The 63251-nt window shown below is 46.1% G+C and overlaps 1 pseudogene; it reads right to left on the minus strand.

Moving 5' to 3' along the window:
- Positions 1 to 5753: 5753 nt before the first annotated feature.
- On the minus strand, positions 5754 to 36254 carry LOC135908216 (uncharacterized; annotated as a pseudogene).
- Between the last annotated feature and the right edge of the window lie 26997 nt (positions 36255 to 63251).

The raw sequence follows: 63251 nt of genomic DNA on the forward strand, positions 1-63251 counted from the left end.
CGACACGGCACTTTATACTACGCTTTTTATACCTTCTTTTGCCCTTGTCTCGTGTTGCGTTGTAACAAACTTACTATGAATCCCAACCAACTGGCCCAATTTGCCGTTTCCATCAAAATGATGCACATAGTCAACGATGCTGTGCCCTGAATCATCAAAAATCCCTCTGTCTGTGCATTTGTGTGGGTACTCTATCTCCAGCAAGCATGTCTCGCCAGAGAGAGAAAAAATTCCATCAGGGCTTCCACATGCCATGGCTGTTGCGGATGAAGTAGCAGGCCCACCTAAAATGTCATTTTTTGCTCATTTGGGTTACGCAGACAAAAATTTTTGCACCCATCATTTCTTTGCCCATTACTTATTTAAATATTGTCAACATTTCCTCGAGCTTCCTAATAGTCAAGATGTATATTTAGGATAGTTGGTTCATATCCGCAATAAAACAGCTCCAGAGAACACAAGGGACGAGATGAAGAAAATTACATACACAGGGTGTTTATGGTGACAGAATAAAGGGTTAATAAAACATATGTTTTACAACATTAGTACAGTTTGATAAAGATGTATAAAAGAAGCAAGGTGTGAGACTGGGATAGTTGGTAATCCATGATGAGGTGCACAGCGCAACACTGGACAGAAGGGCCCAACGAAGGCAAGCGCTTGCCTCTCTCGTGCCTTTCCGGTCCACTGTAATGCTGTGTCACATCAGCATTAAAGATGACAAGCTACTTTGATGTGTTCTCGGTTCACCGATAGGCTGCTTGCAAAAATATGCAGCAGGATATGAGACAACATGTACTGTAACATTAAACATTGCATAGTTGAAAATGATTCCAACTATTATGTATTTTATTTGTTGTCACCAAATAGGCTGTACTTAGCTCTCCAGATAACGCAAGTGACGGGCTCACCTCTGTCACCGTAACACCACGCTGCCGCTCAAAGTCCTTCCTGGCCACTGGCTCCATGCGTATTCCTAATATAGAACACACATATGTAATTTATATTGCTTAGATCTAACAATCTTAATGTACCATATGTTGTAGCCTCGGACAAAAAAAAAATTGGATTTGAAAAGGCTGTGAAGGATCTCTTTAGGGCCTCTGTGGGTACACAAAATGGTATGAGCTGCTGCGCTGCTGACAGGCACTTTACGTTCCTTGTGCCACCTGCACAACATAAACATAACGAAACTAACGTGTCAGAAATACACCTATGCAATGCCTTCTGAACCATTGTTACCTTGGACAACTTGACTGGCCAGCAGTCAGCACGCATAGCTCGTTAACAGACTCGCATACAACAAAATTATTGTAAAAAGCCCTCTCCTCTGGTGTCAGCCCTTGTAGGTGGTTCCTTGCGGCTATGGTTACTTTAGGGAAGTCACCTAACACGTCCAGCATGTAAAGTGGTCTGTGTGGTGACTTAAGCAGTATGCAAAGCTTTTGCCGCAGCAATGTTCTTCGATCTTTTTCAAAAATTCGATGAAGAATTTCGCCATGCCTGATCTCCGCCTCACTTTTCTCTATCTCCTTAAGTGCAGTTGTAAAAGGGGATTCAATGCCCCCGAAATGTTGGATGACATAAGTAGGTGGCAGCTGTGCAGGCTGCTTGTTTCCCACAAAGGGACTGTTGTTATCTGCAAAAAGGAGGACGTAAAAGAGCCTAGGGCATTAAAATAATACATAGAAAGAACGATTTGACTTCGCACAGGAGTAGATTTAGAGAGAAGAAGCACGAAGAAAAACACTGCTTACTTAGTTATGTCAGGTTGCACAGTTAAAAGGATACACCTTTCCTCATAAGTGACCCATCTTTGGTTCAAGCAAGAAAATTCTAAAGGCATGCTTTAATTGCAGTTTGTGAAATAATAAATAGCCATTATGAGCCTATATGAAAAACTCAACTGTTTCTATTCACGTGTACACTGCACAGAAAAAATTCGCAGTGCGTACATAACACTAGCTAGGATAAAAAGGCTAAATAATATAGTGAAAGCACATAGAACAGAAAGCGTGAGCATCCTACCTCCAAATAGCTTTCTAAGTGGCACTTTGTCGTCATGGTCGGGCTTCGTCCATGGTTTCCCCTATGACTGTGGGCCACTCGTACACGACACATCCTCATGCAGATTGATGTAAAACACCACCGCTGTGCAGTGTTTACATTCACCGAGGGCGCCGTAACGGCACGTAGTACATGTCCCCTTCTGAATCGTTCAAGGCACGTTCGACAGCTGTTAATGAAGACGCCGACCAAAAAAAAAAGAGAGGTGAGCGTTAGGCATGATGCGCGGTGGCATACGCTTACGTAGTACATCACGAGCGAACAGGTGTGTGCACATGGGAGCAGCAAGGGGAGGCAGCAACAAAACCACAAACACACCCAGCACAGAAGGAGCAAGTGTCAGCACGTGAGAGCGTCTGGCACATAGCCACGCACACTTCTCGGGCGCAAGGAGGCGGCGGCAGGTGTCAGCACATGGAAGCAGCAAGAGGAGGCAGCTGCTGCCGCAAAACGACACACGCTTCCAGTGCAGAATGTCAGCACACGGCAGTGTCTGGCATGACGACACGCTCACTTCTAGAGCACAATAACAAGTGTCAGCACATGGCAGCGTCTGGCAGGAAAGCACTTGCGCTTCTAGCGCAACATGACTAGCACCACCACATTGCAGTGTCTCGCACAAAACCGACACTACCAGTGGAGAAGGGCAAGTGTTAGTGTACGGCAGCCTCAAGGGAGGGCAACATACGTTGTTGAAGCACATGCCAGGAGTGGCAATGCCTGCATGTGTAATCCACTACTGCTGGGAAAACTGCTACAGCCTACCGTTGCGGGCAACGTGCATGGCAAGCTGCTCTCTGTACATTCTGTAAGTGCCGATTACGAGCAATCGAGACTATCGCAATTTGGCTTGCACATGCTGCCGTCCCGCGCAAATATAGTGCCCGCCTGGCCCGAGGTGCTTCACTCTGTGATCCTGAGTTGCTTGAGGCATGCAGACGGTTGCCGTCGTTGTCGTCTCCTTCAGAGTACACGCGGCCTGTATGCGGCACATCTGCTTCAATGCACAGATTGTGCAGTGCCGCCCATGCTGCCACAATTGTAGCTGCCTTTTTGGGGCCGTAATGTAAGGCGCAGTGTCGCTGCAAACATCGGAAGTGGCTCTTCTTGACACCGATGCAGCACTCCACTGTTGATCTTGCGGAAGTGTGCGCAGCATTGTAGTGCCCTTCCGGTATGTGGATGGCTGGGTGGCCGGGCGCAGGTGTCAAGAGCCACGGCTCTAGAGGGTAGGCACTGTCGCCTGCACATATAAAGATAGCAGTCATGGTATTTCTGACATCTTGCACAATATATAGGACATCATACACACGCATCGAGTACAGTTTTCTTTTGAGAGTAACTTCCTTACTACTCACCGAGAAGGTACTTGCCATCTTGGATGGCAATGCGGCGGCTGACAATGCGCCAGCGACGTGGCGCGTAGCGCCACACGTGCGCGTCGTGACATTACCCAGCGAACCACAGGTCAACGTAAAGGACCTTCAAGTCCGAGTCACACACCTGAAACACATTGCAGACAATAGTGTGACGGTGATGCCAATGACTGTCCATTAATTGTTGCTCCATTGCATGCAATTTCGTTTAAAACTTACCACCATTGCATTGAGGGCGTAATACCCCTTCCGGCACCAGTATGTTGCTTTCTGCACAGGAGGCAGCTTCGGGGTGATGATGGCGATGAACGTGCCATCCACACACCCAATCACTCCGCCAAGCCTGTCATGCTGCAAGAACCCCTGCTTAATTGCAGCTTGCTTGCTGGTGGTGCGTGGGAAGGCCACCCATCCTTCCTCCTTCCCAATCACAACACTGGCCCACGTGACTTTCGCGATGCAGCGGCTTACCAATGGCTGGGACATGTCAATGGTCGCCTCACTGCCGACTGACGACTGGAAGTTGCCTGTTGCAAAGAACCTGAGGGTACAGAGAACTTGGTCCTCAACGCTCAGGCCCCCTGTTGTCAGCGGCTCCAGCAAGTGGGCTAGCTCACTGCAAAGCAGCCGGACAGCTCTCTTCGTCATCCGGAAATGCCGCCGAAAAGCTTCTTCTCTCATGGCGAAGGCGTCACGGCTGGAGCTGGTATGTCGTTCCCGCCGTCCTGCGAGGAACCACGAGAGCAGTTCATTGTTTATGGCGCTGCTGTCAGCTGCTCAAAAACACTGCCACCCAGACGTGTCACTTGCACAAGAGAACGCAACCTAACAACAACAATAATCAATAAAATATTGCCTCGAAACAACACATGCAGCACGCCATCAAAAACACTACTATAAGCTACCACCTTTCTACCCTCTACTAGACTCCACCAGCAACCGAATGCCAAAAGACATCTTCGCTTATTCAGTATATGTCCAGAGCACCCAACGACACCATGACACTAAAATGACATAGACAGGAACTACTAGGTGACGCAAGTAAATTTCCGGTTTTGTCAAAGCAGTCATTCAGCACGCGCTGTTTGCGGAGGCATGGCCAGGGCGAAACTTTTGCGGATGGCGAACGTTTCAGAATACGGCCTCTGTCAATGGGAACGAAAGCTTGAGAAGTGCCTGGCGTTTACCGGCACGGACGCGAGGTGCAAGTACACTTCTGATACATAGCAGACGATAAACGAGAACAAAAAAGAGAGACGGACGGGCACACAAGCCTTCCCTTTTGTTCTTGCTTATTGTTCACAAGTCGCCAAAACTTCTAGAAGTGAGAGATGCAAGGCATATTCCAAGTAATTAACCTACAAATGACAGTTGAAAAACCTCTACAGCCGTATGTGTGCACACAAGTGCAATAAAATAATTATTTGTCAACTTGTAGTTCGACGCCATAAGCCTGCTTGCTTTGTTGTGACAGGCACTTTGCTGAGATGTCCGTGTTGTTTACTTCTCTGACACGATATACATGGTTGTTGTCGTAAAGCTGATGTCCTTTTTCAAGTGTCAATGGTTGGAAATGAGCCTCGAGGTTTTCGATTGCCTTAAATCCACAATGCAGAACGACCGACATCATTCAAGCGAGCGCCTCAGAAGCATGCCTTCCTAGTAGTGGCCGCCTCAATGTTTTGCAGAACTGACACAGTGGCGCTGATGGCCGAGCCGATCGCTGCGCCGCCTAACCATTGCAGGGTGCCTATAGGCCGATCCAACTGACCCTGTGTGATGCAATTACAAGAAGGTTGTGGGGAGGGAAGATGCCCTGCAGGTTTCGCATTGCCAGACTCATGAAGGCCGTCCACAGACTGCAGCTTAGAGACCATGCACTTTTCAACCAGGTGGAGGCATTCTTCTGCACCGAATACATGCCCGGTGGTTGGGTCCCTGAACTGGCTGCTGGTGTGGCTGGAGTTCACCTGCTGGGCTTTTATGTGGTGCCAGAACGTGCGGACAGAGTCGCATCTTGCCGCCTTTACAGTTTGCAGTAGCCTTCTGTTTACGCTGCTCATCTTTTGTTGCACTATTGTTGCCGTGTTGTTCTTCGCAATCAGATATGGTGCCCGCAGTTTTGCAGGCATGGGTATCCACTGCTACATGCTGCAGAGCCAGCTGATGCTGCCTGGAACACTGCTTGTGGAAGGCTAAAGCGGTGGCAACTTTCCTCTCCCACCAGGCCTTCCAGTGGGTCCTCTTTTTGCCCCTAGACACCTGGCCAGCTCCACACTCTTCATAAAGTGCCTGCTATAACTAGTGCTGTTAGTGCTGATAATTTTGCACCTCCATGTATGTTACTTGTTCTTCGAGTACAGCCATCACTCTGTCAGCAGCCTCGTTGGACAGGGTCTTGGAGCTGGCCACTGACGTACTGTACTCCATCTTGGGTGGGCAAGATCCAAACGACAGAGATATGCTGTGATGGTTGCTACCAAGACCAGTGCTGTCAATGCTCATATATAGGCAAGTTGGGAGGAAGATGGGGGACATGAAACAATAATCTATGCAAGATGACTGCCCATCTGGTGCATTATTCACTTGTGTTGCCCATAGTGAGGCCCATCCCCCTGCACACTCGAGCAGCAGCCTGCCAGCCTTGTCCGTTGTCCCATCCAAGGCCTCGACGTGGGCATTCAAATCTCCCACCACCACCACCACCACCACAGGCCTGCTTAGATCAGTGGTGTCCCTGTATATGCAGGTCAGGGCCTCTACATTCTTCTGGTGTACATCCTTGCTTGCCCGGAAGTCCTGTTATCCACATGTGCTTCTCATGGGCCCCAGGGGCTCTGTACCACTGTGTGTCCACCCTGCTGAGAAAGCCGAGGCCCCCGCCCTTCCGCTCTCCTTTGGCGCGGTTCACTCCAGTGCAGACATACCGTTTGTTGGGTGGGGGTGCGTCAGCATCATGCAGGTGGGTTTATGCTAGGCAGGCTGCCGCAATATTCTCCTACCTAATAATGCAATACAATTCTTCCTCCTCTGCCTCTGGGTGCCCTCTTTGCATGTTGAGATGGAAAACCTCCCCTGCCCTCCTTTATGCTTATGCTGTCTCCACATGTGCACATGCACCTTCCACTGTGCCCTCCTAGCGGGGAGGGTGGCCTCTACCACTGAAGGTGGCTTCCTTGGGGGCATCTTTGCCTGTTTCTTCGGGAGATCGTCCTTCCTCCATTTGCATGATGGCCCACCCCAGAGCCGTCATCAGGGTTCCTGCAGCTGGGTGTGAATGGGGTTAATCCAGGAACCTTTGGTGCCTGGCAGACACCTGAAGGCTTAGAAAAGCACATAGCCTGAGGCCTAGGCACTGGCCCAGCTCCTCCACCGTGTCAGCCTGATTAGTTGGGCCCTGGTGCCCGCCACACACAGCCATCTGGTGGCCACGAATTCCACTCAGGGTCCCACCTCCTCTCACATTTGCCTCACAGCCACATTCTCTTCCCTACGTGGATCGTTAAGAGGTTCCTTTCAGGTGCACTCTCTGTGACGGCATATACCACAAAACGGTGTCCCTGAGCTTTTTGCAGCCATTTGTTCAACAGAAAGTGTAGCTGTGCCTTCAAGCTTCCTGGAGCTTTGTTGCCATTGGTTTTTTCGAAAGAGCTAGTGTGGAGCACCACCATGGCCTCCTCAGCCTTACATATGTCATCACTCACATCTGTTGCTGTGGAGAGTGGCCCCTTCCTTTGAGTGGAAAATAAGGCGGCTAGTGCACAATCATCATCATCATCATCAGCCTATTTTATGTCCACTGCAGGATGAAAGCCTCTCCTTGCGATCCCCGATTACCCCTGCCTTGCGCTAGCCGATTCCAACTTGTGCCTGCAAGTTCAAAGCGTCGGCAACCATAAAACACAGAAGCAACTATTTGACATCTAAAATATGTCATGGATGGCTTACTGAAGATTGTAGTAGGTGTCTTGATCAAGACATTTTTTAAGCCTTGCTAACTTTACGCTAAAAGTTGGCTAATGCACATTTTGATAAGAACAACTGATGACTTATTAGACATTACCAAAACCTTTTGTGGCAGTGCTTATGGTAACAAAAGGGGTGTTCACAGTTCCAGTTGACTATTAAGTGAAGCACAGACACAAAAAGGTTTTATAGTGTTGGATAGGGATGTACAGGTAGTTCCGGATAGGGTAGGGATGTACAGTGTAAATTCACTGGCTCTGGAGTCCACAGGCATTTTTACTGGGAACCTTTTGCTAGCGGCATTTTTGATAGTAATTGTCCTCATACTATCTGCCTCAACAGCAGCTAGGAAAGCTCGACAAAAAGATAATATGTCAAGAAGCAGAAGTCCTGTATACATGCAAATAATAATAAAATAGTACTGAATATTCACTTTTCTGGCAGTTTATTTACGAATAAGTTTGCACCAACAAGCATTTTCCATGGGCCTAAATGGGTGATGTTCGGTTATATTCAAACAGTTTATTTACAGGCAGGCGCCAAAGGGCCAGCTCTCGTGAAGCTAGGTAGATGGTGGTGGATCAGGCACGGCCTTGAGGATAGAAATTGGGCAAGGTGCCGAGGACGGTGGCCTGGCCAGGGCTTTCAGGCCAGGGAACTAACATCGGTAGGCAGATTGGTCAGTGCTTGCAGGACGGTGGGCTGGTCAGGCCCCCGAGGACCCCGATAACGCGCTGGTTTCGTTGAATTTGCTACCACTTCCCATAGCGACTTCACCCTTACTTCAAGGAAATGCTTGCGCTGTAAAATGAAAAGAAATATGATTAGAGGAGTTGGTATGACAAATGTATGTGGCAATGTTTTCATGTTGAAAAATCGCCATGCTGCAAGAATAGAAGTTTGAGCAGATAATTCGAAAGGGTGAATGAAGAAATTTTCTTGCTAGAGATTTGTCAGGTAACGCTCTTTAATATTTCAACATATATAGCATATTTTGCAGAAGGTGTAACAGAGAATATTTACACACAAACATGATATGTGCAGGATCCGTCCGCCTTGTTTATGCCCCGCACCTAGTCAGCATAGCACTTTCAAATTTAAATATTGTAGCAAAAGCTACTACAGCACAAATATCCTAGTTTCAGACACTGTAGACACAATGCAGCTTTAGTGCAAAATTTTTCATGTGAAATCTGAGAAGTTGCGTCAGGAGGCACTAGCAAAAATAGGGATTTATTGTACGGAAAGAAAGAAATACTGCCGTGTGTGCTTGCTGGAAATGATGCTTGGCCTAGAACACTGAGAAGAAGCTCAATTCCTCAGTATGACTTACAGGATCAGGCAGCGCGCATTGCATGACAAAATCAAAGTCCTGGAATTTGGGTGAAATTCACAGAGTTTACACATGTTCTACTCCGGACACTATTCAAAGGCTGCGAATAAAAAAGGAGCTAGATAGCTACAGGCACTCTGCATTAGCCAAGGCTGTTTCACTAATATATATATACCGCGTGGTATTGCTCGAGTTGGCAGCAGTTTATAACATTCATCCTAAAACATCACAAAAGAATTGTCAATTCAGCTCACAGCGTTCCTGCTCAGTAAAAGTTGATGGGTCTATGCAAGCATTTTATCAGCACCTAAATTTCCGTGGGTAAGGAGTAAATAAAATAAGACAGCATACTTCAGTAATTCTTTTGGCTGTGCGCTCACTTACTGCGATAGCAGCATTTTCCAGCTGTGAAGATCACCATTTCATTTTAAATTGCCTGCTTATTCCTGAAAGAATTACGTTCCACCACTACGGGGAACTTGACAAGGATGTAGCGGTTATATGAAAATGTATTCATCTAAATAAAGGGTGCTGAAAAATATGTATTATCATATCTGAAATGTAACCACTACACATAAAGAACTGTTTTGAATTTTTAGTCAACCTAAGTTTATAATCCGCACATCAATGCCCCAAAATTATGGCAGGCAAATGCAATATAACATTGCAATCGTCACCACACATTGTTCTTTAGGCTGTCCCAAATCGATGCAGTGCTGAGCATAAATGGCAAAAAAATAAATGTTAAGGACGCAGCGAAACCATGACAAATGTTAGAACTTCAACAGTAATATACACACAAATCTTGGAATTAAAAACCAAAAAGAAAAAGCGCTTGACTAGCTAGACATAACTTTTAAGGCAAGAGTATCCTGAAATTCAGCCCATTGAAACAACTTTGCTTGTAAAACACACAATGCACCGTTTCCTAATTCACTCTGTCTGTCTCCTTATAAAACTTATAACATGCTGAAAGCAAATGCACTCACCATTGTAAGATCCACGCTTGTGTGTATCCGAGTTCAGCCCACATCGGAGATGGTGGCCACCAGCGCCGACTTCTTTCTACTTGTTGTTTCGCCTATAATTAATTCCAACACTCACAAAAATCCGTGGCCACTTTGCTGTGTATTTCAATATGTAGGCTTCTCAGTAGGAATGATGACTGCAAGCGAGCATTTTTCACGATAGCAGTGCGCTGACAAGAACGGAGAAGACTCACGCCGCTCACGCCACGCAGTCGGTGTGCTAGCTATGCATTGGAGGAAAGGGTACAGGGAAAGGGCGAATGAAGGAAATGGCGTAAACACCACACTCTCCCCTGCAGGACCTAGCCCAACCATGTTCTTTGGGCGGCAGCGACGGAGGGAGACACGAAGGACAATAGTGACCCTGTCACATTCTCCCGTGCTTGCGAGAGCAGCCAAATCGATACAGCAGGATGTAGCTGTCTGAGCGCTTGATTGATAGCACTCACCAGGCTCACGTGGGTGCATGGGGGACAGGGAGGTTGGGCTTGAAGAGCGGAAAGTTAGGCCGAAAAAAAAAAGAAGATAAAACTGGAATATGCCGTGCCAAAGACAGGCAAAGACGAGAGGGTGTTGACACGGACAAGCACAAACTTTCAACAAATTTTTCTTTCTGTCAGAGGCATTCATACAAGGAGCCTACTACACATGCACGAACAAGCAAATCTATCGGAAAAGGAGCATGATGATTATGTCACCGCAGCATGCCATGCATGCTAAACAAAAATGCAGAAGTTTCACTAATACATGGGCACTCCATCTCGATGCAATATAAAGCGGTTCCATCGGCTCTGTAGCACTGCGATTCTCGATTCTCCTCAGAATCTTGATTCTCCAAAACCGTGGAGCCCACATGCAAAATATACAATGTGCAGGCAAATGCACAATACTGTTGTTTCTTATGGAAAGCTCATGTTCCCATGCACGATCAATAAAGCAGCAGCTAGTTTGCCTGATATGCGACTTCCCCTGCTTGCTACGTTGTGCATTGGCTTTTCTCTATAGGGGGTGCATTTCAGTGAAAGCGAAGTGCAAAAACGGCCGTGTACCATGCGTGGGCTTGACATGGAGGAACCACAGATGGCTAGTATAAATCCTGAGTCATCCTATTTCATCCACTGCAGACTTTTTTTCTTGGCTTATCCCAACCATAATGCTGCACAAAGAAGGCAGCCAAGGACACAATTTCCAACTCATGTCTTTTAAAATTTTTTTCTGGTGCCGCATCATTATTGAAAACATGCAAGTGACTAGTCACTTTTTCAAACCTGTTTTGGGTCTAATCAGGGCCACAAGTTCATATCTGCCTCCATTTTCCCGGTATGCATGAACCCTGTGCATGTCTACAAACCTAGCCTAAAGAACATTGCAAGCAGAGATGTTAATTCCTTAGCAGTAATGTTTAGTGGTGTCCTGCGTTTTTGAAGCGGCTTTCCACATGGATTGCTTCATGATCAATGGCTCTACAGATGGCAGTGGAAAATGACTCTCTAATAATACTGCCTCCTGATCAAAGTCTCCTTCTTTATCCATGTGTTTGCTTCTTCACGTATTCTGATTTTAGATCCCCTGCAGGAAGAGCTGTCGTGCTCAGACCCTCAACCTCATCAGTTTCAGTTAAATTGGCCTCTTCTTTGTCACTGCCGTCTTTAGACACTTCATCTTTGCTGCTCTGGCCAGCAGAAAAATCCCTCTCATTGGTGTCGATCATATCCAGCATGTTCGCACGAAGAAAACGTTTCAGCCTCTCTCTTGGAACTGAAACAGAACACCAAAGTTGTTACGGCAGTGGATGGCTGAAAAATAGTTGAAAAGAGCAAACTGAGCAAACCATATCAAGGCCTCAGTGGTAGTTATACGAACACATGTCACAAAGTACAGAACAGATTCACTGCCATTTTGCAAACTGTGTGATGATAATTATTTATTGGCAACCCCTTTGAGATGGAGCAGTGACAGATAGTCTTCTAGCCTGCTTGAATTATTCAGGTTTGCTATGTGTGCTTTTCACTGTAGCACCTTTGTATGTCTCCTAAATCTGTTTTCTCTTCCTCAAAACTTCTATATTTACCAGAAACTATGACTGTCAATCCCCAAGCGGAAAAAAAAAATGTAATTTGGCAGAAAGAGAAACCCTCCATTGATGGTAGTACGCACGACTTTTAACAATGCATCAGGATCCTTTCAAACGGCATGGTACTGAACCGAGTTTTGCAGGTCTGCAACATGGAGCATTAATGGGTTAAAAGGTGTTGCAGGGTGCCTTAAAGTTGTTAGATGGGGAATTGCTGCATATGCTTGTCACTTCATATGCCATAGCTTCAGCCCACAACCAACCCTTGTTCTGGTTCACGCCATGTACACAGGGTAGGGGAATATGGAAGCGCAAGAGAGCAAAAGGCTTATTTTGTCTTGCTTCATTTTCAGCTTTCGCCAATATTACCTAGGAGATCCTTCAACTCACTGTTGTCTTCATCCTTCGTGTCTTGCCACTTTACATTCATGTTTCCTCGGTACATACAAAAAGCTGACTGTGATGCATGCATTTCTTAGGGGTTTATGATGTGCCTTTAACACACTGCTTGTTTTGTATGCGCAGTCTCAACTGTTACATTCATTGTCGGATGTGTACCAAGAGCTCCAGCCACACCCTTAGTACTTTGCGATCATGCTATCACTGTTGAGCTGTGGGCTCAGTCAGTTTACAGGTTGCACTTGAGGGACACTTTTCAAAGCCTGGTTGAAAGTTATGTGGCTGAAATTTGCGAGCATTTTATTCATTGTGCAACATGTGCAGCTTGTTGGAACTGTAATAGCAGTCACTGATCTTGGCTAATAGCAAGATATCAAGCCTAGTGCCACTGCCGGAGTGCCAGCAGTGCAATGCCCATGCTGTGATTGGAGCTGGTACAATCTGCTGATGGAAGAAGTTATCTACGCACCCTAGTGACAGAAATCGGTGTAGTACCCTTATCTCTTAAACTGCGGAGGAGGGGTGGTATTAGTCCTGAATATGTTTCATAAAGACTGCTCAGCAAGTAGCTCGCCTGCACTTTCCACCACTCAATTTAAATTACAGCAACACCGCATACTTGTCGATTTTATTTTAGTATTGTCATGAGTTCCCTCTTTGACAGCTTGAGGCCCACAGGCCAAGAATACCTGTGAAATTATCAGATAGTACCAGTACTTTTTTTGTGTGTCTGGGTGTGTGTCCAGCAGTGAAGAAGTTAGAAACTACATATTGAGTTTGTCAGAATTAGTGCAATAGTTTAGGCTTTCCAACATTACAGCCATAGAGTTCTGAAAAGTATTCAGTTCTGGAAGCTGGTATTTTTGGTATGTGGTACCAGAAGTACCAATGTTATCAGGTACGCAGACTCTGTCTCATTGTAACTTGGCAAACAGCGATGACTTCGGCCATGGCCAAAGAACTGTGGCAAAATGACATGTGACTTCTCCTAGTGCATCATTTCACTGGCTGCATTCTAGCCAGAGTCACCGTCATCTCTCGAAAGTGATTGCCATGTCCCCTTCGTTTTTGTTGGTGAAGTACATATTGTAAATCAGCACACTTCAGTTTTGTCCATGGTTTTACTATGAAAATTAGGCACCAATGCTTTTATTTGCATAGATGCATATACGAAAATGCAAAGGCACACAATCCTTATACAAACCACATATAATCTACCTGTACCAGCATGTATATTTCTCATTTGATGAGCCAGGGGTGTCACATGTACTTAATACAGAAAGTCTCTTCAAGCTGAATTAAAAACAGCGAGAATTGCTTAAAATGGCAAAAAAAAGAAGACATAAATGTGGGCCAACTAAATTGTGAAGCAAATGGCTCTCATTTGTTGTGTGAGAAGGCCCTGCAGCTTTCTCTTTTTCCCAAGTTATGGTGAGACAAAAGGTGGTTCCTGTTTTTTGTTATTTTCATTTTTTTATTTTCACACCTGTCTTGTAAATAATTACTTGTTTGTCATATGTATTTCAAAGTGGCACTAGACTTTTTGTTTTTGAGTGTATAATAAAAGAAACTTGTGCTTTTCTACATCTTCCTTGCAGTGTTTTTATGTAACATAAAATTTTGTTAAAGGCCGGAGCTTGATGTTGGCGAGTTGGTGTAGCATGCTTGAAGAAAAGAAAGCGCTGAAGCGACGAGGATGAGAAGAAGAACACGTACGATGGCTTCAAATTTATTGAAGGCCAGCAGCAGCGAAATTTCACTTTGGCTAAATCAACTATAAATAAGTAGTATCGATGCAACCCTGGAAGTGTTGCAGGTCTGGTAATTGCATGCCCAACTTTTGTAACAGCCTTTATATGCAGTTAGTTAATGGATATGACAGATTCAAGGACATGGCACCCGATACCTTTAGCATGTTTAGTGCCTGTGAGATCTCAGTCATGCTCAGGCGTTCCACTGGTTCTTATTATATTGTGTTCTAGATCATTTCCGGTAAGCAATGGTAAAGGTATCTTTTAGTTTCGCTATCATAAATGTTGATTTTTGTGTTTCGAAGGTAACATTTTAACACCACAGGCTCGAAGGCTCTTTGACACCACAGTAACATTTATTTGGCCCAAGTTTTGTGCACAGCCATGAGATGTGTTCTGTATGGTTGTGTGCAGTCGACACACACAGCCCCATAGACAATCTTGTCCATAGTCCAACAAGCACCTTTCCTACATCTGAAAAATTTGTGGACTTCACGAAAATGGGGTCGCTCTTCTGTTTGGGAATATGTTTGGTCATGCAGCTGCACCTTTATTAGTCAACAGGAAAGTTTAAACTCGGTGAAGTTCAGAGTTGCACTTGTGGTATTAGGTTACACTGAAAATGGGGGCAGGGCACAAAAACAACAGCGCAAAGAAGAGAGTGGACAACACAAATGCTGCAACTCGCAACTGAGTTTTATTTCAGAAATTAATTATTTTCTAGAATACACGAGCCAGCGCACCACCGTATGATAGAAAATTGCATTTCATAACACAAGGAAAATATTTATTACATATACATACATTGTAATCTGTTTATTCCACGCAATATTTACTTTCATGCTAGCCTTCTAAAAATAATTAGTGCTTGTGCAACATGACCTACAGCTGGCTGATACATGCGTCGTTTAGTTTGGATATATGGAAAGCTTCGGTGACTTCCCTTGTGAGTTGATCCCTGCGATTTAAAAGTATTGAGGTCTCACGAAATAACAGCAAGCAACCACACTTGGAACGGGGGCCCTTTAGGCGTGAACCAATATTATATTCGGGGAGCTGTTTGCATTCCAACAAATGCGTATTTACCCGCCGAACAGTTTGGCCTGTGCATATTCGACAGCACAATAGAAGCAAATTATAAACCATGGAATTTCTACATTTATGAATAGAGGATAAATGCTTAGTCTTGCATTTCCCATCATGAAATTGACTTGGCTTTTTATTGATAGTTTGTGGTCTAGTTTAACACACAGTTTTACAAATTCGTTGGGTGCCGAAAGAACCATCTTTAAGTCTTACCAACTTGTTAAATTCTTGAGGTCAAAAGCTAACTTGTGCATATACTGTACTACAACACATGACTCTAGGTTCTTGTGGATCCAGCAGGGTTGACCAATTTCTGTGCTGTTCATTGCAATACATATTCCTCATATCCTGCACTTTGTAAGAGCCTGGTGACCTGGTTTTGAAAAATTTTATTGATTCTTTTCTTGACAGATTTGGTCTAAGCAGCGTGCAAAGAAAGATAAGCTATACCACTCATGACTACCTTTAAATGCTCAGAGTTGCAGCTATGGGGAAGCTTTCGAGACCATGGGCTGTGCGCTCGGATAGTGATGAACGCCATGTCATGAAATGGTAGTTTCTCTACCTCTGGCAACTCAATTGTAAATGCCAATTCCTTATTTCACTGTAAAAAATTTTAGAACACTGACCACTATCCTATACATGAAGTAGGATTCAATAAAAAAAATGCTCAGAGTTGCAGCTATGGGGAAGCTTTCGAGACCATGGGCTGTGCACTCGGATAGTGATGAACGCCATGTCATGAAATGGTAGTTTCTCTACCTCTGGCAACTCAAATGTAAATGCCAATTCCTTATTGCACTGTAAAAAATTTTAGAACACTGACCACTATCCTATACATGAAGTAGGATTCAATAAAAAAAAAAAAGCACATCCATGTGCTTAAAAATATTCAAGGCAAGGCCACCAAGGCTACTATTGATCTACATGTCTATTTTACTAAAATAATACTGCTTTAGTATATGGACCACTCCTGAATTGATGCATACATGACTTCAGTCAGATGCCACATCATTGAACGAATGTGGATTTCAAGTAAGACAAGATTTACAGAAAAGCCTTTGCCATTACACTGCAGCTGTTAACAAATTCTGCATCATAATCCTCTGTGATGCATTTTTTTCCACTCGACTATAAAGGACCGTTTGAAATGTTCTATGCGGCCTGCACATCAATGCTAAAAAAATTGCACCTTCCATGACTTGACATGCCCAGATAATTGACTAATGATTGAGAGTTATAGGCGTACTAAACTGATAGAATGCCTTTGATGTACCAAGCTGCTTTTGTAAATATGTTGATATGTTTAGCTGCAAAGAGTTCCTTTACAGAACTGTTGCACAAAAAGTAACATTATATTTATAGGCCTTTAATTGTGCAAAGCAACTCAAGGTGCAGGTTTTTCAAGCAGTTTACAGCAGATGCAAGTCGCTCAAGATTGTGTGGCATCTGAAATCAGTGCTACAGCTTTATCCCTGTTCTTGCTGGCCTTCCAACTCACAGGAATTAAAATTTTCTGCACTGCTGCTTCTGTCTCTGTGGGTAGCCAGACTGCTTGCCCACTGCGGGTGCAATATCCTATTGCGGGTCAGTAGCAAACGTAGACCGTCACGTGTCTGGAGACCCACGTACTGATTGGACTGAGCAAAAGATCAAGGAAGGGGCGCAGGGATCGGCACAGCCTGACGAGCATCGGGGGAAGAGAGTGCCAGTCACAATGAAGGAAGGACCACAAACAGGTGAATGTCTTGCGCCTCATCCCCCCTACCTTTGTTCACCGCACAACCCAGGTAAATGTATTGGTCTTTACCAGCTTGCATCCTGGGAATACCTTAGCATGCATGCAATAGATGTATTTGTTATTATAATATTATTTGCAAAAGCATGCTATTGTGTTTGCTGCTTGCCTGTGTACTGGTGAAGCCTGTGCAGCGTGAGCACTCAAGAGCTTGTCATGAAGCCTGAGTCTTTACATGGAAAGGCTGCTTAATGAGGACCCCGTCCACAAGATGAGGAGAGTTCATTTTGTAAAGTACTTCGAAAGTTTCAAATGTTCGGCGCTTTTACACATCGGCAACAAAGGCTGTATGTGACTATGCTTCTCTTGTACCTGCTTCTTGGCCACTTATCATCCACCTCTTTTCCAAGTGTGGTAGGAACGCATTTCTTTTACCGCTCACTGTTATGTACGCGCTGCTCGCTCTACTGAGTATGTTGGTGGTGAGCTGCATCTGTCCACTTTCTTTCGAGAGCCACGGCTCGTTGTGGTGTGATGCGCATGCTTCAGTATAATTGGTGCATCATAAGAGATAAGAATATAACGGTGTGCATTAAGTGTGCGAATTGGGCTAGATAGATTGTCTTCATGGATACAGACAAAACTCGGCGCTAGGACAACGGATGAATAAAAGTGCACAACACCAGTGCAGTTCTTACTTGGACCTACCCAGAATATATGCGCATACAGGAGTGAAAACTAAACAAGAAAGGTAAATAAGAAACCCACATGCAGACAACAGCAAACGTAAATAGACCACAACGCAGCAAAAAGGCAAGTAAGATCATTGTAACAATTCCGGCATACTGGAGTGGGACAGGAGTCAGACGAACAACATCGAACAACCTTTTATGGTCAACGATCAACTTTTCGGACATGCTGATAAAACGGACGTCTTCACAGCACCACCATGTGCCCCAGGGATCCAATGTATAAGAACCTCTGAAATTGCGAATGCGGAAATCATTTTTGCCGTGACCGCAGCTAGGTCCGAAGTTGCATAATTCGAAGCCACCACTGCTATGGTCCCTAGAATATTTGCTGACACAGACCCATTGAATGAATGTGTGTGGTTTAGTGGCGCTAGGGCCAGATATGGCCAAAGAGTGCCAAGACAGTGTTAGTGATTTCATGGTGGAATGATGAGTTCTGTGAAGCAGATGTGACTTGGCTGTAAAGGGGCCTAAAAGTAGTCACTGTAAAGTGCGTAAAATCTACGTGCTATAAAATTATGGCCATGACTAATGACGAATACTATGAACAATAAAACCCATCGTAGAAAAATGATGCAACATAGAAAATATATGAGAAGGTAAAATTACTTGGAGCACTGCTGCCTCACCAGAACCCTTGAAACATAAGGGCCCAGAGGCATGTGCTATACGACAGCAAACAGCGGCATCCTCTGAAGAGAGGACCCGCTATGAACATGTGGGGTTAACAACATGCAACACAACATCTTTCAGAAAACTTAGGACTGCGTTGGTGTCAAATAGCGGTTCTGGGCCGAGTAGCATTACAGGATGTAGGGGGATGCGCTGCCGGTATGCTAAGAAAAAATGTTTCCTTCTCTCAGATTTGACTGCCCGACACTCCAGGAGAATGTGGAGGACGTCAGCTTCTCTCCGCATGTACCGCAGGTTGGAGGATCATTTTCAGTGAGTAAAAAGTTATGCGTGCCAAATGTGTGTCCTATTCTGAGGCGACAGAATAGGACTTCTGTTCGCCGTGATTTTGTTACGGAGGGCCAAGAACCTAACTGCGGCTTTATCACGTGCAGTTTGTTATTTACTTCTGCGTCCCATATACGTTGCCAGTGGTTTTGCAGTTTTCTTCTTAAGAAAGGCTTCAGGTCTGTGACAGGGATCGAAGCAGTAGGATTAACTGCATGCAATGAGATTGATGTGGCCATCTGGTCCACTAAAATGTTACCCTCGATGCCCCTATGTCCAGGCACCCAGCATATAATCACATGTTGGTTAGATATATGTGCTTTACACAGTACGGAGTAGAGTTCATTAATTACCGGATTTTTGTGGTTACAGAAAGATATCAAGGCCTTCACAACACTAAGGGAGTCCGTATATATAACTGATTTCTGGAGTTTTGATTTATTTGTATGCTTTACGGCCGACAGCAGTGCGTAGGCCTCAGCCGTAAAGATACTAGTTTCCGGATGCAGTACGTCGGATTCCGAGAAGGATGGACCGACGGCTGCGTAGGACACCCCGTCGTGTGTCTTCGATGCGTCTGTGTAGAACTCCGTGCAGGAGTGTTTGTGCTGGAGTTCCCGGAAATGCATTTGGATTTCAATCTCTGGAGCGTGTTTTGTAACTTGCATGAAAGATATTATCCCATTGTATCAGCTGCCACTCCCAAGGAGGTAGCAGCTTGGCTGGAAGCATTAGGCGAAGCTCGAGGAGTGGAACATGCATTTCATGACTAAGCTCCCTCACACACAGCGAGAAAGGCTGTCTTACGGAGGGATGATTACGAAAGAGTGTAGCATATGTCATCTCGTTAACGGTATTAAAACACGGATGCTGAGGATTAGAGTGGACTTTCAGAAAATATGTTTGGCTGGTGTATGTTCTCTGCAGATGAAGGGACCACTCATTTGATTCTACATATAAACTTTGTATGGGACTTGTTCTGAAAGCACCAGTGGCCAGTCGGATTCCTAGATGGTGGACTGGGTCTAGCATCTTTAGCATGCCCGGGGTGGCAGAATGATAAATCACGGCACCGTAGTCTAGTCGTGACCGAATGAGGCTTTTATAAAGATTCATTAAACACTTCCTGTCACTACCCCATGTAGACTGGGATGGACGTTTCATTATGTTCATTGTTTTTAGACATTTTTCTTTAAGATGTTTAATGTGGGGGACGAAAGTGAGTCTGTAGTCAAGTATAACACCTAGAAATTTGTGTTCTTTGTTTACAGGTATCTGTTGTCCACACAGTTCTAAGGAAGGATGTGGAATCAGTCCTCTCTTTCTTGTAAAAAGAACACAAGAGCTTTTGTTAGGATTGATCTTAAATCCATTCTTCTCTGCCCACATTGACCTTTTGTCGAGGCCATGCTGTACCTGTCTCTCGCACACTGCGAGGTTACAAGATTTGAAAGCTATTTTAATGTCGTCCACGTAGACAGAGTAAAAGATGGCCGGTGGTAACGAAGCAGGAAGCGTGTTCATCTTCACAATAAAGAGCGTGCAGCTGAGCACGCCTCCTTGGGGTATACCCGTTTCTTGCGTAAAAGGACATGAAAGTACATTGCCAATTTTTACCCGGAAGGTACGATTGCACAGATAACTTTCTATTAGGTTTAGCATATTACCACGGATGCCCATTTCTAACAGGTCTCTTAAGATTCCGTAACGCCACGTTGTGTCATACGCCTTTTCCTTATCTAGAAATATTAATAAGAACTGTTTATATATAAATGCGTCCTGGATATTTCTTTCAACACGTACGAGATGATCGGTTGTGGAGCGCCCTTCTCGGAAGCTGCACTGATAAGGATCACGCATTTTGCTCTGTTCAAGGAAATGAATGACTCGCCGATTTATCATTTTTTCAAACACCTTACAAATGCAACTTGTGACGGCTATCGGGCGGTCTCTTGCCACTGAGGAAGGGTCTTTGCCTTGTTTCAAAACAGGGCCCACAATGGATTCCTTCCATGCGGTTGGAAGGTACCCTACATCCTAGATGGTGTTGAAAAGCGTGAGTAGTGTAACTTGCGTATCATTGAGTAAGTTTTTGAGCCTTTCATACATGATTCTATCAGATCCCGGTGCAGAGCTCTTGCATGCGCTCAAGGCAGCTATCAAGTCGGCAGCACTAAAAGGGCAGTTGTACTGTTCATTCTGTCGACATTTTCTTATGAGTGGCTTGCATTCTTCTATTTGTTTATATTTCAGAAAGGATTGTGAATAATGGTTTGAACTTGACACGCTCTCAAAGTGCTCCCCAATTGAGTCTGCCTGATCTTGCAGTGTATCCTTCTGTGTATTTACTAGAGGGAGTGAATACGTAACTTTCATGTGACGTCACCTCCGTCGTCTGCACCAACCGCCTGCCATTGCTCGGTACCACGTTTGGATCGCTTGCTCTTTGTCTGTGAAGTACAATGCGTCTGTGACAGCCGTGTGCAACAGTTGAAGCGTGGCGGTGCTAAGAGGAAAGTGTTCGGAATTTTGCCCTGCGTACTACGATGGTCTTGTCGGTGCTACGCGGGCACGATACGAGACGAAGACCAAACACTGCGACGGCGTAGACCCTTACACACTGAGAGTCGGGGCGGATGCGACTGCAGATGTGGAGCTGCTGCCAGCTACAATGCAGGTGGACATAATCAATTACCTGGTTTTGTCAACCAGCTATGTCACCTTGCAGCAGATGAAGGTGTATAAATCGCTGGGTGCACACTACTACTTCACCAGTGGCTGGGTGCAGAACATTGCAGCAATGCGGCTCCAGTCGGAGCGCGTTATCATACTCGGTGAGGTAAGGCTACAGCGAATGAAAACGCATTTTTGTGCACGAGGAAGCGTAAACGACAGCGAAATATCTCGTTTTTATTCTACGATTCCATTCAGGCGCAGCCGATTTGCCACACTAGCTGATATTTCTGTTCAGTCTTTGTGCACAGAGCAGTTAAATATAAACGTGGTGCAGCTTTTCTTAGCTGCCCAACAGTAAAGTTCAGGTTGCACGTTTAGATGCCGCAACCGTTGTACGCACCAATATAAAGTTTCGTGATAGGGTCATTAACCAAACAAAACTTTTGAAAACTAATTCCAAGCAAAAATTTTTTTTTCTCAGGTCAGCCATTCTCAGCAGCTTCGGGAGCCAGACCTGAAAGTGTGGTGCTTAGCAAACACAGATGGCAGCATCATAACAGTGCACTGCACCTGCATGGCAGGTGCAGGGGAAGCATGCTCGCACATTGGTGCTGTGCTATTTGCTGTAGAGACATCAGTGCGCTTAAGAGAAACGAGAACATGCACAGGAAGAAAAAATGCCTGGCTCCCAGCCAATTGCTCTGGCACATAGCCCAAGCGCCTAAGAGACATAGATTTCTCGTCATCCAAGATGAGGAAGAGAAAAATGGACTCAATTCACCTGCAGCAAGGTGTTGAAAGCACATCAACGTGCCTCCCACAAGCCCTGCCACTAGCTCCTACTGAAGAGTCAATACAACTGTTCCATTCACGTCTTGCTGATGCTGGAGCTACACCAGCTGTCTTCGTGGTCCACCCAAGAGACAGCGAGTTTGGGAAACCAAGAATGCTACTACCACATGTTCTGCGTGATCTCTCATTTGCGGAAGCTCGGTCTGAGGACTAGGAAACACTGATTAAACGGGGTGAGGACTTCCTTAGTGAGCTTCACATCAGTCAAGAAATGGTGGACCACGTCGAAAGTGCCACAAGAGGACAGTCAAGTTGTCCAAAGTGGTTTGTGTACCGTGCTGGCGGAATCACTGCTTCTGTGACAAAAAGTGTATGCTCGAGAAGCTTGAAAAAGCCTTCTATAAGTCTCTTGAAAAAAATATGTTATCCTGAGCAGCAGAAGTTCACCTGCACATCAACAACATGGGGATTGGAGCATGAGTGTGACGCATTCACGAGCTACATGTGTGAAATGAAGCGGCATCATAGTGACTTTGAACTCTTAAAGGCGGGAGTTTACTTGAGCACACAACACCCATACCTTGCAGTGACACCAGATGCTTCTATCAGTTGCACATGCTGCGGCAAAGGCGTCGTTGAGGTTAAATGCCCGTACACACAGGCCAGGAGAGAAATACAAGAGGCGAGCAATGACCCAAACTTTTGTCTAGAGAATGTGAATGGAAAGCTGACATTGAAACAAACGCACCCATACTACTTTCAAGTGCAAACACAAATGGAGGTATGCGAGACAACATATTGCGATTTTGTTGTTTTGACCCCATTGTCAGTGTACATAGAAAGGGTGGCCAAGGACGATACCTTTTTGAGCTCCATGCTGTCCTCTACAAAGAAATTTTTTACACAAGTGATCATGCCAGAACTGCTTGCACAGTATTTCACCGGGAAAAGTACAGAAAGCAGCCAAAATAGCAAAGAGGAAGCCTTGTACTGTTTCTGCGGAGGGCCTGAGTCTGGCATAATGCTGGCATGCGAAGGCCGAAATTGCAAGTATGGCTGGTTTCACTATGTTCGTCTTGGTATTAAGAGGGCTCCAAAACAGAAACAGTGGTTTTGTGAGGACTGTGCCACTGGAAATAGCCAACAAAAAGCTACAAACCCCAACAGAGCTGCAGCACCATTCAGCTGCTTGTCAAACGTTGTCAAGACTACACCTGGAGCGGCCAGTACAGTGACAAGTGTAAACACAGGATAGCTTAGTGACGTGAAGCCTTGTCGCCCATTATGTATACAGCAACAAACATCAAGACTACACACTGTGAATTTTGCATGTACAGCTAGATCCACGTAAACAACTATTGCTAAATGAAGAATAGCTTTAAGTGTGTAAATGCACCTATATGAACTGGTATGCCATATTTATTTCCAATACCCATAATTTGAGCTTTCTTTTGCTGAAATTGAAAAAGTTTCAGAATAAGGAGTTATTCATAAACTTACTGTTATTATTTACACAATACTGCAAGCTACCATTTTGCAGTCAGGACAGGAGTGGTTAATACTAAAACAATCAATATGGTATTGCAGAGGGTAAAAAGACCAATTGTACTCAAGCACACAGTCAAAACTTATTTGAGGTGCGAAGGCACTTGCAACTAAGTGGACGAACAAGTGCACACACATAAAGATCACTCAAACGACAAAATGTTCCTTGATAAGCAAGCAGCAAAAGTGCAGACCTTATTGTCAACAAACAGGAATCAGAAAATGGACTATGAAAAGAGAAGCTGTTTCACAAGTAAACTACAGGGAGAATATGCACATGTTGCGACCACACACTGCAGATCAGATTCAGCACACATCTACAAGCACATGTTTGTTAGAAGATGCATGTGTGTAGGCACACACCAAGTGCTTGAGTGAATGCTTGTGCGAATGTAAAAGCACTTGTGAAAAGTTCATACTTGTAAAAGAATGCCTTGAGTAAAACTTTGCAAACTGTCTACTGTGCACCATGCAGTTATTTACAATGCAATGGGAGAACAATGGCAGCAATCACTCAGTGAAATCACAAATGAAAATGCGCAATCAGCAAAGAATGGCAACGGGGGTCAGAAGACACGGATGAGAGCGAGACAACAAGGATGGGCGCTAACTTTCATCTGAGTATTTATTCCCAGAAAAAAATGTATTTGTAGGTCCGCACACCGATAAGGCCCAATCACCGCACATGAAAACCAGCCGCTTCAAGGAACGCAAATTTGCTTGCTGTCAGAGCAACCGAAGGGGAACTGATGCAGGTATCAGCGGCCCTCGCTATCAATGCCGCTTCAACACATCTGAATAACTTCATCTACATTCCTATACAAAACAGAGCACTCTTAAACAAGGGTTTACACCCACAATCACCGCAATGCACAGACACATGACCATCCCTACATCGGTTCAATTTTTGGTTATGTTATTTTAACCTATCATTCAGGCATCTCTCCGACTGCCCAATGTAAACCTTCCCGCACAATATGGCAAGGCGATGCACCACATTCTTTACGCATGACCCCCATTGCCCACATTCTTTGTGCTATGACCCCCATTGCTGTATGTAACCAACAAGCCCAAGCCCATATAACCATACTTCTAAACAGCAAGAATGTCTGCAAGGCTGTTCACGAGGGCAGTTTTGGATTTGCAGGAACTACCGATGGACAAAGGTTGATGAGGGCACAGCAAACTGTTACAATCTTATCAAGTGGTGTGAATGCATGTCCTGCCTTGCTAGCCACATAGTGAATTGGCTGGACTGCTTTCATTATCAAATATTTGTTCCGGACAAGCCCTATCACCTGTTCTACATGAATGCGAACATTGGCCAGTTTTCTTGTGTTTTCTACATCCAGCGCAGTGAGTTGTCTCTGGCCTCTAGTGAAAGTAGGGATATGGAGTCTAGCACAGTACAACCCTAAAGTGTCTGCAATGTCAAAACCTCTGTCAGCTAAAACAACATCCCCTTGTGACAAATATTCCAAAATGCCACAATGTTCGGTTATGTGCTTATCGCTAGCTCTGCCTCCCCAACCTTCAGAAATGTATGTAATTATGCCTTGTGGACAGGTGCCAATTAAAAACTTGGCAGTGTTGCTGCTCTTATAGTTTGACCAAGTCTCGCTTCTTGGCTGCAAGGATGATGGTCTTTCAATTTTTATCTCAAAGCAGTCAATTATGACTGCCACTTTAGAGCGAAATGATTAAAAAAACGCTTGTGGCATTGTCCTTTGTATATCTCTTTGTAACGGCCACACAATCTGTGACCTCAGCCTTGAAAAGGCAGCATCCAGCCACTTCTCATAAATTCTACTGACGGTAGCACATGAAATGCGAAACCTGTAGGCAAGATCCTGGTGCGGAAAGTTGAACTTAAGTTTCATTAAGAAAATAATGATCTCTTGAAACTTTGGCAACCCATTTTGTGGCGTATGTTCTACAGCAGACTCGACCAGTTGGAATATACCATGCAAGACCGAATAGTTTATCATTCCCGAGTAAAAGGCAACTTTGGCGTCATCTTGATGCAGAGATGCTTCCGTAACTTCAAGCAATTCTTTTTGCTTTCTTAAGGTGCACAATTTAGAAGTAAGTCTCTTGTTGTGTGCCTTAAGTGCTTGGATGTTTTACCCCTTTAAATCCGTCTGCACACCAATATCACCTGCAAAAGAAGAAAAAAATGTAAAGCAAATCCCAAGTGATTCACAGTAGGCAGTATCACAATATTTTGTTGCAAACTTACGTTTGCATGGTTCTGAGTCCACAGTAGAAACTGGAAGCTCCATTCGACATTCTGCCTCATTTTCCGAGCTTGCACCGCTTTCGGGAAACTCGATACCCACGGGAGACTGTTGCGCTGCTACGCTGGGTTCGACAGCATCCTTTTCTTTCTTTTTTTGCCTGCGCTTCTTCGATCGCTGGAACCTCGCTTCGTTGGTCAAAGTTCTTTCACTTCCATAACCCAGATGCTGCATTGGTGCCCAGTCAGTGTTTGCCTCATCCATCAACTTGGAAGGCCTGCCTGCAAATATTCAGAGCCATCGCGAAGCCTCCCAATGTAATGATCACATAGGGTGGCGAGACTTCGAGATGCCGACACAAAAGCACCCATGTTTTTACACGGCACATAACGATGTTGCACAGACAGCGTTTTAAGAATGAGAAGAAAAAGTGGGCAGCGTACGTAAATGGCAGTCAAGAACTGCTGGCATGCAGTGAAATTCGTACGTAAACAGCAATCAAGAACTCCTGGCGTGCAGCGTACAGTAACAGAAGCGAGAGAAAGAACCGCGTACGTAAACAGTGGACGAGATCTACTGCGTGCGTGCATCGCAATCAGCGGCATGGCTTGCCTATATCGGTTTGTAAATGCATGCGGGTGTGCCTTTTCCTTACCCGTGATGAAGTGGCGACTGCAGACACGGACATTTTCAAGGTACTTCAAGTCGTTTCTATTAGTAATACGAGCAAGCCAGAGGCTCCTGCGCTTTTCAGAGAGAATTCTCGTTCTTTCACCCTGCCGAGTTATTATCTTAGGCAAACTGTGTAATCCTACGCTCGAGCCAGTGCAGCTGGGCCTCTTAGCACTCATGCTTCTTGTTCGGCAACCATATATTGCGCATATAGGCATTATTTCGAACAAAGCAAGGACTACAGAAAGACGCAAACACAGTTGTCCGTACGGCTGCCGGTTCAGTTGGTACTCGGCAATGGCAGACGCGGTCACGGAAGCTGCAGGAAGTGACGTGCGTGCAAGTTATGTATATGTTCCAGATTTTGGCCTCATCTGTAAATGAGTTAATACTCGATAAAAACTTCTGCCAACTTTCTCTTCTGGCCTCTCGGCAGGTTCTCCTGTCTTGGGACTTTATTTTTTTTAAAGTTGACAAGATTCTCAGCAGTGGGAGAAGCGTGTAGCAATCCCCACGCTTTGTTCTCTTTCCTACAAGCGATTCTACATTCATCGTTCCACCACGGGACACGCTGTTTGCATGCCGAGCCACCTACTTCACTTATGCATTTAGATGCGGCATCTATTATGAAGGCTGTAAAATATTCCGCAGCAGCATCAATTTCTAACGAGGACATGTCATCCCATGATATACTAGTGAGGGTTTGGAATTTCTCCCAATCAGCTGTGTCAATCTTCCACCTAGGAGCCTGTGGTGGATACTCATTTTCTTTAAGTGTTCTCAACAGTATGGGAAAGTAGTCACTCCCGTAAGGATTGTTCGTAACTTCCCATTCGAGTTCAGGCAGTACCCAGATGGAAAAAATTTCCAGTTCCAGCTGTATTATTGAACCGGAAATCCTTCCCAGTTGGAAAATGTTCCAGTTGGAAATGACTCTTTCCAGCCGGGATTGGAACTTCTGATCCAGCTGGAACTTGCTCCTCTTCCAGCTGGAAATTGCTCCTCTTCCAGCAGGAAATTGCTCCTCTTTCCAGCTGGAAAGTGCTCCTATTCCAGCTGGAAAGTGTCCCTGTTCCAGCTAGAGAATGCTCTCAATCTAGCTTGAGAGGGTTCCTGTAATAACTGGAATCGAAGCCGTTTCCAGCTGAAAATAAAGCAATTTCCACTTGGAGTCTCAGCTACCGAGCTGGAAATGTCCTTCTGGTAGACAGAATTAAATCAAGCCGAGTTCTGCACTGGAACGAAAGTTTAACAGGATCGATTACGTTTCACACTTCCATACAGTGCTTTTCTTCCAAGGAGAAGGGCATATAGCTGGTTGTTTTGAGCAACCACTCAGCCATATGCATAGAGGACAAAACTCCAGCAGTCAAAAACACAATGTACGTATATTTAAAAATATTTACAGTGGTACTCTAGTACTTGACAGCACTTTCTCAGTGTGGAAGGCGAAGTTTTCTTTTTACATCTTGAATTTTTTCACTGAGGGTCCTTGGCAGAGCACGCTCCGTAGCGCCGATGTCCTGGTTGTGTATCTGATCCCAGTGTCGCAGACAATCTGTAATCAAAATAATGTATTTCAAAAGATGATCACAGTGACAAGATGGAAAAATGCATACTCTTTAACAAACCTTAAGCAACAAGTACCTAACATAAACAACCTCCGCCTTTGCAGGCGTCAGCTGCTTGGATGGCTGCTCGCTGCTGCCACTTTTTGTTGGTGCGAGTCTGCTGCTGACACTTCTTTTTGCCAATAGTTCATTGCCCCAGATCACCTGGGCCGTGTCTCTCACAAGGATGCTTGGCTTTTTATTTCTGAACAGTTTTTCTGCTTGCTCAGGCGTGACAAAAATTCCACCAGACAAGTGGAACTGGAAGAAAGCGAAAAAAAGTCGTTTATTGCTATATACAGCGTCAACTAGTATTACAGCACTAGAGGCAACTGCTGGTTATAACACATCCATGTGAAGAGCTTGAAGAACAAGTTTTATTTGAATTTGGGTGCTAACGATAAATTTGTGGTATAGGTGAGCAACAACCATACTCGCACGTCCATCAGATGTGGCCACAAAGTTGCCATCCTGGCATCCTTTCGTATCGTATAAGGCGTCTGGCACAGGCAAATCTGGTGCTAAAGCAGCAAATGTGTGACAGACAACAATAAGTATAATTAAAATAGGTTCACATCAAAATTTCGTTCAATTAACAATGTTGCAAGTACATTCTGCAGCAGTACGTGCTGCAGCAAGTGCTGCTCCATCAACATCGAAAGTGGACCTGCTGACTCCAGTCCCGCAGGTCCCAAAGCTAATCCGAACTCCACGGCCTGGGACGCGAGTTTCAGCGCCTAGTTCACGATCCTCCAGCACCTCGGAAAAGGTTATGGAGGTCGATCAAAAATCCCCGGCGTCATCGACGCCGGGGATTTTTCCTGGAAAAATTCCTGTAACTGCTCAAAGAAAGGGACCGGTAACCTAAATGGTTACTGCCCTAGTATACATATCCATCTATCTTTACTACGTGCTCTTGAACACAGACAACCAAAATCTTCCTCGATATGGCTACACAAATAATTCAATGGAATGCCAGGGGCCTATTTCGCAATCTAGATGATATCAAAGATCTACTAGCGGAATATCAGCCACGACTGTTCTGTGTTCAAGAAACACATTTAAATTCTACACACCAGAACTTCTTAAAACACTACATAGTTTTCCGTAAAGGTAGAAATAATGGTCATTCTTCTTCTGGCAGTGTGGTAATCATAGTCCAAAAGTCAGTAGCATGCCAGCATGTATCACTCCAGAGTCCACTTGAAGCAGTGGCTGTTTGGGCTATATTGTTTAACCAACTTATAACGATTTGCTCTATATATTTACCGCCTGATGAACGGTTTGACACAGCAGAATTTAAAAAACTGATCGACCAACTTCCCGAACCCTATATAGTAATCGGAGACTTCAATGCTCACAGCACATTCTGGGGTGACTCAAGATGTGATGCGAGAGGACAGGCAATAGAAAACTTCCTTCTTTCTTCTGGAGCCTGTATATTTAACAAGGCAGATCCAACCTTTTACAGTTCCACACACAACACGTATTCATGCATAGATTTAGCAATAGGGTCAGCGTCACTTCTTCCATACCTGGAATGGAGAGTTATCAGTAATCCATACGGGAGCGATCATTTCTCTACACTCCTAGAAACAACAAAGTGGCACGATGGACCAGCTTACCCCAAAAAGTGGAAACTTCATAGTGCAGACTGGTCGAAATTCAGAAACATATGCAAGCTGCGCCTGGAAGATGTGGACCACCTAGGTGTAGAGGAACTGGCCAGCTACATCACTGAACATATTCTCTGTTCTGCAAAAAACTGCATCCCTCAGTCCTGTACATATAAAGTCAATCCAAAGCCGTGGTGGAACAAAGACTGCGAAACTGCAAAGAAACGCCAGAACAAAGCATGGAGTAGACTTTCACGCTACCCAACCACAGAAAATCTAATAGAATTTAAGCGATGCAAGGCAAATGGCCGCCGTATTCGCTGAGTATCGAAAAGAGAAAGCTGGACACGCTACGTATCCTCCATAAACTCATACACGGATGTTAGCAAGGTATATAACAAGGTACGTAAACTAAAAGGACAACGTCCAAATCCTTTTCCTCTCGTCAATGGCTCTGGTGAGTCAATAGAAGACCAAGCAAACACTCTAGGCGAGCACTTTGAGAGAGTATCAAGCTCGGAAAATTATTCCGAAATTTTCTTAAAGCATAAAAGAATAGCTGAAAATATTCCTCTACACCCAAAAAAGTCATCAGAAGGGTACAATAGACCATTAACATTCCATGAAAAGCTTGCCCTAGGCTCTTGTGGTATCTCGGCTCCAGGTTCTGACACAATAACATATGAAATAATCAAGAATCTGCCTTATGAGACCCTAAACTGCATCTTTGGTCTTTACAATAAGATTTTTGCAACTGGTCATATACCTTCATCTTGGAAAGAAGCAATAGTCCTATCAATACTCAAACACGGCAAAGACCCTTCCTTAGTTAATAGCTATAGACCAATTGCACTCACCAGCTGTCTACTTAAGGTATTTGAAAAAATTATTAACCACCGCCTTGCGTTCTTTTTCGAATATAACGGTATATTCGACCCTCAGCAATCTGGCTTCCGAAGAGGGAGGTCGACAACCGATAATCCTGTTCCGCTTGAGTCATATATACGTGATGCATTTGTACACAGCCATTACTGTATAGCTGTATTCTTTGATCTTGAAAAGGCATACGATACTGCCTGGCGATATGGTATTCTGCAAGACCTGTCATCCTATGGAATTTGTGGCAGCATGCTGAACATTTTGCAAGATTACTTATCTCAAAGGAAGTTCTGCGTAAGAATTGGCAATGTATTATCGCGCACTTTTATTCAAGAAAACGGTGTACCACAGGGAGGTGTGCTAAGTTGCACACTTTTTATAATCAAAATGAACTCTCTCCGCTCTGTTATACCACCAGTGGTGTCTTATTCTGTCTATGGGGACGACATCCAAATCAGCTTTAAATCCTGCAACCTGTCCATATGTGAACGCCAGATCCAGTTGACTGTTAATCGGTTCACGAAATGGGCCGACAAAAACGGATTTAGATTCAGTGCAGAAAAGACTTCCTTTGTGCTGTTTTCCAGACGTAGAGGGGTATGTCCTGACCCTTGTATTGCGATGCATGGGAAAAACCTGATAAATAGAAAAGAACAAAAATTTCTAGGTGTAATCTTCGATAGTAAGCTAACCTTCATGCAGCATATAAAACAGTTGAAACTGAAATGTCTTAAAACCATGAACCTTTTAAAGATTTTATCTCATGAGTTGTGGGGAACAGATAGGTATTGCCTCCTGTCTCTTTTTAAAAGCCTTGTGTTGTCCCGCATAGACTATGGATGTATTGTATACCAGTCGGCTTCTATTATTAGGAACCTACATGATTGCAAATGTGAGTGAAAAAATTAACACAGAAATCAGTACAGTATCATTTGAAAAATATATGATTAGGTAATTCGCACAATGTGATCAACAGACATCATATGCTATGTGCCATCTAAATTGTTCCATAGTTCAACTGTTAAAGGAAAGAAAGAAAATTTGAAGCAGTCTAAAAACGGCATAAATGGCATGATGTTAAGCAGGTTTTTACGGCAAGTGACACGTGCTGAAGAACTGGCAACAGTAAAGAGGGCGTTAACATAAATACGCCTGTTGGTCTTGTGTAAAAGAGTGATGCGTTCGCATGTGCATCTGTGTTGAAGTGTGTCAAGTGATAAGGTGCGGGTGTGAACTGTGGGCATCATTAAAAGTTCCCAATTTTGTGAGTTAGATATTGGGGAGCATTTTAGTTACCACATTCAAAGATTCAACTTGTTCTCTTGAGTATCTAGATGATTATGATTAATGGTGTTTAGTGGCACAAAGGCTGCTATGACTATACAGAGCCAGAGTAGGCGAGTACCCAGAGAATTTGCACACATACAAGCACATACACCACAGTTTCATTACATAAAAGTGCCCTAAAGCACTTAACGCGCATGGTGGATAAATTTTCACACACACACACACATACATGATATATATATACCCAAACTAAGAATGCAGTGGCAACTGCTCCGGTGTACAACTCCAAGAATTTGTATAAATGTACTAGTCAACTACACTGGCCTGTTTCCATAATGTCAATGCAAAGGTGACTTCATACAATATCAGTGCCTGTCGGGAACTATGTTTCAGAATGCAAAGGCATAGAGGGCAGTTTTCATGGGGTTTCGTAGCCAGAGCTCATATTGAACACTCAAGTTGTCACTGAGAATAGCTTTAGACAACAATGATGCCATGAATTCCTGAGATAAATGTTATTTGCTGTAAAAGCCCTGTGTGGTGATGCCTTTTAATTCCAAACATATGTGACAACTTTAATAAAGGGTGTTGCAGGGCCTCTGCAGAAATAAGTGTTCCTTTGAACTCCTGTTTTATAATTCATCTCCTGTTTTTAAAAAGGGCATTAAAAGCAATTGATGCAAAAAAAGATTGATTGCTCAATCTCCATGTATAAACATGGAACGATGCCCGTCTTTACCTCAGTGACGTGGCTGGACTGCACACTTTTGGCCTTGTGAATGTGGGAAGCTTTAGTCTGACTTGTGTGAAATTTTTCGCATACTACAAGAACTCTATCTTTGCCAGCGATGTCTTTAAACCCAAGGATGTGAGAAATTATTACACATGCCTCTGAAGGAAGCATTGCAGCAGTGCAATCTGTTTTGCTTGGTCTTTTATACTGTTTGCTTTGGAAAACATGTCGAGACACTGCAACTTTGTCATGTTCCACAATGGGACCAACTATCATGCAGCCAATATGATTCATTACCAAATTTAAAACTGGCTGCAGTACTTTTCATGGCTTGCCAATCAACAAAAGAACTGCCCCACATTTTGCAGCATTCCCTTTGGTTAAAAATTCTCTAGTCTGAGGGAGAGTTGATGCTTTAAGACTAGCAAAAGAGCTGGACATCAACAGCCATTCCACAAATTGGATTGGCACACCTTTTGCAGATGTGACTAGCTCCTTCATATGCCCAATGTTTGCAGGAATGTGACCAAAGTGGTCCCTGCAGTGTCGCACTCTTGGGCAAGTGCAAGAGTTGGTGTATATTAAATGTCATTTCTTTTTCTCCATAAAGAAATTGCACACCTACTACAAACTTCACTAGTAGGCTGGCGCTCTCACTGACATCAGCGCTGCTAACATTGTCCATTAGCATTAGGGATACTCCTCTAATAAGCAAGGTGAAGTGCCTAAGATACTCGATAGGCAAAATGCCATCTAAACAAGGCAGTGAAAACCACAACAGCCACTGCTGCCACTCTGAAGCCTTCCAATACTTCCGCAAGGAAAGGGTACGCTACAGTCTGAAACACAATGGTGGCTTGATGTTGCACAGCCGCTTGTCTACAGCACTGAGCAATGCTGGCCCCTCAATGTAGTAGGGCTGGTTCACACTGGTGAGTCACAGTTCTGTCAACTGGCGTGAAACTCCCAGCAACACACAATGCATGTAATCCGGCGTGAATCCCCAGACTATATCAAAGTGTGGCATATTCATTAATGGAGTGGGACCCTTTATGCCTTGAACAATTGTCCGTGTGCGTGCTGCTGTCTTCATGGCGTCAACGGTTTCTTCCATTGCTCTGTCGTGCACTGGCTGGTCGATTGTATACTTAATGGTTCCTATTCCAAAAGAAAACAACACAGGTGCTCAAATCAGCAGGTCAACCCTACATGCTAATAACAAATTCTCGACGGTGTTTCAATATTCAAGCTGATGTACATACGTAGCAGCTTTTATGCGGCTGCTCCTCCCTTATCGATTAAGAAAAGCAAGCTTGACTTGAAAATGACTACAGCAAGACGGCGATACTTTATTGGAAGCAGCAGGTGAAAAATAAGATTGTGAAGCTCCATATTAACCGCTGCTATACAAACAATAAATATTTGATTACGCACTGCTAAAGAAACAATAAATATTTCTGGAGGTATTATACTGTAGTTATGTACTGTTTTATTAAACACATCGAAATTAAATCAGCATACAATCAGAATCTATATGAAGATTCTTCATGCACTGAGCTTTACCTGTCCTGCAGCTATATAATTACGATACGAAAGCTTTCTCATGCGAAAGGAACGAAATTTGCTTACCATCGATGACAAACCCAGGATGCAAGCACCAGCTACAGCCAAAATGCCCATTGAACTGGTGCATATTTTGCATTATTGCCCTTTGTGGGGCATCAGCACAACAGCTGAAGGGTGGACCTGCAAAGCAATGAAAGCAATGTTACCAAGAATTAAATAAAGTGCACCACAAATAACCCATGTGGATTTTGACATTCGCTGCAGTCTTAATAAGAAAGGGCGTTGTTACATTCAGTTTCGTTATTCATTTCAGTTCTTTATTCCCCAGGGGGCGTTTCTATTCTTCATTATATGTGTGGTTGAATAAACGGCTTTTTACATCGGGGCGGCTGAAGCCTGACTTCCACCTTCGGTCAATACCACATTCGTGAACGTACCCCCAGCTGCGCCGTCCGTATCCGCCCACCATGAGCTTCACCGGGCTTGCTCTGCCACCGTTTTTCCTACACCCGGTCGTCCGTCATGGCCATGAAAGCAGTGGGAGCAGATGTTCAAGGTGTACTTGCTGGCATCCGGAGCCGCCGCATTCAAGCTGGAGTAACGCGAGGCTATTCTTTTGCATTGTTTGGGGGCGGAGGGCCAGCGTATTTATCAAACGCTACATGCAGGGACCAGCGCCGCAGCACCGGTCGCGCCAAGTGCCGCAGCACTCGCCGATGACAAGTCTGTCGTGGCCCCTCCTGACGAATACGACTCTGCACTCGCCGCATTACGGCAACCAGTTTTCGACGTCGCGCAACGTTATCATCGAGCGTCATCGCTTTGACCGCCGCAGCCAAAACACAGGCGAGTCCGTTCATGACTTTGTTGCCGCTCTACGGGAGCTAGCGTCACATTGTTCGTTTGCCTCGCAAGATGATGCTCTGCGGGATCAATTCGTTGCCGGCGTAGCTTCCAATCGCGTACGTGAGCGGTTACTGCTCGAGTGCTCCACACTTTCATTCGAGAATTCTGTTCGAATTGCCCTTCAGTTTGAGCAGGCGGCTGAAGAGCTAAGGGAGCTTTCTGCTTCGGTCGAAGCAATTTCATTGCGGCAGCGTCGTAAATCAGCCTCGCATTCTTCGAAAAAAAGGAATTCGCAACCGGCAGCCACCTTTGAGCAGAGTTTAACGTGGGGCGCGGGCGGCTCACGTGCGCCGCAGCCGAACTGTACCCCTCAGCGGAACCGAGAACGGAGTAGCCGCTCCGGTTCGCCTCATTGTTTCCGATGCGGCTCGCCGGACCGCATCGCTTCGGCGCCGCAGTGCCCAGCGCATGGTAAGAACTTCGTTTTGCGGTCGCAAGGGCCACTTTCAAAGGGTACGCAACCGGAAGCTTGCTCAAAGGCAAGGCTGAGTCCGTGAAGTTGAATTTCATGAAGCTGTTTCGTCATCTAGCAGTGCTGAGCAAGTTTTGACTGTGCAACGTTCCGCGCGTAGCGGAATTCATATTCAAGTGCAAGTCGCGAATGTCACTTTGCCATTCCTTGTAGATTCACGGTCGTCTGTTTCAATCCTGTCGGAGCAAGAATTCAGTCGATATTTTCAGAGCGTTCCGCTCCTGCCTGCTCCGCATGCCTGTTCGACTACTCTCAACGGCCGATTCCCGTGCTAGGTTGTTTCCAGGCAGACGTTCGGTTTAAAGACCGCACAGCCTCGCTACATTTTTATGTTGTTCACCAAGGAATTTGTCTGATTGGTCTTGACGGTATTAAAGCCGTAGATCTTCGCATTGAGGGTTCTGCTCTCAAGTGCTTTATACACATCGTTGCTCCGCTGCCGACTGTCGTTGACCCGCTAACCTGTTCCATTTCCACACCGTAGAGCACGCAGCCCCGTAACAAAGCTCTTCCGCCAGCCTTAGCACATGAGTTCAGTTCACTTTTCAGTCCCGAGTTGGGTCTTGCTAAGGGGTTCATGCATCGCATCAAGACGCGGCAAGGCGTGCAGCCTGTAACTTTGAAGCTTCGCCGTCTGCCATGTTCTCTCCGGCCACCAGTATCAAATGAGCTTCAGAGGTTGCTGAGCCTTGACATCATCGAGCGCATCGATACTTCTGAATGTGTGTTCCCCATTGTTGTTAACAAGAAAGATGGTAGCATCAGGATATGTGTAGACCTTCGAGAGCCGAACAAACCTATTGTTCTAGACAGTTTCCCATTGCCCCACACAGAGGAGCTGCTTCACGCTTTTGTAGGCGCTACACACTTCTCCAAACTTGACTTGGATTCCGCCTACCATCAGGTTCTCTTGCACCCTGACAGCAGGGATCTGACAGCTTTCATCACTCATGGTGGCCTTTTCCGTTTTAAGAGTTTGCTTTGGCTTGGTTTCTGCCCCAGCGGCATTTCAGAAGATGATGGCGACAATCCTTGACCGCTGCCCTGGCGTGTTCTACATTGATGTCACCATTTTTGGCAAGACCGCAGAAGAGCACCTTTCAAACTTGAAGACCGTGCTGCAAAATATAAAAAACGCAGGTCTGAAACTGAACAATAAATGCCTCTTCGACGTTCCAGAACTTGCGTTTCCAGGGCACAAGGTCGCCGCACGTGGTATCTCGCCACTCCCTGAGAAGGTAGACTCCATAGTTAACGCACCAGTGCCAACTGATGTTGCCACCCTTCGTTCGTTCCTGGGTCTCGTAGAATACTACTCCAAGTTTGTTCCACACTTGGCACAAGTGGTTGAGCCTATGAGAGTCTTACTTCGCAAAAATGAGCCATTCATCTGGTCTGCTGAAGCAGACAGCAGTTTCAGGAGGGTCAAAGAAATGCTATCGTCGAGTACAGTCCTCCAGATGTTCGATTCATCACTTCCAGTTAGTCTCAACCGACGCGTCCGACTGTGGGCTGGGAGCAGTACTGCAGCAATAAAGTGGCCACGAGCACCGCACAGTCGCTTTCGCATCTCGTACACTGTCGCCTGCGGAGAGAAAATATTCAGTCGGACAACGAGAAGCCCTTGCGTGCATTTGGGCATGTGATCGATGGCACACGTATCTTTGGGGTCGTCATTTCACAATTCGAACCGACCACCAGGCACTGGTGTCCTTGCTGTACTCACAAGGACATGGAAGACGCCCACTCCGAATTGCACGCTGGAGTGCACGACTGCTTTGCTACAATTTCACTGTTGATATCGAAAGGGGTCCACAAACACTGTAGCAGATGCACTTTCTCGGCTACCAGCACCTACCTCGGAGGTAGAAATTGCTGAGGAGGAAGAAATTGTCTCGTTCATTGAGTCAGTCTGCGTGACAAAGAAGTTCAGGCAGGCCGCCCTCAACGACAGTTGCCTAGATACCGTCAAGTCATTCGTGCTGAGTTCCTGGCCGCCAAAGAAGTCCATACCAGAAGAGGCGAAACCATTCTACGCCATTCGGGAAGAACTTTCTGTTGTCGATAACCTGCTACTGCGTGGAAAGCGCCTCGTTGTTCCGTCCTCCCTCACGGCTCAGATCATCGGCATCGCGCACGAGACACATCCGGGTACCACGCGCACGAAGGCGCGACTGCGTGAGCGGTTCTGGTGGCCACGAATGGATAATCAAGTGGAAGCGGCAGTAAAAAACTGGGCAGATAAGTCCGCAAAAACATCACCAGCACTGTTGCAACCTGTTGAATGGCCTGAGCGACCGTGGCAAAAGCTTGGCCTAGACATTGTTGGTCCTTTGGAGCATGCAGCACACAACAGCAGATTTGCTTTAACGCTTGTTGACTGCCATTCTAAATGGCCAGAAGTGTATTTTTGCAGCGCAGTGTCCACGAGCACCGTGAAAGACTTTTTAACAAGTGTTTTTGCCCGTGAAGGCTACCCAAAAGAGATGGTTTGTGACAATGGACCTCACTTCACTTCGCGTGAATTAATAATTTTCCTGCAAAACAGAGGCATCAGTCTTTCATTCTTCGGTTTACTACCCCCAAGCCAATGGGCAAATAGAACGTTTCAATCGCCCATTCAAAAACTTCATTCAAGTATCACTCCTTGAAAGACGACCACGCCGGCAAGCCGCCACAGGATACCTTGCGGTTTACCGCTGTACTCCGCACGCCACCACCGAGGTCGCCCCAGCAGTTTTGCTGCATGTTAGAACGCCTCGAACCAGGCTGGATGTCGTGGGTTTCTCAGCACCAGCATTTGCGGAAGACCCAGCTAAGGAGTTGGCGCGACTTCGTCAACGGGTTCGGCGTCAGCAGCAGAGCAGCAAGCACTACACGTACAAAAGGAGAGCCGCCAAGAAAACGAAGATAGCTGTAGGCGACTTTGTCCGTATCAAAAAACCGTCCGTTCGTTTCAAGGGAGACTGTGCCTTTTCTTCACCAACTAAAGTGATCGAGAGCAGGGGACCAGCTTCTTTCCGACTTGGATACGGCCGTACGTGGAATGCCTCCAAGCTTTCCAGGGTTCCGGACAGGGGCACCTGGGAACCAGGCCAACCTGCCACGCCGCGGTCTCCTGATGTGCTGCAACCTGCCACGCCGCAGCCGCGGTCTCCTGATGTGCTGCAACCTGCCATGCCGAAGCCGCGGTCTCCCGATGCGCTGCAGCCTGCCGTGCTACAGCCGCCTCCTTGCGGGACGCAGGCGCGGTCTCCTGGCATAACGCAGCAGCTGTCTACGAGCCCGTCGCCAGTGCGACGTCCAAGGCGGCCGACCTGAGAACGCCGGCCACTGGCCTGGCTCCAAGACTATTGGACCAACTAGTTGGCGGTCTGACGTTGTGTACATAGTTTTTAAATGTGTGAATAAGTACAGTGTGCATGCTTTGGGGTTTTCCTTACATATACCAACTAATCATTAAAAATAAGGGAGGGACTATGTTATATTAAGTTTCGTTATTCATTTCAGTTCTTTATTCCCCAGGGGGCGTTTCTGTTCATTATATATATGGTTGTATATGTTGAACAAACGGCTTTTTACATCGGGACGGCTGGAGTCTGACTTCTGCCTTCGGTCAACACCACAGGCGTGTTAACACGTCTTGTAGGTTTAGAACTCATAGAACGATGATTTTGTAAAAATGTAAAACACATCTGAATAATTTAGGTGCCACACTAATTGCATTTCTGCATTTCCTTATCACAAGCCCCAGCAGTGCATTCAAGTTCACATTCAAGAGGTAGAATGATATCACTTTGCCAAATGTGACTGACGGGAAAATGCTAACGTATACTTTAGTAGCGCTCATCGACGCCACTACACGTGGACGCTAAAGGTCGGCACTGCAAAAGATGAGGAAAATAAAGTTGGGCGATGCGTGCTCATGGCGCAAGCACGGCATGCACTAGTCCGTTCTAAGAGCCTGCTACACTGGTCCTATAGTTCTGGTGCTCCGCTGCAACCCCTCGGTTCGCGGCACTATTGCATGTATGAGATCCAAGCTGACTGGTGTGACAGCAGTGCTACTTATGTGCTGTGTCCAAGAAAAAGTTGGGAAAAGTGGGATTGGTTATGAGGTTTTTTGAAAATGACAATGTTGCGTTGCGATAATAAAAAAAATGATGCCTTGCGAATTCACGCGCACGTTAATTAAAACGCTTATGACAGTTGTCATGCACGGAGCAGTTTAAATAATTTCAACCTCGGCAAGGACAAACGACAAGACAGCAAAGTACCCAAAGTTTTAACGTTGTGCTGAATGCGGTACCGTTCAGTTGCATTTTCTTGTCGGTTTTCAAGCGTTGCGGTGAGGGACGAGAGGTTCATTTGAGGGATCGCCAGTCGTTAGTGCGCAGGCACGAGTAAGAGCGGGGGCGAGAGAGAAAATCTGGGGGCTTTTGCTCCTTGAATATATTACCAGAGTCCTTCCATGCCATATCAGAGTCCTTCCAAAAATGGAAAGACTCTGATATTACTCTGCCTAGGCACTACGGGGGAGGTTTCTTTAGCGCGTGTTCTATGCGTTTGTCCTCTAGACATGCTGGCTTTGCGGAGTGAGGTCTAGCTCTGCCGCTGGCTGCCCGTGCAGTGGGGCAGTGGGCACGGGCGCCCCATTTGGTGATCGCTGTGTCTGAAGATTCTGACTGGTGTTGTGTAAGTCGCGGGTCGTCTTTTTCGTCGCGACAATAAATTGGATATTGTACAAGCAGCGCTCCAGCACATGTAACCGGCAAACGGAGTCCTCAGGAGAGCACCTGTTATAAAAATGGCTGTGGCTTAGGTAAGGTTAAGCCCAGGATGCGAAGCATACTAGCCTTTATTTTAGTTGTTGAACCACTGTTTAGCCTGGTGAACTGCTGTTGCTTGGCTATATTTGGTTCGGCTAGACGAAGAAACAACTCATGCATTACTTCTTCGCCTTCAAGAGTGGAACGCGACAGCGTTCCCGTCGACCCGCCAAGGGGTGTAAGACAATGGGCTACAGGGCAGCGACTACGCGCCCCGCATTGGACGCGGTGAGCGTCGAGCAAAGCAGCGTTCGGCGCGGCAACGAAATGTGCGCCTGAGCAAGAGACGCACGCCTTAGAAACAGCGCGTTTCTAAGGCAACACCGCATTCACTAGAGGCGCTTTTGTACCGCTTTGAAGCGTTGTACTCGTGGCTCAGTGGTAGCGTCTCCGTCCCACACTCCGGAGACCCTGGTTCGATTCCCACCCAGCCCGTCTTGCAAGAGTTGAGCCAAAGCCACTTCTCCTCTGTCGTGACGTCACGGTGTCACGTGATTTCATGGTCACCGCCGCGCCTGAGGAGCTGGGTTGAGCCCTCGTAATATGCTTCGCATAATAACTTGAAAGAGCGTAGGTTTGGGCATGTCGCTGTTCCATAACTTTTAGGTTTTTAGCGCACAAAAATGGACGAGAGACAGAGGTACGACGCGGACACAGCGCTAACTTCCAACAACTGTTTTATTCTACGAAGCGGTACACATATATACATAGGTAACAGACAACAGCGTACGCATGCGCATACGTACTGGTTTCTAATCAAATGAGACAGGAACGAGACATGTGTAATGGACAGTTAAGATGACATCGAAGGTGAGAAAGCGACCATGCATAGCCAAAAAAGTTTTGTAATTGAAAGATTAAAATGCCATCTCCATCAGCGTGTCACAGCTATAGGGTTGCTTGATGGAGATGGCATTTTAATTTTGCAATTACAAAAAAATTTTTGGCTATGCATGGTCGCTTTTTTATCTTCGATATCATGTTACCTTTCCATTACACGTATCTCGTTGCTGTCTCATTTGATTAAAAACCAGTGCATATGCGCATGCGTACGCTGTTGTCTGTTACCTACATACATATGTGTACCGCTTCGTAGAATAAAACAATTGTTGGAAGTTAGCGCTGTGTCCGCGTCGTACCTCTGTCTCTCGTCCCTTTTTGTGCGCTAAAAACCTAAAAGTTATAATAAAGCAGGAGGCGTGAATCTCCAGGACACCCAAGGGGAGGCGGGGGGATAAAAGCTATAAGCAGGGCGGCCCGTGAGTTGGGGCCGCGGTGGCCGAAGCGTGCTGGGGGTGTTCGCATCAAAAATTGGCTCTCCGCGACAGCGGGCAGCCGTCTTATACACACCCCTGGCACGCGCAGGCCTCGGCGAGCGCCATCCAACGGACCAGTTCGGGGTCTAGCTTTGGTGCCCCGATGCCGCTTTAATTAGTGTCCTGGAGGCGCCACCAATAATGCGAAGTAATGACACGTCAGAATTAATAAAAAAAAACACGATTGAATTAATATAGTTACATCCAGCGGCCAACTTGTGACGTTAAGTTCAGCAGTACTGCACCCCGCCACTTCTGCAGCACCAATCACAATTAACTTTGCCTCTGAAGGTACGTCAGACAGACGTTGTCGCGCCTGCGGCGCTGGTGCTGAGTCAGTCCACTGACGGCCTTTCAGCCACTTGCGTTCAATCGCGATTGCTGAGGCGCTCTGCCTTCTAGATTTTCAATCTATGCGGCCCCGGCTCTACTACGGTTGCTACTGCGCCCACAGAAACATCTGTGATGTTATTTACAAGGGACATCGCCATAAGGCGCGAGAAAGCTACGGTACGCCATGACTAACTTAGCATGAGCGCAGCAGGTGCGAGAATCTGACGGATACAGCGATCGCCAAATCGGGCTGCAGTGCCTGTTGCTTCACCATTTTACCGCACCAGCAGCCAGCGTCGGAGCGTAAACAACTTCGCGTGCGTCTAAATGTCGTACAAAAATCCCTCACGTGACCTGATCCTAGGTGCCTAGGGACAGGATCGTTTAGGGACCTTTGAGAAGACGTGATGGTGGCGCCAAGTGATGCCGTGTTGCCATATGGCGCGTTGTATGATCCGCAAGAAGTCTCCGCAGTGTGTTTAGTATTTGTAGGCGAAAAGTCATGCAGTAGTAGTGGTGTTTGGTCTCGGTGAACTATATATTGTCACGTAGTAGTGACGGTGATGAAGGCAGCCAAACTGTGATGATAGAAACTGGCGTTTTATTGGGCGAACTTGTGCCCTCAAAAGCAGGCTATACTCAAAGAACAACGGCAGTGGCGAACACACTCGGCGATCGTCGAAAATCTGATCAGCAGGTCGAACGCGTCGGCTTTTATAGATCAGTCGTCGAATCTTCCAGAGTAACCACTGGGACCCGCGTGTCTTCGACAAAGTTCTACACTATTCGCGTCGTGCATACATGCAATCAGATTACACAAGTTCCGGGGAAAGACAGCACATAGAACCATCGATAACATTCCAGAAACCTCTTTTACATGCAGGCGCGTCCTGCGCTGTGCAATACCATTTGTTAGGCGGTGAGAAGTGGTCGCCCGATAAAGATGAAGAAGTACACGTGTCAATACCCCCCTCTTAAAAAGCATCGTCCCGATGCTACAAATATAAAAGAGCGAAACACAAAAGGACACTTATTAAACAAAAGTAACAAAACAACCAAAAGAAACAAAGTCCAAAGGTCAGTTACGCGAAGTCCCAAAGTTCAGTAACGCTGGTAGTACGGCTTGAGTCGCACGTGGACTATTTCAGGTTGTGAGCGGCGCCGCTGTGATAGCGAAATGCGTTCTGGCACGACCTCATAGTCCAGTGCGCCAATACGTCGGATGATTTTGTACGGTCCAAAATAGCGACGCAAAAGCTTCTCGCTCATTCGTCGTCGGCGTATAGGGGTCCAAACCCAACCACGGTCACCGGGCTGGTACTTGACGAAGCGTCGGAGATTGTAGTGTTGGCTGTCGGTACGCTGTTGGCTCTTGATCCGTAGGTGGGCGAGTTGTCGGGCTTCTTCGGCGCGCTGGAGGTAGGTCACGACGTCAAGATTCTTTTCGTCGGTGACGTGCGGCAGCATGGCGTTGAGCGTTGTCGTCGGGTTCCTGCCGTAAACTAGCTTAAACGGTGTGATATGTGTTGTTTCTTGCACCGCCGTGTTGTAAGCAAAGGTTACGTACGCCAGGACCGCGCCCCACGTCTTGTGCTCGACGTCGACGTACATTGCTAGCATGTCGGCGAGGGTCTCCTGTGGCTGTTGTCCTCCTGTGGCTTGCATGGCTGTACTGCAGAATGGCTTGGGTGAGCTCTGCTGTAAACGCTGTTCCTCTGTCGGCGATGAGGACTTCTGGGGCACCATGTCGCAGCAGGATGTTCTTGACGAAAAATTTATCCACTTCGGCTGCGTTGCCTTTCGGTAGAGCTTTAGTTTCAGCGAAGCGGGTGAGATAGTCCGTCGCCAAGACGATCCATTTATTTCCGGATCTTGACGCCGGAAATGGTCCCAACAAATCCATCCCGATCTGCTGAAATAGTCGGCAAGGAGGTTTGATCGGCTGTAGTAATCCTGCTGGCCTTGTCGGTGGTGTCTTGCGTCGCTGACAGTCTCGGCATGTCTTGACGTAAGGGGCGACGTCGGCGGTGAGACGCGGCCAGTAATACCTTTCCTGTATCCTCGACAGTGTTCGGTAGAATCCGAGGTGCCCAGCAGTTGGATCGTCATGTAGGGCGTACAGTACTTCTGAACACAGCGCTGACGGAACAACAAGGAGGTAGCTGGCGCAGACTGGTGAGAAGTGCTTCTTTATGAGCAGGTTGTTTTGTAATATGAACGAAGACAATCCACGCTTAAATGCCCTAGGTACTACGTCAGTGTTCCCTTCCAAATACTCGACGAGGCCTTTTAGCTCCGGGTCTGCTCAATGCTGTTTAGTGAAGTCTTCTGCGCTTATTATTCCGAGGAAGGCGTCGTCATCCTCGTCGTTTTCCGGCGGGGGATCGATGGGGGCGCATGATAGGCAGTCGGCGTCTGAGTGTTCTCGTCCAGACTTGTAGATTACCGTGATGTCATATTCTTGCACTCTGAGGCTCCACCTCGCCAGCCGTCCTGAAGGGTCCTTTAAGTTAGCTAGCCAACACAATGCGTGATGGTCGCTGACGACTTTGAATGGCCTACCATATAGGTAAGGGCGGAATTTTGCTGTACTGTACTGTACTGTACTGTACTGTACTGTTGCCATTCTCAGCTGTGAACCTTCCTTGGACTGGCACGGATGTGCTGTCATTTGTTGAATATTGTGGTTGTGCTTATATCCAAGGCGTACAAGCAACGAAATGCAGTTCATTTTCTATAGAGCAAGAAACGAATGCCCCTCGATATCCACCGGGAAAGGCAGCCCACGTATGGGGAAAGCTGTCTCGCTTTGAGTCAGCGTGAGGTTGTGGTGTTGTGAATTCTCAAAAAGCCGTGAAGACGTTCTCATTTGCCCTCGTATTTCGATGGTGGTGCAGTTCCAAACTACTGCGGTCTTGCTTGCGAGCTTCTTGATAGTATGCATGAATTCTGGTATGATGAAGGGTTACTGTAGGAACTGCTAGTTGGTGCTAGAGTAGTTGTGTAGAATGTAGGAGGCCCCGTAAAATGTACCTTAAGGGCCATGCATGCATGTCTGCAGTTCTGGTAGGCAAGATGGTTGCCATATTTCGCGGCAGCTGTTGTGATGGCTGCGGTTATGGTTCTATTGATGCCAGCACTTGAGAAGGCTGTTCTGTGTTTTCCACAAGCGTGCACATACAAGGTTGTTGATGGTGATCATTGCTTCCTCGGAGTTCTGATTTTGGAGGCTTTAAGAAAAGAAATATTATTTGAGAATGTAAAAAAAAAGTGTTACTTGCTCACTCTGACCAGTGGTCATCTTGTTTGTGCTACTGCCTGTGTTCGTAGCTTTTAATAGCATAATTTCAGCATTTTACTTTAGGTAGCTCTCTGTGCTCGTTATTAGTGCTTTGTTAGCACACCTTGCATTAATAGTATGTATCATGGTCTCCAGGCTAGTCGAATGTCTTGACTACATAATTTTTGTCCAATACTATAGCATAATAGAATGTGCCACCAGAATCAATTGTCACTGAATGTAATCCTTTAATATTTCGAGAGTTTCACTACACACTCTGAGAATGGAGCGTTCCCATATGGGTTTTCTTGTTTACAAGTATGATTTTTTGCTTGTTGTTCGCATGAACTGCTGTACTACTATTGGTTTCCATAATTGAAGATATTGTTATCGCATTCCTGTTTGCTTCATTAATGAAATATTTCTTGATACAGATTTTAACCCTTTGTAGTTCTACTTTGGAATTCCTTTTATGCATTGTTGTGATTCTATAAATTAGTGAGATAGTGCTCTTCTTAGATCATGTTCCCAGCCTATGTAATACCCCAGCCGGGATCCTTTAGGGTAAAATAAGTTGTCATGTGCACCTTCCTTCACTGTAAATGGTGGTGTCGATTGTGGCGGCTCAAGATAGCATTGAAGCCTAGGATCCTTCCAGTCACAGGGATGAGTAAGGCCAGGAGTAGGAGAGAGAAGAACTGTTTATTCTACAATATTTGCAATGGCTATGGAAGCGGTTGCGTACTCCAGGGTAGCGTATCGTACTGCTGCCGAGTAGTAGCGGCGCCTGCCTATCGAAGCTCGACTGACGTTACTTATTGGGTAGCGTGGCGTTGTCGGCGGGCTGCAGGCATCCGGTAGACCAAGGCGACCAAGCAAGGGCGAGAAGATTTTCTAGAGCGAAACTTCCACGGTTTATTCAAAGGTAGATGAAAGAAAATGAGAAGAGCATGAAGTGATCAAAAGTACATTTCGGAGCCTCTTAAATAGGCTCTCTACAATCTTGGGCGGGATCTTGCTTCCGTCGATGTCACGTGACAGGCACAGGAAAGGGCCCCTCCTCCTCTGGCTATACCGAGCCTGCTGAAGGAAGAAGTCGTCCCGCCACATGGAATTGTAGACGCCTGTCCGCCTCTTCTGCGCTTTGCGGGTTCGTGGAAGTTCTCTTCTAGGTCCAGTTCGAGGAAAGGGCCTCTCAGAACTCGTACACACACATACACACACACATACACACACACACGCACGCACAAAAGAGGCTGTACACTGCGGGGCTTCCGGCAGACAGGCACACTCGAAACGGTCATGGCGAATTAAAGTCGCGCTTCATTTCGACGAGGCCTGGTAAAAGGTCCGGTGAGAGAAAGTTCTTTGTGCGCGAGGTGCGGGACGTTAACCATCGCAGGAGAAGTCACGCCTCATTTCGACGTAGCCTGGTCGGATGAAATTCCTCTCGCCACGTGGTTTCAGACGCCAACCCTAACAAAGCCCACTCCATGTAGGAGCACTGTCTGACTCGCGACATGTCTCTGCATAAATCGAGACACACGCATTGTCCCAAATGTGCCCGCTTATAAAGCAGTAGTCTTCTCTAGGTGACCAGAGTAGGGAATCTGACGATCTTGGTATAGCCTATCGGAGAGGTCGTATTGTTCACAGAACTCTGCCTCTGGTATCCAACCTTCTCAGAAACGACAAGGCAGTCTGGAAGGTGGGTTCATACTCCTTCCACGAAAGTCGTTGTTTTGCTCTCGGCAAAGGTAATCTTGCCAGTGTCGGGAGAGTGGCCTTCGCGTTGGTCCCCGTTTTCATGAACGGTGACAGTTGTGGTCGCTTCTAAGTAAGCTTCTTTGTCATCACCTTGTGGTTGGGTGTCGGGCAGCATCGTCAGGTATGCGGGCGTCAATGAAGGGGGGCCTTGGGAGAAACACTCGTAGAATGTGCATTGCTGTCTTGAGATGCGACACAAGGCGCATGCTGTGATAGTGAATTTCTATTGATACAAATGCAGTTGCTGATACAAATACTGATTGTTGAAATTAACCAAGCTATTTTTGTCTACAAATCATTCCGTGTCCATTTGTTCTCTTGCAAGTTTTCCGGTGTAATAACAAATCTTTTGTTTGATTTCTCCAAATCTTTCTTCATTGCCTTATTGTCGCTGCCATGAACACAACATACAACATGCAGATTCGGCTGTTGAGGCGTCACAACATTGCATGTGCATCCAGTATGCCTTTTTTATCCAGTCTCCTCCTGAAAGTGATCGCCAGGCTACCGTGGTGGTCACACACAAAAAACCCGTTCAGCAGCTTTTTGTGAGATACATACTGTCCCTTTGTATAGAGCTTGTTCAGCCGCTTCACGCGCCTTGTGAGGATCTCTGGTATGAGGGAATGCCTCATAAAGTGAAGCAGGCTGGGGAGCATTTCGGTCTCCCAGAACACTTTGTTGTAGTGTATTCGCTGAAGGTGGATCTTATTGGGCCCAAACCAGACAACACAGTCGCGCCACTGGTGACCTGTGATGGCCAGCTGTCCTTGGATTTGAAAATAATATTCATGGTCCGTTTTTAATACAGCCTCACCATCTTCTAGCCTACAGCACATTTTTTTTGTCTTTGCAGGCTTCCTCCATACTCTGTCCCTGTTTAGAAAACGGGCACTTCACTTCCAGAATGCCTTCCTCTCCATTCACTGTCACAACTCTGTCTGGTGATGCAGCCAGCAGTGGATGATCACTGCATATATGCAGGCCTGTTTCCTGCAGTGTGACCTGCCTCTCTAGGCTCCTGAGGAGGAGCGCATATGCCCCAACGGCATCCTTCTCATGCACTCTTCCATATACCATTGCTTCAGTAGACTCTGCCCTTTCGCTTGGATAGAGCAGGGTCTTCAGCAAACTTTCTGGTTTTACACAGCGGCACACCCGCTTAAATAGGGACGCTGTGAGCCGCCGAAGTCGGGCAACATGCCAGTTTTTGTTATCTGCTTGCCCTATCGTATTTGCACGTATTCCTTCACGCTCATCCTTTTCTATGAGCTTTAATGATGACATGTGTGCGTTGACTAGCTCTTGCAATCTGTCGCTCCACAAGTCTTCTTCATCCCCAATTAACTCTGCAGATGGCTCAGGTACATGCTGTTGTGCCGGTTGCCCCATGTAGCGTACCGCTTGGAGGCTAGGGCAGCATTCCGAGAGGCTTTCCTCTAAACGCTGCACTTGATTTTTGGTAGGGGGCGACAGGTGGCCACATGGATTGTATCGCCGCTTTCTTTTTTGATGCAGTGACCTGTTGACTCTGTACTCCCGGAAGGAAATTTCCACCAAAGGCAGCCTTGGCGCAGGCTTCTTGGTTGCAGTACAGTAAAAAAATATTGTGGCTCAGTAGTGCCACATATTTGAACTTTTTCTAGCCTAATACACAGAACATGAGAAGGCCCACATGACATCCTGTTGCAGTTACGCCGAACCTGGCTGAGCAGTCAATATAATCATACAGTTGGCATTCTTGGGATACTTCAACTACTTTCCTCTCACCTCTTTCTAGGCAGGAAGTAGTGGTTGTTACACCCTCAAACTTACTGACCAACATTCTTACTACCTCCACAATCCTAATAATGAAATATGTAATCACAAATGAGACATCCATTATAGGAAACAATGCTAAATCTGATAAGGTTGCTTAGCATCTGAAAAATGGATGCAAGATAAGTTCGGATGTAATCTGTGGCCTGCACTGCATAAACTGAAAGAAAACAGGTCATTAATGGTACTCAGCGCTGACACTTTAACGCTATGAAAATATGAAGGAGGAACTGAAATGTTGCAGCATGACTACTGATATAAAGTGATTGTGTACCTTGCGATTCTGCATAGAGAGAAGGCCGAAAAAAAAAACGATGACTACACTTGCATTTTGCTCCAAGTTCATTGGTGTGTGTGTGTGTAATAACATTTTTTGTTGCCGCTCTATCAGCACTGTACTCACCACCATGTCTTGATGCTACTTGTTTAGAGCTTTTAGAGCACAAGTTCTATGTTCATTTCACTTGGCAGTTATCGGTGTTGGATTGGAATTAATTTTGGTGGGGTCAACCTATAAAACTGTATGTATACTGAGCATTCGAATAAAGGTATTGTGTGCGCAGTGAAAGTATGTCTTGTTCTTGAGTTTGCTTAAACACAGCTTAAACACAGCTTAAACACAGTGCAGGGTAGCCAACCAGGCACTTAACCTGGTGGACCTAATCTGCCTTTAACTTCTTGTTTTCTTCCTACACATAGACTGTTTTGTAAATATCCAGTGAAAAACTGCATGTTTGAGACGCCAAAATGCTAACGTGAAGGAGCGATTTTAAATAGGTTCCATTATTGGTACACCTGTGCCACACCTTCTGCGGCAACAATCAACTTGCATGGTTGGTCCGTGCAGGCGATTTCCATTCCCTTATCCCCGAGTTCAGCAACGCTGAACAGAAGGCCAGCGACGTGCTGACAGGCCTCGCTGAGGCTGCAAAATATAAAGAATGCAGTTTTTCTTTGCGCTCGTCAATGCACTCACATTTCTGAAACAAGATTTAAGCACTGTGCCAATCTAAGAATATGCGAGTACGGTTGAGTGCAATGTGAAAAACGACGAAAACAGAAGGCCGGCCAGTCTATGTACTTTTATGTACATTTCATCATTCGTACCTTTGGCGAGGTCGGACGCTGCCAGAGAACTTCGCCAACTTGCGCGCAAGAAGTCCCAAGATCTCTGGATTTCAAGTGGCTTCAATTGCAGATTACGTAAACTGGACCCCACGCTATGGCTACAACTGCCATCTAGCCTTTCCCGCGGCGAAGCAACCTTGTTGTGTCGCTTGTGGCTGGGAGTAGCTTTTACGAACGCATACTCCTACCGCATGGGAATGGCCGAGAGCCCGATGTGCGACTCCTGTGGGTGCGAGGAGACAATCGAGCACCTATTGTGCACCTGCCCTCGCTACGATGTCCAACGCCTCTCTCTGCGGGCAACTTTACGCAGACTGGACTCGAGACCGTTCACCGAGTCAAAGATAATCGGAGCGTGGCCACACCCGTCACTGGCTCGAAAAGCGATTCGTGCACTAGTGCATTACTTGAAGTGCACGGGCTTAACAGACCGTTTATAGTGTCCTTGTGTATGGTGTCCCTCCCACACGTACTCAGTGTTCACTCTCTCCCTTTCTTCCGCTTTCTATGCCCCTTTCCCCCACCCCCAGTGTAGGGTAGCAAACCGGATGCTGTTCTGGTTGACCTCCCTGCCTTTCCTACCCTTGTTTTCTCTCTCTCATCATTCGTTTCCAATAAATTTCCATTTGCGAGTCTGCGCTCGTCTTTTTTTCTTCTGTACGTGTCAGTTAAGTTGCGCTCTCTTCCACCATGACTTCGAACCAACTCGCCCAACTATCTGCCTTGATGTTAGCATGCGCGAGTGAGCCGGAGTGCACTAGCTCGCAGACGCACGCGCTGCTCATATTTAAGCTAATATAACGTATAAAAGAGGTTGGCGTATGCTTTGAGACATGAGCGCTCGCAAAACACCCTGAAGAACCTGCCGCGTACATATAGCGCATCCCAAATACGGTTTCGTACACCACAAGCATGCAACACCGCAGTTTGGCGAAACAGCACGAGACGAATATTTGTACGAGTACATCTACTGTTCCATGCAATAACTAAAAGTTCGGGGAATGCTAGAGGCAGAAAGTGCTCACCCGGCCACACATTCGCAGTGCGCTCCGGCAATGTCGCCAGTGGCTTTTGCGAACCACGCCGTAACCACGTAGACGCCCGACTTCATGGATGGCGTGCACGTAGCTCGTATGAGGCCAAGTGCAGGGTCCGCGGTGTTCACTTTAAGTTTTATGTTGTTAACGTAACCTTTTTTTAAGGCCCATCCGCGGTGTGCCTGACAAACGGACGAAGTGTTGGCGTGCAGATAACGCCACGCATTGCCGCTCGTTATTCTGAAAAGTCAGTTACTTCGAAAAGTCACTCGTCCATACAGTTTGCAAAAAAGGCAAGGGAATGCAGTCTTCTTCAATCATATTTAAAGCAGGTCTGCGCAACTATCAAAGAGTGTCGACGCTTTCACAAAATGTGACAGAAGCTCCGTGAACACAACTTCGCGACTCGATGCCACGTTACCAAAGCATGGCTTGAGCCCGGATGTTTCCCAACCAAGTGGCGAGGCGCACGCTTCCCGTTTTTCGCGCTAGGTGGTGCTCCGACTTCTGCAAGTGGTCAATTGCCATCCTCTCTCGATCTTCTGTCTCCATCACTCCTGTGAGAAGGCGTTGGAACCTATACCCACATCATTTCCTAATGATTCGTAGGTACACTCAATTGTATAGCTCAATTGTAGCTGAGTTGTAGCTCAATTTGAGCTACAACGCACCATAAGGCAGTAGAGCGCACTCCCTGGTTGGATAGTGGCACCAATTAGCGTGATTTCAACTTAAAGTGACGAACAACCAATTTTCACTGTGCCTATTTTTTATTTCAATGGAAAGCTTACCGGTCATGGTATATAATCCTTGTGTGGTAATGCAGAACACGCCGTGGAACTATATATTTTTTTCGATCTGCAGTGAAGGTATAGTCGTTCACTGGAACCATGCTGGAAACGGTGATAGGTGAGCACGATGGCGATTATACGCCGGCATTGTTGGGAGGTAGACGACAAGTGCGGCTGTAACTGAGAAAGTACTATGTCATTTAGGAAGTCTGTGTTCCTGCGATGAATGTTTCCCGAAGTGTTAGAGTACTTCTGTTATAAGAGCTCCATATTTTCGTGGTTTCGTCTCCAACTGCTTTGGTATTTAACTAGTCAAAACGAAACCAATCGGATTAAAAATGAAACGACGCTTTTACACGTGGTGGGTAGTTCAGCATGTTGCCGTAGCCATGTGTGCGCTTTTGATTTCTGTAGCATAGAATAGAGCGCAGGTGTCATAAAAATTACACTTTTAGGCAATTATTATGCTGTACTTATTAACAACTGACTTACGTACAGTAATCTCGTAGACTACATCCGAAGTACCAAGATTTCACCGCCAGGCCTCGCCACTTGCTGGCTTTAACGTGAGAGCGTTAAGGAGCTCGTGTCGCAGAGGGTGTGGCGTCCGGCGTCAGACGTCGATTCGACAAAAAACATTTTTGAACCATCCATACCCAGGCCCTCCATGTGACGCAAGGGATTCGCTAAACTAATCGAATTTCGCAAGCTAAGATACGTGCAAAAGTCGTAAAATGCTACTTACACACAATCTACAGACATGATAGCCCTCGGATAGTAATATGAGTATACGAGAAAACAATTCGAAACCGCTTGACACACAGACCGGCCGCGGCGTCCGCCATTTGCGCGTGCCTCCGCGATGGTTGTCTTCGGGCCACGAAGCGGCGCGCCCGCTTCCTTGCGATACCTCCAGCTGGCGCTCGCCTCCGTCGCATCGCGGCCCACGCAACAGACCGCGTTTCTACCACAAAGCCCGCCTTCGTGCATAGTGTTCGCGGCCAGCGTTTCACGGTAAACGTTACGGTTACATGCGCTACAGTTGCCGGGAAGCGTGAGAAGCAGTCGGGGATCTTTGAATACTGTCGCGCTCCACTCTTAAAGGCGAAACTTAAGCGTCCTCCTGATTTTCTTAGACTTTCTTTGCCAATTTAAAATTATAATTCCTACTTAAACTGCAAACAACGTGCTGGATTCTATGTCACTATAGATCATGTTCATTTCATTTCCATCAACGTCTCGCAACACATTCTGGCCAGTTGTCAGACCGTTTAACGGGCGAGCGTTCTGCTGTTCCCGTGTCGCGCATTGACCCTCGATGAACCGTACCGGATGCACGCTCTTGCCCTTTCTGTCTTTCAGGGAGCAGTAACAATATAAATGCCAATAATAGGTGTTGCGCGACTGTCAGAGAAGCTGAAAGCTGGCATCAGAGGGTGATGCGCGATTTGGGAACAGCAGAACCCTCTTCCTCCGCGTCGAAATTGCGATGCTGGTCGGCACCACTGTGCAAATACGGATCGTGGTTCGCCACGCGCTCGCCCGCTGTAGCTCACATTGAGCGCGATAGCACGTCGTGCTTGCATGCGCGACGAAAAATCTTGAGGGGAGTGGCAAATATTTTACAGCGAAGTTCTTAGCCCCCAGTAGGTCGGGAGTTTTCGTGGGCTCGTGCTCAACCAAAAGACAGTACCCCTACCTAGCTGCTGCGGCCAGACTGACGACGCTTTGCTGTGGGCCCTCAGGGGTTGCAGAATCAAGCGTAACTTCCTTCTTTAGTTCACTATCATCACTCAGACAGATTTCACACAGCAGCTGGAAAAAAGGTTTGTCTTTGAGTTTCGGCGTATCGGGAATATTTTCATTTAATTTCCTTTATTATAGCCTTAAAAGCCCGTAAGCATTGTATAAAACGATGACGCTAAGGAGGCAGCACAACTTGTGCAAGCCCCCGCAGGGGCGTCTGCGTCAGCAGGCGTTTGGTGTGTTGCAACACTACCTACCCGAGCACACAAGGGTTGGACCCTCCCGCGTTTAATCGTGCGCGGCTTAGCCGTATCCGGGGAAAAGGGGATCCTGGGGGTTGAGCCGATGCCGGCTGTTTGATCCTTTACGGCCCCTCGGCGGAGGCAATACACCTCTTTGGCCTCGGCTTCACGTATACGGCACCCCCGGACTGACCCACCCGGGGGAAATCGCTAGTTGCCTTTTCCTGTCTCTCTCTCTCTCTCCCATCAGCCTGTCTTTCTCTCACCTTCCATCTTTCCTGTCTTCTCCTGTCTTCCCTTTGCTTCCAATTTTTTCTAGGCAGCAAGGGTTAGCCTTCCGTGAGTAGCCAATCTAGGTTATTTCGTATTTGGTTATAGTGGTAATGGACAGCTGGCGTTTGCAGGCCGTGTTTCACAGGTCCTACAGCGTCCCCTTGTAGGACTCCATGGTGAGTGGCTGGCGTTACTGCCGAAATTACAATCTCTTATGGATTCTTCCTTCCCCCCATTACCTGATCGCTCCCTCAAGAGTGGGCGCACCGATGATGTCTTCGAGTTTTTTTCCCGTCAGAAAGAAACTTTCCCTCGCTTCCATGTAGTCAACTCTGAAACACCAGACAAAACCGTGCGAACAATCTCACCATTCCTCGCGTCCAAATCTCTTACCCAAGTTTTTGGTACAGGTTATGAAGCATCCAGAATGGCAAGTGGTGTTCTCCTCTTGGAGCTCCGCAACCAGAAACAATATGAAAAGCTACCCAATCTAGTTTCATTTGGTGACGCCAAAGTAACAGTAACTCCGCATCGTACCATGAATACCACCCGTGGCGTAGTTTCCGATGATGATCTCTTGGAGCTGACTGAGGCTGAACTCTTGGAGGGCTTCAGTGAGCAGAACGTCATCAACGGTAAGCGAATGAAGATGAGGTGTGATAATAAGGGAATACAGACCAATCACCTGATACTTTTGGCACAAGTCTTCTGCCCGAGTCCGTTGAGGCCGGGTATATCAAGCTCCGTGTTCGCCCAAATGTTCCTAATCCCCTGCGTTGTTTCAAATGCCAGCGTTTCGGTCACAGTTCATAGAGCTGCCGAGGCCGTCAAACCTGCGCGAAATGCAGTGCTCATGCACACCTCTGAATCTTGTGAAAACTCTCTCCATTGTGTAAACTGTGAAGGGGAGCAGGCTGCATACTCGCGGCCGTGCCCAACCTGGAAAAAAAAGGAGATTGTGACGATAAAAGTAAAGGAAAATATAAGTTTCAAGGAGGCATGCAGGCCGGGATCCTACCTGCCCAAGAACACATTTGCCGAAGTGGCGCGTCAGGGGGCAGCACCACAACGGACTCTGGCGGCTGTCCGCAGTGACCCCCCCCCCCCCCCGGCGGCTGCAGCTAGCGCTGCTACGCCAACCCAGCAGAAGGGGCCATCTACCTCCGGGCAGGTGACCTCAAAGGCCTCGTCCAACGTGCCGAGGCCGTCACGCCAAACAAAGCGCTCGGAAGAGCGCGTGTCCAGCGCCTCGCAAGAGGCAATGGACATAACCACCTTCAAGACGGCGCCACCAGCGCCTAAGGAGCGGCGAGGCACTCTCGATCGCTCCAAAAGAGACAAAACTCCCGTCACGGCGCCTGAAAAAGGCCCGTGATCTAATCCTTTTCTCTTCAACACACAGCACCCAACACATATAGCATAATGGATACACATACTACAGTGGAATGTTGGAGGACTTCTCCATAACCTCGATGACCTTAGAGTGCTACTACACAAACACAATCGCAAGTTGCTATGTGTTCAAGAGACACATATAAAAAGCACACAAACTTTCTTCGCCGATACACCATCTTCCGCAAGGACCGTGATGAGGCTAACACCTCGTCCGGTGGTGTATCAATCTTCGCAGACAAATCCGTAGCTTGTCGCCAGGTAGGCTTAGAGACGCCCCTCAAGGCAGTGTCAATTAGAGGGATTATTGTCAATAAGTTGGTAACCGTCTCTTCCATTTAAATACCTCCAAGCTATCACCTCCAAAAAAACGATTTCTATAACCTGATAAATCAGCTGCCGGAACCCTACATACTTGTGGGTGATTTTAACGCCCACAACACGTTGTGGGGACGCGCGTTGCGACGCAAGAAGCCGACTTATTGAAAATTTTATTCTGACCTCTAGTGCATGCCTATTTAATAGGAAGTAACCAACATATTACAGCCTTCAACACAATTCATATTCATCCATACACCTAGCAACAGGCTCTGCTTCGCTTCTGCCTCATCTTGAATGGAATGTGATCAAGAATCCTTTTGGAAGTGACCACTTCCCTATAACTTTAATATCAATAACGCAGCATGACAACCCCACCCGGTTTCCCACTTGTAAATTAGCATCGGCTGATTGGGAGCAGTTTAAAGGATCTACTCATTTACCACTCGATTTAATAAACAATTTTAGTATAGATGAAGCTGTCGCATATTTTACCGCTTTTATTGTTGTTGCTGCTGAAGAGTTTATATATCCCGCAAACAAATGGTGGTTCACCTAAAAGACGTGATCCCTGGTGGAATGATGACTGTAGAAATGCCCGAAAGAGGCAGAATAAGGCATGGGGCATATTGCGTAGGTCGCCTAATGCAGAAAATCTTATTGAATTTAAACATATAAAGTCACAGGAAAGGCGCATACGGCTTCAGGCAAAGAGAGAAAGCTGGATGAGGTTCCTCTGAGGTATCAGTTCTTACACACAGGAGGCGAACGTTTGGAATGGTGTTAGGAAGCTAAAAGGGCAGCAAATAAATCCGTTGCCTTTGGTGAACGATCAAGGGAATACCCTAGAAGAGCAGGCAGACACCTTAGGGGAGCACTTTGAGCGTGTGTCGAGCTGAATCCATTATTCCCAATCCTTCCTTAAACATAGTGAAATAGAGGAACGTAAGCCAATCATAAGAAAGTGCAGACAGAATGAACCGTATAACCGACCTTTTAGTATTGCCGAGTTGAGAGCTGCCTTGAACATATGCAAAAGCTCTGCACCAGGACCTGACAGGGTCATGTATGACATGATCAGAAACTTGCATACTGAAACACAAGTCACACTACTCGCACTTTTTGACACAATTTGGGCTGCGGGATACCACACATCCACATGGAAGGAAGCGATCGTAGTTCCTGTTCTGAATCTGGGAAAAGACCCTTCCTTGGCGGCGAGTTACCGTCCGATAGCTCTAAAAAATTGTCTGTGTAAGCGTTGTGAAAAAAATGATAAATCGCAGACTCCTACATTTCCTTGAGCTCAACAATATGCTCGATCCTTATCAGTGTGGCTTCAGAGAAGGGCGGTCGACAACTGATCATCTTGTGCGCATTGAAGGAAATATCCGCGATGCATTTATACATAAACAGTTTTTCCTATCGATATTCCTCGACATGGAGAAAGCGTATGACACGACATGGCGTTACGGGATCTCGCGAGACCTGTGGGAAATGGGCATCCGTGGAAATATACTGAACATAATTGAAAGATATTTGTCAAATGGTATCTTCCGCGTGAAAATCGGGAACGTATTATCGCGACCTTTTATACGAGAAACAGGTGTACCCCAGGGAGGAGCACTCAGTTGTACTCTCTTTATCGTTAAGATGAATACACTTCGTTCTTGCTGCCCCCAGCCATTTTCCATTCCGTCTACGTAGACGATATACAGATAGGTTTCAAATCCTGCAACCTTACAGTGTGTGAAAGACAGGTACAGCAGGGCTTAAACAAGGTGTCCAAGTGGGTAGACCAAAATGGATTTAAAATCAACCCCCCAAAAAGTTCTTGTGTTCTCTTCACAAGAAAGAGAGATCTGGTCCCAGATCCTTGCGTAGAACTGGGCGGACAACAAATACCTGTGAACAATGAACACAAATTCCTAGGTTTAATACTTGACTCGAGGCTTACTTTCATTTCACATATAATGTCTTAAGCAAAATGTCTAAAAACAACGAATTTACTTAAAATCCTATCCCACACAACATGCGGTAGCGACAGGAAGTGTTTACTGAATTTTTACAGGAGCCTAGTTCGATCAAGATTAGGTTATGGTACCGTAGTATATCACTCTGCCGCCCCGAGCGCGCTCAAGATATTAGACCCAGTTCACCATCTCGGTATCCGCCTGGCCACTGGCGCATTTAGAACAAGCCCTGTCGAAAGCCTATACGTCGAGTCAGATGAGTGGTCACTCCATTTTCAGAGAACATATATCAGCTTCACGTATTTTCTCGAAGTTCGCTCTAATAAGGAACATCCGTGTTTCGCAACCGTTAACGACCTGACGTGTGAAACACGTTTTTGTAACAGACCCTCTATGAGACTTCCTTTCTCACTGCGTGCCAGAGAATTTTGTACGGAAATGGATGTCCCAATTCTCGAACATCGCCTAATGCCTCCAGCTAAGCTATTACCACCCTGAGAGTGGCAGGTGATAGACTGTGACGTATTCTTTGTAGAGGTCACAAAACACCCACCTGACCTCTATATCGCTATGCATTTCCGTGAACTTCAATCGAAGTACTCCTGCTCTGAAATCTAAACAGATGCGTCAAAATCATATGCTGGTGTATCTTATGCTGCTGTTGGTCCCTCTTTTTCTAAATGTGATGTGTTGAACCCGCAAACAAGTATCTTCACTGCAGAAGCCTATACAGTACTGTCTGCAGTAAAACATATAAAGGAATTAAAACTCGACAAAGCAATTGTATTCACAGACTCGCTAGGTTTTGTAAAAGCCCTAAATTCTTTACAAAAGCATAAAAATCCTGTTTTCATTTAACTTCACTCACTCTTATGCCATATTTATCTATCACATAGACAAGTAGTTATATGCTGGGTACCTGGCCATAGAGATATCGAGGGCAATGTACTGGCTGATAAAATGGCCACATCACTCACATCAGTAGCCACTTTTCCTACGGCTGCTGTCCCTGTCACAGATCTGAAACCTTTCTTAAGAAAGAAACTGCGGCAACACTGGCAACGCATGTGGAACGCAGAAACAAACAATAAACTGCACGTTATAACGCCACAGTTAGATTTTTGGCCCTCCCCAACAAGATCACGGCGAACAGATGTCCCATTCTGCCGTCTGAGTAAAGGGCACACATTTGGTACCCACAATTTTCTGCTTACTGGAAATGAACCTCCAACCTGTGGTCGATGTGGTGAGAGGCTGACCGTCCTCCACGTGCTCTTGGAGTGTCGGAAAGCTGAATCTGAGAGAAAGAAGCATTTTCCTCATGCATATCATTATTGCGTCCCTCTTCACCCGGCTATGTTTCTAGGTAAAGAGCCGTTTTTTAACACCAAAGGAGTACTCGATTTCTTAAATGATGTGGTACTACATGTTATAAGCCATTAAGTTCGTAGCGGATCCTCTTTAAAGAGGATGCCGCTGTGATAGTTCTTTTGTATAGCACATGCCTCTAGGCCCTTGTGTCTCAAGGGCTCTAACGAGGCCTTGGTTCTCTAGTGAATTTTTGAATCTGATACATTTTTTATATGGTATAATTATTTCGCAATGCACCTTAATGCTCATAGTACACGTCTTTTGTCGTTGCCATAATCTCATTACACATAGACTTCATGAACATTAGAGCGACGATATCTTAAGGCTGCTTTACAGCCACGTCACACCAACTTCATAGAAGCGATAACTTCACTGCAAACTCATTAACACTGGCTTGGCGCTCTTTGGCCATACCTGGCCCTTGCGCCAATAAACACCACATTCAATTCAACTTGTGCAAGAGAAAACAGCGATAGCACATTATGTTAGGGATACCTTACTGGCACTCAGTTATTATGCGAGTACGAAAACAAAGGAGCAATGAAATAATGTATAAGAAAGCACCATAAAACAGGTAAGTCAATGAGGCAGTCTTAACAATTCGTTTCAATGTGAAGAATAGTAATTCGTGGCGAGAAGATTTACTCATTGGTGCTCAGCATTGCCTGCAGGAGCAACAGCTCAAACATTTCTTTCCACGTTGGCTACTGTCGGATTGGTACACCAAGCGCTATTTAATTACACGCTTCAGTATTGCCGACCTCGCGAAGGGAAAGAGAGAGCGCACTACACCATCTCGTCGTTGTTGGAGTACGAAAGGTACACAGAGGTTTTGTCCCTCTACTGGACGTGAGAACACTGGGTAAGTAAATTTGGGCTATCACGTACAACAAAAAATTGTTTTTTGACGAGGTTTTCAGTTTGATCTGCCTCAGACAACATTACCGGTGGAACGTGTGGTGGTCTTGCACTCTCACGGTTTTCAGTTTACGTATAATGTATACCTGCAAAAAATTACGCCTGGTTCTGCTATCGCAAACGCCAGAAACCAGCGGTGCTGGGGGAAGGCCAGTAAAGGTGCCAAAGTGCACACTTAGTCTATCTTTGGTAGGCTTCCGCCAGCTCCGCTGGTCTCTGTTGTTTGCGATAGCAGAGTCACGCATATTTTATGCGAAGCATACTAGCCGCACAACCACGCTCTTCCTTGCTGCGCCGCGCGCGGCCGCGTAGCTACCATATGACGTCATAACAGCTGCAAAAGCGGAGGCTCAACTTGTGCGCTCGCTTGCGGCCGCGTAGCTACATAGCCGGGTCTCAGCTCGTGCGCTCGCCTGCATGAGTTGTTTCTTCGTCTAGCCGAACCAAATATAGCCAAGCAACAGCAGTTCACCAGGCTAAACAGTGGTTCAACAACTAAAATAAAGGCTAGTAGGCTTCGCATCCTGGGCTTAACTTTAGCTAAGCCACAGCCATTTTTTTTACCCGCGTTCATTGTTCGCGCAAGCTCCCGCCTGCGTTCTGAACGCGCCTCGCAAGGCGAAATCAAAACGCGTCAAGCATCTCAACGCGCTCGTTTGCCCGCTAGGAGTCCATTACTCGAAGGCCCACTCGGAGGCGTTCAATTAGGCATTAATGCTTTTTTTTTCACTGCAAGAAAATAAGGCGCCGAAACAAGTGTGCGCGTTTTTATCGGAGAGCAATGACGTCACTTCACCTGTGTGCCCGCCGCGCCGCTCCTTCTCCCCCGCTAGGCTCCACCCACCCTCGCCACGTCGCTATGCTGCGGAATGCTATTTTTAAAGCGAAAGCTTTACTGGCCGCGAACTTTCGATTTCGCCGTGGCGGTGCTCCAAGGAGGCACATGACGTCACAATGCGTGCCTTGCCGCGGATATTTCTCTCTCTCTCTCTCGCTCCCTACACTGTAAACAAAAGTTAGCCGACATTGGGGTTTTTGCGGCTCATGAGCTTTGAAGACTACCTTGCACCAGAAAATTACTCTGGCATACGGCAGTAAAATGCGTTACATTACATCGTTTTACTACCACCTCTGAGAAACGTAGTAAAAGGATGTCATGAGCCGGCTTTACGACGTACGGAGTTTTAGATCACCTGACCAAAGACCATCTATTGAGAGTTTAAAACCACGTGATCTGGAACCAACCTGAAGATCACGTGATTAAATACTACCACTTTACTCCCCAAGGTTGCAAGCTCCGCCCAATCCAGTTAAGCCTACGCTCGGCGACAGGCACGGCCGCGGCAGGAATGGCAAAGGTCGATGCCGTGGCGGTGCATCCACCAGCGGAACGGCAGAACGTTGGAAACTTGGAACGTATGTACTACATACGTCGCGTAAGAGGTGTCTCAAGTGGACGCGGCTTCCTGCCGGCGCGCCGCCCGTTGCACGACCGACGAGCCAATCGACTGCATTGCGTCAGTGCGAACTCATCGAAAAATAATGTTCCGATTCCGCTCTGCACGGCGAGCCGGCGTGGCCATGCTCGTATTCAGCGACAAAAATCGCCTCAAGAATCGTTCCTGGACCGATCCTCTCTACGGCAGGTAAATATCTTGCCGTTCGCGAGGGATACCGCCATCGGCCGGCAGCCTACAAACGGCGAGTTGTCGCGTCTGCTGCTCCGGCCGGAAGCAAGCGTGTCGGTCAAAGTTCATTGCCAAGCACAAGCCCACTTTTTCATGCTTCTACGCCCAGTCAAAAAAAATTAATGGGTCCAATTGGAGAAATACCAATTGGGCCCAATTGGTTTACAACCAATTGGAATTTCGCCACCAGTTGGAGGGCACCAATTACATCCAATTGGTAAACCAGTTGATAAACCTATTGAAGCTAACTGGTCATCCAATTGAAACTAATTGGTGCCCAACTTGTCGTCCAGTTGAAGTAACATGGTGCCCAATTGGTTAACCAGTTGAACACAGATCCCATCCAATTGAGCCTAAATGGTGCCTAACTGGTCAACCAGTTGAACATATATGGATGTCCAATTGAAGCTAACTGGTACCCAATTGGTTAACCAGTTGAACACAGATGCCATCCAATTGAGCCTAAATGGTCAACCAGTTGAACATGTATGGTCGTCCAATTGAAGATAACTGGTGCCCAACTGGTCAACCAGTAAACACACATGGTTATCCAATTGGAGCCAACTGGACATCCAATTGTACCTAAATGGTACGCAACAGGTCAACCAGTTGACATAAACTGGTGGCCTACATTTTAACCAGTTAAACACACATGGTCATCCAATTGAAACTAACTGGTGGTAAGCATGTAACGCAGACCCAGGTGCACATGCACGAAATAAAAACCATAGAAAGGTACTTGTTGCTTATAATAATTACACTTAAATACATTGTGATGGGGCACCAAGTAGGTGAAAAGTATGGCATTGTTCATTAAGACAATTTACAGAAGGAATAGAAGTGGTCCCGACGGCAGGATACTAGAAATTGCACGTAACACCTTGGCGGCATTCTTCTTAAGAGTCCTCGAAGGAAATGGCTTGCAACATCTAACCTCTCAGCTGGCGGAGCACAGCCTTGGCACAGGCTAATTACACAGGGAGGTGGCGGAAAAGTAGCATTGTTGGCATTGTTCACAACAGCTTGCAGCTTCAGCAGTGAGAATGACCAAAAGCAGCAACCTTTTTGTTGCATGTGGTGTACATAAAATGATAAATCATACTGTCCTAAATTAAACTTTATACATTTTTGATTGCTACAGAAGGCAACCATCAGAACTGCAGAACAAAATCTCATGCACCATAGAGTGAACAACTAGTGAACTATATTACTAACTAAACGAACTATATTAGGGACGCATAAAAATGACAACAGGACTGTTCCAAAAGGCTTCATTTATTTGCCAAGTACAAATACCTGGTATGAAGTACTTTCATACCAACAATTCTTTTTAAAATGTAACTCGATCTTCTACATCAGCACAGAAAAGCTAATAACAGAAAACTGGTCAGCATGCAATAACTTTGCTGTCGTAGCAGGGCCGTTAAAAATATAAACATAAGCGATACTGTGCGGAACATAATAAAAAATGACTAGGTTAAGTAGGTAACGCGTTCAGCAATGAAGTCAA

This window comes from Dermacentor albipictus, chromosome 2, assembly GCF_038994185.2.
Source record: "Dermacentor albipictus isolate Rhodes 1998 colony chromosome 2, USDA_Dalb.pri_finalv2, whole genome shotgun sequence".
NCBI classification, from domain to species: Eukaryota; Metazoa; Arthropoda; class Arachnida; order Ixodida; family Ixodidae; genus Dermacentor; species Dermacentor albipictus.